The sequence below is a fragment of the Triturus cristatus genome, chromosome 6 (genome assembly GCF_964204655.1).
Source record: "Triturus cristatus chromosome 6, aTriCri1.1, whole genome shotgun sequence".
Taxonomy (NCBI): domain Eukaryota; kingdom Metazoa; phylum Chordata; class Amphibia; order Caudata; family Salamandridae; genus Triturus; species Triturus cristatus.
In genome coordinates, this window is record NC_140589.1 from 75,378,560 (window position 1) to 75,450,648 (window position 72,089).

Below are 72,089 nucleotides of genomic sequence, written 5' to 3' on the forward strand. Positions count from 1 at the left end.
GATAAGTAATACGACGTCGGGGTGAGAGTGGTGATAATGTCCCAGATATTGGTGGCGCGCTTGCAATCAATCAATCAATCAATCAAAGCATTTATATAGCGCACTACTCACCCAGAGGGTCTCAAGGCGCTGGGGGAGGGGGGTCCGCTACTGCTCGAACAGCCAGGTCTTGAGTTGCTTCCTGAAGGCGAGGTGGTCCTGGGTCAGGCGGAGGTGGGTCGGGAGGAAGTTCCATGTCTTGGCGGCGAGGTAGGAGAAGGACCGTCCCCCTGTGGTGGCTCTTCGGATGCGGGGGACGGCGGCGAGGGCGTGGCCAGTCAATTGAAGCTGGCGTTTGGGAGCGTAGAAGTTGAGGCGGCTGTTGAGGTATCCTGGGCCTTGGTTGTGTAGGGCTTTGTGTGCGTGGGTGAGGAGTCGGAAGGTAATTCTCTTGTTGACCGGGAGCCAGTGCAGGTCTCTCAGGTGTCCGGAGATGTGGCTGCGACGGGGGATGTCCAGGATGAGTCGTGCTGAGGCGTTCTGGATTCGCTGGAGTCTCTTCTGGAGTTTGGCGGTGGTTCCGGCGTAGAGGGAGTTGCCGTAGTCCAGACGGCTGGTGACGAGGGCCTGGGTGACCGTCTTCCTGGTCTCGGTGGGGATCCACCGGAAGATCTTACGTAGCATGCGCAGGATGTTGAAGCACGACGAGGAGACGGCGTTGACTTGTCTGGTCATGGAGAGGGAGGAGTCCAGGATGAAGCCCAGGTTGCGTGCGTGGTCTGTTGGTTTGGGTGCGCTGCCTAGGGCGGGGGGCCACCAGGAGTCTTCCCAGGCGGAGGGTAAGGATCCCAGGATGAGGACTTCCGTCTTGTCCGAGTTCAGTTTCAGGCGTCTGTTCTTCATCCATTCGGCTACCTCTTTCATCCCTTCGTGAAGGTTGGCTCTGGCGGTGGCGGGGTCGTTGGTGAGGGAGAGAATCAGCTGGGTGTCGTCGGCGTAGGAGATGATGTTGAGGTTGTGCTGGCGTGCGATGTCTGCGAGGGGGCGCATGTAGACGTTGAAGAGGGTTGGACTGAGCGAGGAGCCTTGAGGAACGCCGCAGATGACTTCGGTGGCTTCAGATCTGAACAGGGGGAGGCGGACTCTCTGTGTTCTTCCGGCGAGGAAGGAGATGATCCACTCCAGTGCCTTCTCCTGGATTCCGACGTTGCTGAGTCGCTGCACTAGTGTACGGTGGCAGACAGTGTCGAAGGCCGCGGAGAGGTCTAGGAGGATGAGGGCTGCTGTTTCTCCGTTGTCAAGCAGTGCTCGGATGTCATCGGTGGCTGCGATCAGGGCGGTCTCGGTGCAGTGGTTGGCCCGGAAGCCAGACTGCGACAGGTCGAGGGAACCGTTCGTCTCGAGGAAGGCGGCCAGCTGCTTGTTGACGGTCTTCTCGATGACTTTTGCAGGAAACGGGAGCAGCGAGATGGGGCGGTAGTTCTTGAGGTCGGTGGGGTCGGCTGATGGCTTCTTTAGTAGAGCGCTGAGTTCGGCGTGCTTCCAGCTCTCCGGGAAGGTAGCGGTGTCGAAGGAGGTGTTGATGACGTCCCGCAGGTGGGGTGCGATGACAGCGTCGGCCTTGTTGAAGACGTGGTGAGGGCAGGGGTCGGTAGGAGATCCGGAGTGGATGGAGTTCATCGTGCGGACGGTGTCTTCGATGCTGATCGGGGTCCAGGTGCGGAGGGTGGTGGTGGGGGGCGGTGGTTCGGTCGTGGCGTGCGTCGGTTGAGTGCTGAAGCTGTTGTGTATGTCCGCGATCTTGTTGTGGAAGTAGGAGGCGAGGGAGTTGCAGAGGTCTTGCGAAGGGGTGATGTCGTTGTTTCCGGCGTTGGGGTTGGAGAGCTCTTTAACGATGTTGAAGAGTTCCTTGCTGTTGTGTGCGTTGTTGTCCAGTCGTTCCTTGAATGCGGTTTTCTTGGTGGCGTGGATGAGTTGGTGGTGTTTTCGGGTGGCGAGCTTGAGGGCAGTCATGTTGTCCGGTGTTGGGTCTCTGCGCCATGTCCTCTCGAGGGCTCGGCAGTTCTTCTTGGAGCTCTTGAGTTCGTCGGTGAACCATGGGGCTTTCTTGCTACTGGGTCTGCTAGGCGGGGTCTTCAGAGGGGCGAGGTCGTCTGCGCAGTTGCTGATCCACTTCGCGAGGTTGGTGGCCGCCTGGCTTGGGTTCGTTGCGCTGGTGGGAGGGTTCATGCTCAGGGAGGTCGCAGAGTGGACGTGTGTTGAGGAGAAGGCAGTTGAGTTGCTCTGGCTAAGTCGGTGTTAGTGTGGTTGTGGTCATCATGCTCCGGTGTTGCAGGAGAATAGACAGTACAGGCAGGTGAAAGGTCCTACCCTTGATTGAGGAGTGGTGCGGCAGCAGTTGGTGTTTAGGAGTCTGGACTCCAGGGCTAAGAGCTCTGCTGCGGTGTATCTGCAGTGGGCGTGAGTGCCAGGGGTCTTGGCGCAGGGTGCGGTCCGGGCACAGATGGGCGCTGCACCCTCCATTAAATAGGTCCTGGGAGGAGAGAGGAGCCGTAGGTGGTGGTGGGCGGGGCTTGCCGGAGCTTGGAAGCAGGAGCACAGGGAGGCGGCAGAATGGGTGGGAGAAGCAGGCAAACAGTGGTGGAAGGTAGAAGGAAACGGGGCAAAAACAGTGAAAAAAGCAGTAGGATGAGGCAAAAGGCAGAGGCAAAAAGCAGATTTAAAGCAGTATTAAAGCAACAGAAATGTGGCAAAAGAGGGAGAACGAGGCAGAGGGCGGGAATCGGCAGGTGGCAAGCGAAGACATGCTGCTTGGGCAGCAAGAAGTAGCAGGGTCAACCACTGGGGGAGCTGGGTCAAGAAGATTGAGACATTGAAAACATTGAAAACATTCTAGGGAAACTTATCTAGTTGGATTAACACTTTCTCTTTGAAATTAAAATCCAATGAAACAGAACACTTACTTCTTCATTCACTCACAAACCCTTCACTGGTACATGACTGAATACACGCCCTAAAAGACGTGCATAAAAAGATCTTTCCCTACTTTGGTTTCAAATAGCAAAATCCTTGGTTTTCATAGTTGATCAAAATATTTCTATGTCTGCACCCAGTAGTAAACAGCCGAAACAAAAAAGCAAATTCAGTTCCATTGTCTAAGGAAACCATATTTTACACCCCAGCTGAAGATTTCAGATCTACAGTACCCGCATTGGTCACCCCTCACTTAGAAGAGAGTATTGCCTTACTCTTAAGCCTACCCACAATTCTTTAGCTCCTCTCAAAGTTACATTTTACACTGCTACATGTCTAGTCAGATGGGCAGAGAAATCACTCCCATGTTGAGAAACCTGCACTGTCAGAATTCTGAGAAGACTAAGGAGCAGATTTAAAAGCCTCTTGAGTCAATTTTGTGCCGCTGTTGCGTCACTTTTTGTGACACAGCAGCAGCATACAAATGCAGCCCATTTACATTGTGACGCATCTAGGGAGATGAGTCACGTTGTAAAGCCGTGCGTCACATTTTACCTGCGTCAGGTGTAATGTACGCAGGGTGGGCGTTCCAACGCAAAAAAGCCTCGTAGAAGTGACACAGTGAAACCTACAAGATTTCACTGCGCCACTTCTAGGATGCCACTGCGTCAAGTTCTTACGCCTGCTTGAAGCAGGCGTAAGGAGTGACGCAGCACAATGAGTATAGGCCTCCCCCTGCATTGCTGGAGTTGCGGCGTGCTTGCGACATGACTCCAGCAATGCGTGACTTTTGCGTCAACAGATGCGTCCGAATTTCTGACGCATCTGTCAATGCACGCGCCATGGTGCAACGTATTGTAAATACGGCGCATCCATAGTGACGCAAGGGTTTCTCAGGGTGGCACTGGGAAAGTGACGCATCTTTAGAGATGTGTCACTTTCTTGTAAATCTGCTCCTAAATGCTTAACATATAAAACCATTCACACAGAATGCACCAGTAACTTAAAGGGCAAATTGCTTATATCAGGAGGCAAAATCAATACCAGGAACTATAACCAGCAAGCAGGGAGTAAGTGGGGAAGGAGATGGAGGTGTATTGGTGTACGGTCAGCACAGGGTGGTGTAGTCAGGCGGAGGAGTCTGCGGACAGCATGGGTGTCTATCTATGTCGGATGTCAGGGCCGGTGATGAGGTTGCACCGGAAGGAGGGACTAGAGGTATCGAAAGGAAGGAGGGGGCATCTGTGAGTGGGGAAAGAGGAACTGTATACTGGCATCTGAGGTCTCATGGGCAGAATCAGTGGACGTGAGGCCAGGGAAGGGGTTCCCTAGAGAACAGCTGTCTTGGAAAAAACACATATCACCAAAGTCTTATGAGGTGGAATGAGGGAATATTGTTGGTCCTGTATCGTGGCTGCGGAGGGACCATAATGAGACCAGGTCATGTGCAGTATAAGAGCAGGGATGGGGGGTGGTCTCAGGGGGTGTAGCCTATGCAAGCTCCTGATGCTGTGGAGATGTGAAAGGGGTGGTGAGGCCTGGGGGGGGCAGGTGAGAGCATCTGGTCGGTCCCCAAGGTTGCTGGGTGGGTTTGCATTGTAGTAGAACATTATAAACACTCTAAACATTTTTAACAGTGTAAGCATTTGAAACAGGTTTAACATGGTAGACAGGTGAAGCAATAGAAATCACCTTGTTAGCCATAGCATTAGTAGTGTCACTGTTAGTAGAAGGTAGAAAGTAAAACGTTGATCTCCAGACCAGGACACAACCTGTTATACCCTGACGGGGTACTTCCTATGCTAGGTAGGTTAGGAAATGTGTGGGTGGAGTGGGTGTGAAGGGAGAAGAAGGAGGAGGAGAAGTGGGGTGGGGTAGTGGAAGGATAGTGTGGAGGGGCGTGGAATGGTGGTTGGGAGGGGAAGGGTTGGTGAACCAGAAGAGGTAGAAGGGGGAGTCAAGATCGGGACAAAATAAGACCATAAAAGAGCCCTTCCCGTATGGTAATACTCATCTCTACGGAAGTTCAGAGGGCGCATATGCAATGTCCAAGAGACACTTCATGGAGGTAAAGCTGAGTCCTTGTTTGGAGGGGTGTGGGTTGCAGGGGTGATCTAGATTTGTCTCTGTCATCAGTGTGGGTTACTGCCTCTATAGTCTTGATCACCTTCTCCCTCTCCTGCTGTTTCCAAAAAGATTGGTCCAGTTAGCGTCTACGTCAGGCTCAGGGTGTGGCAGTAGTGTCCGATTTCTTAGGATGAGGGGGTGTAATGTCAAAGCTGGCCTTGCCCAGGTAGTAAAAAAAAAAGGCTAGATCTTGTGCGTCGTGGAAATCTCTTGAGCATCCATTCATGGTGATCGACTGACGGCAGGTTCCAGTAGGCCATATTGAATGTCTCATTCTCATTCGGGTCGAGAGCAAGAAAGGCCCGCCTATCAGCGTTAGTATTCAGGTAGAAGTCTGCTACTATGTGGACTCCGTTGCCCTTGAGGTCATTTGGGCCGTGTTTGCGGGCCTCCAGAAGAATCTGTTGGGTGTGAACGAGTCGCAGAAGGCAGGCAGTGATAGGTCAAGGCCTATGTTCTCCAGTTGTGGGTGGATGAAGGGCCCAGATCCTGTGTGCTCTCTGGATCTCAATGGGAGGTGGATGAAGGATGAGTCCATCATTTTCAGGATAAGTTCAAGTAGGAATGCTTGTGTGTCATCGTGCTCCAATTTCTCCGGAATTCCATAAAAGGGAACGGTATCATGCTGGGATCGGTACTCCATGTCGATCAGTTTTTGTTCGATGTGCCAGGCATTCTGGCAAATGATGTCCAAGTCTGTCAGTTTTTCCTCAGTAGTTGTGAGGTTTGGACTAAGGAGTTAATTCGCCATGGGACAGGCCCATGACAATTTTCATGGTCTTCACATTCTGGGTGAGGTTTGTGATTTTTGTGTTCACTGTAGTGAGGGGAGTTTCAATGGAGGTAATTTCTGTGAGTATGATCTCAAAGGGTGCGACCAATGGGGTGTGTGTTGCAGGGCGGCGCATGGGCGAGGGTGTGCTTTCCGCCACCAACTACCTCGGTGAAAAGGAGCTGTCTTGAGGATTTGCAGGTCACCATATAGGCTCAGAGGTGGATGGGTCCTGGGGAGTTGACCTTAGAGTGAATGAAGTAGTTGTATGTGCTTATAGAGCAGCCATATAGAAGCAGTGGAGCCACCGTCAACAGCCCACCGGGAATGACACCGCCTAAGTAGGCAGGAGGGTGGTCACTCTGAGTATAACCTGGGAGCTCCCCAGAAACATTAATAGGCCTCATTGTGGGATCCAGAAGGGGTGGGTCAGTTGAAGTCTGCCTTTGAGGTGGGCTAGCGGGCGGGGGCCTCTACACAGGTATTTGATTGGCTGCAGATTCTTATTCGGTGAGGAAGGCAACCAGGTGGTCTGGTGTACTGACCAGCTCAGAAAGTATTGTGTTGTGAGGGCTGTCCGCCGCTGTAAAGATACAACTGGTGACACCACTTTTTGAATAGCAAACATTCATAAACTTATATAAAAGTGTAAGTTCACCTTTGTGAATCAGGCCCATAGTGTTTACATTTTGTTGGGAATCTAGGAACGGGGCACTGTGGGAATGTCCAAACTTGGAGAGTTTCTGGCACTAGTATTTTCCTAATTAGGAAACTCGTGTGATGAGTGTCGAGCTAGATTGATATGTGGCATTATAACGTCACACTGTAGGTTACCTTATGGAGAGTATATGTTCTTCTTGTGCACCTTTTGGCCATGACTAGGTTAGAAAGAGATAAAGCAATGAAAAGCTCATGGCGGCACAAAGCAATGTGTTGTCACCACCAAGGCTAGAGAGATACATTTAATGTTGGGCCTGTCTATGGATCCTGAACCAATGAAATACAGGCTCACATCCTGTATAGAACTCATACAATTGTAGATGTCAGCTAAAGTCCTGAAGCTAAACTCCACCAAGACTGAATTCCTCCTGTTTGCCAACAGCACCAAACAACTCCGGATTCAAGCCCGGCTCACCCACGTACACCTACCAGGCTTCACCCTCCAGCCGACACACAACGCAAACTCCCTGAGATCCACCCTGGGATCCACCCTCGGCCCAGTCTTCTCATTCATGCAAAACACTGCAAGGAAGAACAAGACAGCTCAGCTCCAACTCTCCCGCTATGAGAAAGTCAAGTAATTTCTCTCAAAAGACAACTTCAGGACAACTGTACAACTCTTAGGTTTCACCCATCTGGACGAAGGCATTGCCTTGCTCAGTGGTCTCTCTGATACTACGTTATCGCCCTGACAAGTTTCCTGAATGCAGCAGCACATCTTCTTCACAGTAAAACACATTGTGCACTGAATCCTTCTTCCAGCCAGGTTTTTCTTCATGACAAGCTGGCAAACAAGATAGCACGTGGTGGCAGCAACAGACTGAAGACAAAACATTGCAAGAAGGAAAAAACACAAGCCAATCCTTCTCTGTTCTTGCTTGCAGGATGTGGAATAGCTTCCCTGTTGACATGATCTCAGCACTGAGGGGCATATGTACAAGGGGATTGCGCCACTTTTACTGACGTTCCAGTGGCCCAATGCCCTGCACCATATTTAAAAAGCGGCGTCTAGCCACTTTGCACGGCTTAACAGTGCTTTGTAAATATGGTTCCCTTTCCCGCAGGTATCTGCGTGAAAGGGGGCGTGCAATGGGTGTTGCTGTGGGCGTTCCACCGCAGCACCTATTGCTTTGTGACACAAGGATATGTACATTTGAGGCAGCGTAAAAAACGAACACTATGCAAAAGCAGCGCGTTAGATTGGCGCAACGGGGAGAAATACTTTTATTTCTCCTCGTTTTTGGTTTTCTATGTGTGCTGCACAGCACACAAAGAAAGAGCAAAACACCATTATTGATTGTTTATGTGCAGGAAGAGACACCTTCCTGAACATTAACAATCATCTCTGCAACGCAGACACCTATGCACTATGGTGTGTATGCAGGCGCTAGGCAGCTATTTTTAGAGCCAGCGTTAGGGAAAACACAGGGGTGCACCGTATTCATGTAATTACGGTGCATCAATGCGATTTGGAAATGACGTGGTGCGGCGCTGCAAAAGTTGCCACAGCGCTGCGCCATTTCCTTTTACATATGACCCTGAGCCTCCTACAATTCAGAAACATTTGAAGACACACCTCTTTAAGGATCACTGACCCTGACCCAGTGGTCTGCCCTTGAACCTCCCCCTCTGATCAGTGTCCATGAACACATTCAGTGCTTCATTGCACTTGAGCCAGGTACACACGCTACATGTACTATGACATACATACATACATGCAATCTCCCTCTACATGTACTAAGACTCATATACATACATGCAATCTCACTGTACATGTACTAACACATACATACCTGCAATCTCACTCTACGTGTACTAAGGCATACTTACATGCATTCTTACTCTACATGTACTAAGACATACATACATACATGCAATCTCACTCTACACATACTAAGACGTATATACATACATGCAATCGCACCCTACATGTACTATGAAATACATACATACATGCAATCCCACTCTACGTGTACTAAGAAATACATACATACATGCAATCTCACTCTACATGTACTAAGACATACATACATGCAATCTCACTCTACGAGTACTAAGACATACAGACATACAATCTCAGTCTACATGTACTAAGACATACATACACGCAATCTCACTCTACATGTATTAAGACATAAATACATACATGCAATCTCACTCTACATGCACTAAGACATACATACATGCAATCTCACTCTACGAGTACTAAGACACATATACATACATGCAATCTCACTCTACGTGTACTAAGACGTATATACATACATGCAATCACACCCTACATGTACTATGAAATACATACATACATGCAATCCCACTCTACGTGTACTAAGAAATACATACATACATGTAATCTCACTCTACATGTACTAAGACATACATACATGCAATCTCACTCTACGAGTACCAAGACATACAGACATACAATCTCAGTCTACATGTACTAAGACATACATACACGCAATCTCACTCTACATATACTAAGACATACATACATGCATGCAATCTCACTCTACATGTACTAAGACATACATACATGGAATCTCACCCTACGTGTACTAAGACATACAGACCTGCAATCTCACTCTACATGTACTAAGACATACATACATGCAATCTCACTCTACGAGTACTAAGACATATATACATACATGCAATCTCACTCTACATGTACTAAGACATACATACATGCATGCAATCTCACTCTACTGTACTAAGACATAGAGACATGCAATCTCAGTCTACATGTACTAAGACGTACAGACATGCAATCTCGGTCTACATGTGCTAAGACGTAGAGACATGCAATCACAGTCTACATGTACTAAGACGTACAGACATGCAATCTCGGTCTACATGTGCTAAGACATAGAGACATGCAATCTCAGTCTACATGTGCTAAGACATAGAGACATGCAATCTCGGTCTACATGTGCTAAGACATAGAGACATGCAATCTCGGTCTACATGTGCTAAGACATAGAGACATGCAATCTCACTCTACATGTGCTAAGACATAGAGCAGAGCTTTCCAAAGTATGTGTCGCGACACGTTACTGTGTCGCCTGACCTTCGTGGGTGTGTCGCGCAACAGGAGCCTTGGCCCTCGCAGTGAGGGCTTGAAGGCAGGGGCGCAACGGAATTGAGCTCAAAGAGCTGTCTGTGTGTGCGCGCGCCCAGGCTGAGACAGCTTCCCACACACACAGACAGCTTTGAGATTATCGCAGCCGCACCCGGGTACTTCACAGGTCTTTACAAGACCATTAACGAGGCTTTGTTTTTTTTTTTCACCCCTCCATCTCCACATGGCGAAAGGGACCAATCCTTTGTTTGTCACCGGTAACCTTTGCCGACTGTCCTGCTGCGTGGATATTTCCTTTTCTATGCAGTGCAGGAGAAAAGAAGTTTGTTTATTCCTGTCACCTTTCCCGACCCCTGCAGCAGTTTATCACACCAGGCTGTGACACAGTTTGACTAATAAAGTAGGTAGGAGAATTTGTCACTATTTGTTTTTCGATTTAAAATGTGCACAGGACCAGCAGGACACATACTTTGTGCGTGCTTCATTTAAACAATTTTTTTATCATTATCATGACCGATGCAGGATAAAATAAGACAACACAACATGCCCAGATAACGCTGGTGATTAATGATCCTGCTGGAGGGCAATCGTTTGTCTGTCCGTAGTTTTTAAATGCAGATCAACTGTATTTTATGTGGAAGCTCAGTGGGTTACTGCCTTTGTCACAGAGATCCTTGTGCTACTTGCAGTTCAGAAGTTACAATCCTAACATAGGACAGTGACCAATGAACTGTCACCAAAGAGCTGCATACAAACATGAATGGTGTAGTTAGAACTTCGCTTATTTTTGTTTTGTGATATAGTTAGAACTTCCTCAGTCTTTCATTATTCTAATGTTGCTGAAATGAGTATGTTTGGGCAGATATACATTTTTATCAGTAAAGCTGACCCCCATGTAATACTCTTTAAATCCTAAAGTTGTTTCCCCACACCAAACCCTCTTAAAATATATTGCCCACCAGTATGTATGACGTGATTCATACACCTTGTAATCCTCATTGGCTTATGTGACATTCCCTGTAGACTGATTTACATACTTGTATGACTCATTGTCTCTGTATAATGTGTGCGTGGTGTAAAGTACTGACACACACTACACTGACATGAGTAGCGCTGTACAACAAATGAAATGCATATGAGAGAGGGGCTACGTAAAGATGAGGGGCACTGTTGGAGGGTGGCAGCGAGGGAATCTGAGGAGGAGGTGGTGGTGGGAGGGGCTATGGAGCAATGAGGGGCACTGTTGGAGGGCGGCAGTGAGGGAATCCGAGGAAGAGGTCATGGGGTGGAGGGGGGGAGCTAGGGAGAGACGAGGAGCACTGGTGGAGGGTGGTAGAGAGGGAGTCTGAGGAGGAGGTCATGAGGGGGAGGGGCTACAGAGAGATGAGGGGCACTGGTGGAGGGTGACAGTGAGGGAATCCGAGGAGGAGGTCACGAGGGGGAGGGGCTATGGGGAGATCAGTGGCACTTGTGGAGTGTGGCAGTGAGGGAATCCGAGGAAGAGGTCAATAGGGGGGCAACTATCAATTATTTAACAAATCCTCTCAATTATCTCACAGCTTTAATGACTGCCGCTGAAAACAAAAACTAAAAATCAATATTAGTCACTGCCAGTAGCACAAGAAACCAAACATGAAAGTTATATGTTTGTTTAGCAGGTCTATCGTAAGTACATTTGAGCTCATTACAATATTTAACAAATTAGATTTTGCTTCGGGGTTGTGCAAAAAAATTATGCAACCCCGATGCAAAATCAGGGCCTTAACATGTATTTATTTTTTTAAATCCTGCCACAAAGAAACTGGCAACAAGGAGAAATGCGGCAGTAAATCTGTTCTACTCAACTGGTTGCAAAGTCTGTATTTTAAAATATCATGGGGTTAAGGCACCTGTGGCAGAGATCTTTGTGTGCTCAGTAAAGCTCAGGGAATAATAATAATGGTAAAATAACTATTTGCTGGAGAGGTTTGTGTTTTGTCTAGTCCCAGTTTTGGATCAAAGTAGCATTGAGGGTTAATAGGTATCCTGGAAAGCACACTATGTAACGCGCAGATGACAGATTTTTATTGTATGTAAATGGGCAAGTGAGTTAGCGCTTTGAACACAGAGATCCTTTTGTTACTTGCAGTTCATACATTGTAATTCTTCTAATATAGCACAGTGAGCCAAGAAGGACATGTGGCTCCTACACCTTGTAACTCTCCCCATCTTATGTAACATTCCCTTGATTTACACACATCATTTATTGTCAATGTATAATGTGTATGTATAAAGCACTCTGACACTACAATGGGATTAGTAGCACTATAGCGCTGTAAAAGAAACAAAACAAAATAGTGGCATTTAAATTGTTTGTGTAAATACTGGGACAGACTAACAAATCTGACATTCCTACACACATGCATATCTCTTATATAAAAGGACTGAACAAAGTCAAAAGCATGCCTGCCTCTTGTGTGATGTGATGTGATAAGCTATGTGCCTTTGTTTCTCCTCCATTTCATTTAGATGTGAGGCTCCTGATAGCTCCCAGCCTGGATACTCCAAGAAAAGGAGACCTGATGGCCCCTTAACTTCGACCTTTGTTATAGGCCCAGCTGGAATCTGATAAGCCCCTTCCCCGTCTGTACATTGCTGCTTGGAACAAAAGCAAACAATGTGCAGGCACTGTTGAATGTGTCCCGGTGTCTAAAAATTGCACCAAGACAAGTTTACCATATTTCTGTGGGGCCCAATCTCATAGCAGGGTAGACTGCGATCACCCTGTGAAAAGAGTGGATAGACTCAGTCTACCCTCAACTTGTGCCCGGTCTACTACATAGTGCCAAGAGATGCATGTGCATCTCTTGACGCTATGTAGCAGCTATTGCTCATTTTAGTAATGATGAAGTTCACCTGTGTGCCCTAATACTGAAAAGCGAGGGCAAGAGATCTTTGCAGTGTAAGTTAGTAGATAGGTACATAGTACATTTCCTTTACAACGAACCATGAAGCGGTGTTTAGGAAATTATTAATATGCTAGTTAAAACAGGTGCATTTAGAAAACTGAGGCCCAAGCTCCTAACTAGCAGGAAGGCCATTTATTTTCTTGATCTGTGCGTAAGTGGATGAGCTCAAAGGGGTAAGTACACATAACTTATCATTTTGCTGGCTCGTGAGTGAGGTGAATAATAAAGCCGATCTACAAAGAAAACGAATCAACAGGGTTGGGGCGGGCGGGAGGAGATGGAGTGAGTGAAAACACCAGCACTCGTGTGGAGTGCTCAAAGACAAAGAAAATAGTAGCTCCTATAACGGGAGTAGTGGAAGGACGCAAGCACTTGGTCCATGTTCAGGGGGAGGGTCAAACACAGGAAGAAGCATGACGCTTTTATGCTATGGACTAACGGGAACGACGGATATGAGAGCACGATGGAGCAAACAAGTGGTAAGGCAATGGGCGGCCTGAAGCCCACAGATTGAAAACATGCTGTTCGAGACAGCATATGCGCAGCCTAGACGGGACCTAAAAAAAAAAGGACAGAATATGACAAACAAGGCCAACATGCTTAAAGTTGATTATTATATAATAGCTCACCAGCAACTTAATATTTGGCCCAATACAGGAAATAGGTTTTCTTTTGATAACGTGGCGAAACAAAAACTCCACAACCCAACCGACAGTTGATCTAATGTACTGCCTTGTTTTTTTTAACTGGGAATTATTCTAATTTGATTCACATGTTTCTTTTTAGTATTTAAGAAGGAAGAAACGTTTGCCAAAACCAACACTCCATATGCTGTGGGGTGCCCTTTTTGTGCTGTAAATCACTGGGGCATGTGTCGATGTGTGCATGATTATATTCTTGTTTCAGGCACAAACCTAACCTTACTCCCTGTTTTGCCAGTCACTGTCTTTGTTAAAAACAGATTCACAATTGCTTTATTAAACCTTCTTGCTTTCTCCAATTTGATTGAAAATGCACCATTTGCCCACTATTTTTAAACCCCCCCCGAACACCTCTGTGGTGATTCCGGCTCACTCGCTACGCTCGCTCGCATTACCGTGTCACTAAAGCAGGAATGTCAAAACAGTGTGTCACCAGCATGAAAAGTTTGGAAACCTGTGACATAGAGACATGCAATCTCAGTCTACATGTACTAAGACGTACAGACATGCAATCTCGGTCTACATGTACTAAGACGTACAGACATGCAATCTCAGTGATACAAGAATGCCTTAAAAGGGGGGGGGGGGGGGATAAATGCCTTGGTTTTTTGTGTAATAGGATAGATGATTTTTTGATTTTGTTCTTATACGAAATGCTGTTACCTTGACGATCTATGTGGGGATATTTTTCAGCCTTCTATAATAAAGAAAAAAGGACAGATTTTCTTGAAACCATTAATTACAATGATTAAAAAAATTATTGTATCTGCTGCTAGCAAAAGCTTCCTCCACTGGTTCTATAATAGATGGAGGCCCGTGGAGCTCTGTGGATTATTCACCCATTTCAGCTTTTTGTATATCTTAGAATCAATAATATCTAAAATGGGATCCATTTTCTCGTTCAATGGACCTATCCTGTCATCTAGAGATGTAACAGTGTCCAGTTGTTAAATGTCCAGTTTGAATCATTAGTAATCAGTAAAGGTTTCAGTTCTCGGTCTCTGCTCCATCATCGTGCAGAGAATGATGCTAAAGGGTTTATTATTTGTGTTCCTGTAGCACGGATGAGATTAATCGGAAAATTAAAATAAACCATTGCATGGTCAGATGAAGACGATAACCGCAGTGCCAGCCCGTGTTCTTCAAGCTTTCCGTGTTTTGATTCTAACAAGGATACATTATGTGGGAAATACTTTTCTTACACACAAACTATATTCAGATTTTTGCACACCGACCAACCAGTTCTACGGCAAAGCTACAGAGCGGAAGTGTGCATGGCGCTTGGCCTGGGACTTGACCTCTTATCACAACCTCATACATGTAAGAAAAGAAAATGACTATTAGACAACAGCATCAGGAGGGATTTTCTGCAAACACTCTAAATACAACTTGTACCATCATTTGCTTGGGTGCAAAGAACTTCGGGGCTTCAGGCAAAATGACATTTTGTCGTTAGTGGGCACCCTTTTCCTAGGAACGCGATTTCTTTAAATCCTGTCTTGTGATCTGGCTCCCTCTTGTGAGCATTGTTGAAGGCAGCTTCCAGCACTGGCCTTGACACAGTATGGGCTCTGCGGGTAACTCAACACTCATGAGATTTACTCTTGGAATGAGGTCGTGTTCTTGACACTCTGGAATTACCTTCACTTGGGAATCATTCAAGGAGTCTTGGGTAAACACTGGTTGGGTGAAGTGCATTTTGCCCTTGGTTGGGCTCGGTAGGTGCTCTTTGACTGACAGCACAGAAGCAGATTCCATTCTCTGTCACATTCCTTGAGGTAGCCCTTTCCGAGGGACGGCAAAAGCAACAGGTGGGCGGCTCTCACACTGATGGTAAATCCATCTAGGGCCCTAGGGAGACCACCTACATCTTTAAGATGCAGGCCAGTGTCACATAGATGGCCACCACTCACTCCTCATCATACTCAGCGATTCTAAAGCCAAACACAAATGAAATGTTTCATCTGATTGGCCCCTACAGTAAGCTGGTCCTGACCGGTGTTGCTAGTAGTCCATTGAATGTTGTATGCAAAGTTGGATTCATCTAGTTATTGATGGCTATACTCCCTTCCCTGTGCAAACATGAACAAGCCCACATTGAGTCAAATGCCTGGACTTTGAATAAAAGGTCCAAGCTGGCTCAGTGTGTCTCAAGTCTGGGCAATGCTTACCAACCCGTCTCCTTCTGAATGGCCATGTCCACCCTCCAGGATGGTTTAACCAGAATGCCTCTTCCTGTGGCCCTGGCTTTGAATGGTCATGAGAGGTCATACAGAGCTTTGAAGATATCTGTAAAGATGTGGCTAGTAATTTGACTAGGACCATGAAGGGTATTGCTGCAAAAACCCCAGGGCCCAACGGCGTCCCGTTAGACATGTTCAAAGGTAATCCCCGAATATGGGCGCCGCTGTTGGCGAATGTTTTTAAATCAGTGATAGAGGGCCGCATACCTGACTCATGGAAAGAAGCCGTGGTGGTCCCACTATACAAGAAGGGCAGTAGGAATGATCCAATTTGCTATAGGCCTATTTTCCTAATTGACACCTCATGCAAAGTCATGGGGAGGGTGATTCTTGCCCGCCTTGAGCTCTGAGCTAATGAGGCCGGCATGATATCCCACTCACAATATGGCTTTAGAACGAACAATGCCTCAACCTGTCCCTAGTTATGGGTAAGTACATGAAGGCCAAGAGAGGATCGATCCACTTGGCCTTCATAGACTTATCCAGTGCATTCGACACAGTTAACAGGGGGAAGCTGTGGTTACTTATGGAAAAGATGGGTTTTGAGGAGGCACCTATTACCCTTTTGCGTAGGATCTACCTCAGTTTCTATACGCTATGGATCGGGTAGAGAAAAATCCGGATCTATTGCATCCACAGAGGGTGTAAGACAGGGATGCGTTTTGGCCCCCTTTTTATTCCTTTTATACACGAACGGGGTGGAGAAATTTTTAATAGAGCAGCACTTGGATTATCCGACTGTAGGAGGTAACGTGGTTCCCTTGTTATCTTACGCGGATGGCACCGTACTGCTGACATTAACGGCTAATAGCCTCCAAAAAGCCCTGATCGTATTTACTGATTTTATGAAGGATTTGGATCTCAAGGTTAATTTTATTAAGTCTTTTATTATGGTCTGTGCTCCTAAAAACACAAAAACAAGAACATTTGTGGTAAATGGTAGAACAATTGAAAAGGTCCCTTCCTTTACATATTTAGGGAATGTTTTTAATAATAAATTAAATTGGGACAATACGATTGTGACTAGGGCCCAACAGACAAGTAGAACTATATAGCGCCTGTTTCGCTTTGCGTGCAAATTAGGTCATAAGCCAGTGTCAGAAATACTCAAAATGCCGGTCAATTACAACTTATGGGGCAGGAGTTTGGGGAAGTCAAAAAACCAGCCAATTACAAATTTTGGAAAACAGATTTACAAAAAGATTGCTGATGGTTCCCATTAGCTCTCCCTCCAAATTTTGTCATTCTGAGCTGGGATTGGACTCACTTTAAGATAGAATTAAATTGGCAACCTTGATTCTATGGGGGAAAGTGTGGTCATCGAAAGAACTATCATTTACCAGAGCAATCATGAGGGATTGTTTAACCCCTTCAGTGCCCGCCCCTTTCCCCGCCCTGTGCCGGCCGTTGCATTAGCGGGCGGGGTTTATGACGAGCTGGTCTCGTCATGGGCACAGCGCAACCGCGGCCCATGACGAGACCAGCTCGTCATGGGCATTGAAGAGGTTAAGTTTAGGAAGTGCATCGTCTATTCCCTGGCTTTGCTATGATAAAAATGCCCTAAGCAAGATTGGCTTAGGAAATTATTTTGAAAATCCTGATGGCATACCAACTAACTATAAAATAATGATTAAAAATGTCTATTATAACGAGTTAGTTTCATCTTGCTGGGTCGATGAGACCCCATCCCATGGTTCGCCAAATAACCAACAATTCTACTTCTCCTTTAGTACCCATATACATTCCCGCTTCCTTTTGACGAGGTTCCGTTTCTGCACATTGCACTTTCTTGTGGCTTTTCCCAATCAGGTGAGCTGGTGTGAGAGACTGACTCCCTGTCCTTGTGATAACTTAGCCGAACAAAGCACAATGCACCTTATGCTGTTTTGCACTATATATAAAGATATAAGGGCTCGTTTTATTAGGCCTATCTTGAGGGAAATTGCCCCTTATTCATATCAAGAAGGTTTTAACTATTTACGTTCTTTGTCCAATACCGTCACATGTTGCGCTGTGCTAAATTTTACTAGAACTGTTTTGCGAATCAGATATGAAATGTGATAAGCAAACTGGGAAATACGGCCTTATGCAATTTTTATTAACTATTTATTATTACACCCTTGGATTGATACAAAGAAAATAGTAGCTTATGGAAAACCCTGTGATGAAATTTTATATGTTGTTTTGGATATATTTAGTATGTGTAAAATGCAATATGGATTAACTTTAAGTACGGTTTTATTATTGTAACTATGTACTTTTATGATTCACAAGAATCGAATAAAGTTTTTTCAAACAAGAATGGTCATGAGGGTCAGTTTCTCGTTGTTCTTGTCACCGGTGTTGACCCACACATCTCAATTGTACCTTGTCATTATTCACAGTTTGTGACTGTGGCAGTTCCAAAGCCTGGAGCAGGGCTGGGAGGGGGTGAGTGGCCTGCGCATTTAGGTTTTTATTGGCACTGGAAGGTTACCTACGTGAGCCTTGGCACAGTTGGTGTTTCAGGTCGTCATTGAGATATTAAACTCAAGTTCTCCATTGAAATTGTGGTTGTCAGTTGTCTGAAACCTCATGTTCCAAAGATTCAACAAATGTTGACTGTTCAGCAACAAGTGGGTGTCTCAATGCTCTCTGCATAAGTATCGGGTGTAATTACCAGCAGCGCCGGCTCCACTCATAAAATAAAATGATCTTTTAACATTCATGTAAGCTTCACGATCGTTAATAAAATCTATAGTGTCCCATGCATTACCGGAAGCAAGCCAAGTAACTAGAGATGTGGACGTGAAGCCCATCCTCCTTTATCTGAATCCCAGATAATGCAGAAAGTGCTGCCAGGGGTGGCTTCCAAGGAATGAAGGAGCGGAGGGTATAGTAATGGCGACGAGGATGTCATCCTGCCCTCTAACGCTTGGGGTCACATCTATATGGGCTGCGTGACTCTTTTATCTAATGGCTATCACTGGCATCCTATGCCCTTCAAAGTAAATCTAATGAGCAGGGTCTGCTAATGAAAAGTACATTATTTATTCAGAGGCCGGTGAATACCCCAGGGACATCCTTCCAAAGAGCTGCTGCCCTCTAGGCCTTGGCTTTCTTTTCATTAAAGATGAGTTTGACTTCATTTTTTAAATGTCTTTGACCTCGAGCTCGTCATTAATTTTTCAGTGTTGTTTCTAAATGTCGTGGGCATCAATGCAGAGCTGGGATCTGGAATGGACACTCAGTGGGCGGAGTTCACCTTAACGAGGCTCTTCGGGTCACCTTTAGTTGAGTAACAGTGGGGAGGGACCCCCGAAGGATGCTGCTGGGGACGGGGCGCTGTCTTATTAGTGAATGTTTATGATGGCAGAATTGAATAACTGCTGATCCGCCTCTGTGTCCCATCAGAGGACCGCCTTATTAACAGGGACATATTAATGGTTTTGTGGCCCTTATTCGGAACAGCTGTGTATTTATGATCCAGTTTCAGCTCTTCCATACCCTTCTTGCCCAGGTCACTGACACTGCACAGACACACTCGTCCAAATTCTGAGGGGCAGATTTACAAGCCCCTTGCGCCGCCGGGGCATTACGTTGCGTGACGCACCAAAGGCGCAATCTGCTGCGTGATGTCCACAAGCACATGTAAAGCCACCCAGCATGACTTTACCTGTGCTAGTAAATATCGACCCTTTTCATGCAACACTTTGCGTGTTGGGGGCGTGACATGGGTGTTGCTGTGGTTGTTCCCACGCAACTCCCATGTCCACTAATGCATTTCCAGATTTATCAGCAATCGCAACCTGGAAATGCGTCAGAATGATACGCCACCCTAGGGGTGGCGTAGAGAGATGCAACGAGGAGAAATTATTTCTCCTTGTTTTTTTCCTCTTTCAATGAATGCTGCATTCTACAGCACACATTGGAAGAGGAAATCACCTCAATTGATTGTTTATGTGCAGGAAGGTGTCTTCCTGCACAAAAAACAATCACCCAACGACACAGGCATCCTTGCACCATGGTTCAAGGGTGCCAACGCCGGCGCATGGCAGCAGTTTGTGCGCCAGAGCAGGATGAAGCACAGAGTTAAGACATATTGTTGTGAATATGTTGCATCCCTGTGCTTTGAAACTAACTCAGCGTGGCGCAGCAAAATGACATGCAGCACCGCGCTGTGTTAGTTTCTTGTAAATCTGCCCCCTAACTGTGTTTACCTCTAATATCCAGTGATAGTGACGTGATGTGTGTTTTCAATATTGTAACACAGCAGCAGCTGACTACTACTGCTAGTAATCTCCATGACACCCTCCTACTTCTCATATGTCAGGTCATGTTTTGATCTAAAAGAACCTTTTTTATGGATGTTGCATCAAACATAAACAGAACATTTCTCTGCAAAATGTCTGTAATAGACTCTCACACATCACCCACAGTAACACTGTATTTAAAACAATCTGTTTAAGAATTTGTTATGGTCATTATGGCAAAATGTTCTGGAGGGGCCCTGGGCCAGGGCCCATTTGCCAATGCCTTATTATGTCTCTGCTTATTAACTCAGAGTAAAGAAGCCTGAAACAGCTTGAAGATCAGCTCCTCATTTTGTGCTGATACCGACCTCCTGCAATTCATTAAGCATTTGACACACCTGTGATATCGGTGTAAACAAGCTTTGGCAAAGCCAATAGGTCTGACCTCAACTGTGTCTTTCATGTAGCAATATTGAATTATAAATTTGTTTACAAAAATGATAAAGGATGCATGCTGTTAAGTTTTTCGTGTAATGGTGCTTGCACTAGCATTAGGTTTGTCTTGGAAGGGTGCTTGCACACATTTGGCAAATATATAGTATTAAATACACACTTCATACAAAAAGAAAGGGGCTTCAGGTTAGCCTTCTCCTACTATTGGCTTGAGACATTGCTAAATACATCCTGGCTCACCAAATAGTAGCATTTTATTCTCACATCTTTATACCACCTCAGACGTGTCCTTTAGCTTTTTGTGGAATGCGCGAGGAACTATTTTATAAGTGAAAACAGACTCTGTCACCACACATTTAGGGCCAGATGTAGCTAATCCATAAATACAGAATTCTTAATATCGAATTTTACCAATTCGGTATTAAGAAATTGCTATTTCTTATGTAGCTAATGAATCGGTAAAAAATACCGATTCCTTAATATTCCTTATTACCGAATCGGTAATACCGATTCGGTAATAAGGAATACCTACCCATTCATTCCTATGAGCTTGGAGGCCCATAGAAATGAATGTAAAGCCATTCTGTATTAGCGATTCGGTATTACCGAATCGGTAATACCGGGAGGTATTTCAAGGGTGCCAGGGTGTCTAAAGAACAAGCTGTTGCACCCCTGAAATGTGCCTGTGTGCACATGTGGCACACATACATACATGCCCTAAGGGCATGGATGTGTGCCACATGGCACTTAAAAAAAAATTCAAAAGTGAATTTTTAAAGGAATTCGTTAATTACCACCAACTTGAAGTTGGTGGTAATTAACGAATTCTTAAAGCACATAAGCACTCTTTTATGTGCTTTCTACATTGCATTTACCGATTCGGTAAATACCGAATCGGTAAATACCGATTCGGTATTTACCGAATCATCATCTACATTAGGAATGTCTAAATACCGGTCGGTAACCCTGGAATTTACCAATTTTCAGGGTTACCGACCGGTATTTAGCCACCTACATCGGGCCCTTAATTTTTTATGTCATACATGAAACGTGTATACAAATTTTTCTTTGTTTTTTATTGAAGGAGGAATTTTCTACTCATTTTTGTAATCGGCAGATTGGGAGACATGGACATCAATACAACCAAGAGATGTAAAAGGCTGGCCCTCCTTATACATGGAGCACCATAACGTTGCTACTGGTAACACAGCTAGAAAAAGGGCCTTTGCAGGTTCATTATACAGCCGACAGATGTCCTAAAAAATACAATTACTTGCAAGCTGAAGTTGTACTGTAAAGTCAAAAGATGTCTTCGTTAAAGAATACAATGGAGATTGGAAGGTGCACTATACTATTGACTAATGTCTCACAAAAGATGGAGGCCTGTAGTTGTACTAAAGGGAAGAAAGGCATGCTCACAAACAATTATAATGTAGTGGAGACGGAGAACGCAAGCTGCGCTGAACAGTTTCTTATAAGCGGTTCATGCCAAAGGAGGGAAGCAGGGGACCATAAAACCTAGAGGATGTCAGCACTTTCTGAGTGTCATAACTCTTCCTGGGTGAACACATAATGGTTCATCCACTTCAGCATTTTCCCTGCATTCCGTTATTTGAGATCTTATATAAATACCTATGCACAGGGATAGCAGCACAAAACCAAAAAGAAAATTAACCTGGCCCTCTTGCAGTATTCATTCATAGGCTTTGCAAGAGTGAGTTATGTAACTTCGGTATTTATTTTGATTAAATGCCAAACCATACTTGCACCATGCAAAACAAAGGCATATGTGTGCACTAACAAAGTCGACAGCTTGAAAAAATGCACACATCACTGCCCTGCATTTAGGTCCGCGTTTTCCACATCCTCACACAAGTGCTGGAAATCTGGTGTCACTATGTAGCCTACAGATGTCTTCACTAAAGAGTGCAGTGGCGATGGGAAGCTTGTTGCACTGTGCTGTGAAACGGTAGCCTCTGAGGAGAATTCAAGGCTGCTTGAAAGCTAAAGTTGCGCTATGCTACCAACAGAGGTCCTCACAGAAGGGTTCAATAGAGACGGAAAGCTGCAGTTACGCCAAATTATGATTACTGGTCGTCAAAGAAGAGCACAATATCTATGAAAAACTTGTTGCACTCCACTACCAGCAGAGGTGCTCACAGAGGAGTACACCACGAATGGAGATGGAAAGCTGCAGTTGTGCTATACTACCACCAGAGGTCCTCACAGTAGAGTACATCACAGATGGAGATGGAAAGCTGCAGTTGTGCTCTTCTACCACCAGAGGTCCTCACAGTAGAGTACAGCACAGATGGAGATGGAAAGCTGCAGTTGTGCTATACCACCACCGGAGGTTCTCACAGAAGAGTACAGCACAGATGGAGATGGAAAGCTGCAGTTGTGCTATTCTACCACCAAAGGTTCTCACAGTAGAGTACAGCACAGATGCCGATGGAAAGCTGTGGTTGTGATATACTACCAACATAGGTCCTCACAGTAGAGCACGATGTAAATGGACAACTTGTTGCACTCTACTACCAACAGCGGTCCTCACAGAAGAGTACAGCACAGATGGAGATGGAAAGCTGTGTTTGTGCTATGTTTATGTTTATAGGTTTGTAGAGCGCTCGAATGCCGAGGCGTCTTGGCACTAAAGTGTAACAGGAGGGGGACATCAAGAATGCTCATATTGTATCAAAAAGGCGAGTTTTTAGCCCTTTCCTAAAAACCTGAAGATCAGGTTGCAGTCTCATGACTAGAGGGAGACTATTCCACAACCTAGCCGCGCAATATGTTATTGACCGACCCCCCCATCATGCCTTTTTGATTTTAGGGACCCTAACACGCCCCTGTGTGGCAGATCTAAGACAGCGTTCAGGGACGTAAGGTATAAAGAAATTACCCAAAACTTCTATAGCACCACCATGTATTGCCTTGTGCACATACGTGAGCGCCTTAAATTCCACACGTTGTTTAATGGGCAGCCAGTGCAGGGATCTAAGTGCAGCCGAAGTCGGTTGTCCTCTGTTGAGTCCCATCAGTAGCCTAGCCGCTGCATTCTGCAGCGACTGCAGCTTCAACAGCTGATACTTATCAATCCCCAAAAACAAGGGATTGGCATAGTCCAGTTTAGAGAGAAAGAGAGCCGCCATCACAGTCTTTTGCAGTTCAGAGGGTATAAAAGGGAGCACCTTTCTTAAAATCTTCAGCAGATAGTAGCAGGAGGATACCAAACTATTTACCTGGGCTCCTAGATTGAGTTTATCATCAAACAGGAGACCCAAGTTTCTAACTTTTCCTACTGGAGTCGGACATATACCCGCCTCGGATGGCCACCATGAGGAGTTCCACTGGGGCAAACCCGGCCCAAACTCCATCACCTCCGTTTTATCCGTGTTTATCTTGAGATAATTCTGACCCATCCAGGACATGATCTCTGTAAGGCAGGCATGAAATCTGCCTGCTATATCTACACACTGATTATTGGAAATTATGACTAGTTGAGAATCATCAGCGTAAGACAAAGCCATGTTTCCTGACGAGGTCAGCCAAGGGTGTCATATACACATTAAACAGAGTGGGAGACAGAGCAGACCCCTGTGGGACACCACAGGGAAGGAAGAAGTCATCTGAAGTCATACCCTCCCAAAACAGCCTCTGTTCCCTGTCACTAAGAAAAGATGCCAGAAGGGTATGAGCAGTTCTTCCTATCCCGATTTCCCTCAACCGCTGTGCCAAAGCCAAATGATTAACCGTATCGAAGGCCACCGACAGGTCGATAAGCACCAAAATGGCCTTTCTTCCACTGTCGACAGCCCTACGGATTTCTTCAGCCGCCCTTATTAATGCTGACTCTGTCGAGTGACGTGGCCTAAAGCCATGTTGGGACGGGTCCAGCAGGCCATTAGAGTCTAAATAGGCTGTAAGCGCTTTGTTCAGATGTTTCTCCAGAACCTTCGCTGCGAATGGGAGGCCTCAATGGGGCGATAGTTATGAACATTGGCTGGATCCAGAGTGGATTTTTTTAATAAGGGAGTGATAGCAGCATGTTTCCAAGAGGCAGGATACTGTCCAGATATTATGACCTGATTCATAATTGAGGTAAGATGTTTACAAATCGGGTCTGCTGCACGATGCATAAAGGAGGGGGGGCATGGGTCAGTTGGTGCACCAGATTTTAGGGAAAGCAAGATACCCTTAACCTCATCTATGCCCATCAGCTGAAAGCTGTTCAGCCTGCATGAGGGTTGAGTGAGGGGCCCTAATGGGTTCTGAACTTGTGTAGCCTTGGAAAATTTGCCATAAATTCCCTTAACCTTCTCCTGAAAATGTTCTGCGAGAGCATTACAGAAAGTCAAGTCAGGTTTAAAAGTATTAATTTGCTGAGGTTTCATCAAGGAGTTGACAGTTTTAAATAATTCTCTGGAGGAATTGCCCGCCTCCTTAATTTTAATTGAGAAAAAAACTTTTTTTAGCCGCCACGATTGCCCTTATACTAGTAACAGAGGTCCTCACAGAAGGGTACAGCACAGATGGAGATGGAAAGCTGTGGTTGTGCTATGCTAGTAACAGAGGTCCTCACAGTAGAGTACAGCACAGATGGAGATGGAAAGCTGTGGTTGTGCTATACTAGAAACAGAGGTCCTCACAGTAGAGTACAGCACAGATGGAGATGGAAAGCTGTGGTTGTGCTATACTAGAAACAGAGGTCCTCACAGAAGGGTACAGCACAGATGGAGATGGAAAGCTGTGGTTGTGCTATACTAGAAACAGAGGTCCTCACAGTATAGTACAGCACAGATGGAGATGGAGATGGAAAGCTGTGGTTGTGTTATATGACTAACATGACTAACAGAGGTCCTCACAGTAGAGAACAACACAGATGGAGATGGAAAGCTGTGGGTGTGTTATATTACTAACAGAGGTCCTCACAGAAGAGTACAGCACAGATGGAGATGGCAAGCTGTGGTTGTGTTATATGACTAACAGAGGTCCTCACAGTAGAGTACAGCACAGATGGAGATGGAAAGCTGTGGTTGGTGCTATACTACTAACAGCGGTCCTCACAGTATAGTACAGCACAGATGGAGATGGAGATGGAAAGCTGTGGTTGTGTTATATTACTAACAGAGACCCTCACAGTAGAGTACAGAACAGATGGAGATGGAAAGCTGTGGTTGTGCTACACTACCACCAGAGGTCCTCACAGTAGAGTACAACACAGATGGAGATGGAAAGCTGTGGTTGTGCTATACTACCAACGGAGGTCCTCAAAGTAGAGTACAGCACAGATGGAGATGGAAAGCTGCAGTTGTGCTATACTACCAACAGAGGTCCTCACAGAAGAGTACAGCACAGATGGAGATGGAAAGCTGCAGTTGTGCTATACTACCAACGGAGGTCCTCACAGTAGAGTACAGCACAGATGGAGATGGGAAGCTGTGGTTATGATATATTACTAACAGAGGTCCTCACAGTAGAGTACGATGTAAATGGAAAACTTGTTGCACTCTACTACCAGCAGAGGTCCTCACAGAGGTGTTCAATAGAAATGCAGATGCAAAGCTGCAGTTGTGATATATTACCAATAGTGGTCCCTACAGGAGAGTAGAATTGCGCCCCAATGACTGACGTCCACCATTAAACATTTCCTTTCTTTTTACAATTAGGATGTGCGCCCCTCTCTAGAATAGCATCTTCCTAACTATTCCGGGATGACTTCAGCATTTTTGGATTTTTGCACACAATGAATACGTGTAACTGCAACACCAGTCACAAACCAGTGCAAGGGATGCAAAGCTACTGCAGTTCCTGAAGTCGTTACTGGAGGTCTCTCTCAAGTCAGATACAATTGCTTGAAATATCAGTCACACATCTAAGGTGTGGCTTGAAGCTAGACATTTGCATATATACTCTTCCTACTCTAGTGTCTTGTGCTACTTTTTCTAAAGGATAAATACATACAGCAAAGCTGGTAGTAGAGTCAACATTGCAACTTACAAAAGATGTCTTGATTATTATGGAAATAGTTAATGACATCCTACTATGCATAAGTACTAGCGATCACTGGGCAGTTCTTATGCATTAAAAGTTTTATTCTTGGGGAACTGTGGGCCTCATTTATGAAAAGTGACGCATCGCTGCGTGAAAACATTCATTTCATATGGGCAACTCCCATGTTATTATTTTTTTTTTTTGAAAAACTGTATTGTGCAAAACACCACCAATACAAATATGGGCCTACAACCACAAGGGCTGGCCGCTAGTATATGCCAAGCAATTGCTGGACGTCACGAAGCAGCGACTGATCCCCAGCGGCCCAGCAGAATTACAGGATATATTCTCGGCAACTCAGAAGATAGGCAGAATACCAATATTTTAAATTTTTGTAAAAAAGAAACAAACAAAAAACAATAAAACAAAACTCAAGGCGAGAAACACTCTAGACGGTGTCGAGCTCCGATGGGGGGGACCTGCCATACCCGGCAGAGAATCAGGAGGACAATAGAGATGACCAGGGGGGGAGGCAGTGGGGAAGTCAGGACAATCAGCAAAAGAAGTAAAGTATTCGAGGAACCTCAGGATCAGGGGGACAGAGAAATGTCCGGAGTGTCTTCAAAGGGGGGCGTACAGATGTTCCCTCGGTAGGTGTTCCAATGGCCCCAAATTTTACTCCACGCCCTAGGCTTGCCCCTAGCCAGATACACCGTCTTCTCTCTAAACATGCACCAGTCCATGTTCTCCTTCCATACTGACACGGTGGGAGGCCATTGGGAACCCCAAAGCTGGGCAATATCCCTCTTTGCAATCATGTTCCCAAGTGCCGCCCCCCGGGCCTGGGCAACGTTGTAATCATTCGGCTCCCACACATTCAACAAACATCTACGAGCCTCAGACAACAGAGCGACCCCAGTGACACACTCCATTACAGCATGCACACGGTGCCAATACGCCGCGACCTCACGGCACTCCCAAAGGATATGAAGGAAGGTGGCGCTCATTCCACATCTGCGCCTACACAACCCATCCGAGGAAAAACCCATAGCAACCAAACGAGGACCCGTCACATAAACACAGTGAAGAATTTTGAGCTGGACGAAACGGAGACGGGCAGGAATGGCGACCTCTTTCGGGGAGGACAGTGCGGAATGCCAGTCTTCGTCATCCAGCTCCAACCCGTCTCCGGTCCAGGCCTCCCTAAGACGCACAAGGAGATCTGCCCGATTGTTGATTAGTTTCTTATAAATCAAGGAAATCGTACTATCGGGCAGATGACCATCAAGTATACGGTCCTCGAGTGAGGAAGATTCAGGGACAGTGGTACCGGCCGTGAAGACCGACAGCAAAGCGTGGCGAACCTGTGCATATCTGAAGAACTCCCTCTCACTCAACTCATACTCACTCTGAAGCACCGCAAAGGATTTGACAGCACCTTTCACTCAGAGATCACCCACTCTGCTAATGCCAATCGTATCCCAGTTCTCAAAACCTTTCGTTGTCCAGAGGCATCCCAATCTTTCCGAAGCAAACAAAGGGGTCGCTCGTGTCAAACGATCATTCCATCCCATGGCCACATTGGCATCCCTCCACACACGTACTGCAATCTTAGTGGGTCCCGTTAGGTTCCTCCCCGCTGTCCGAGGGTAGAGCACTCTGTTGAAGTTGCCACAAGGCAACTGATATTTATCCATCTCGAAAGCCGGGTTTGGACCGGGTGCATACGTAGCATGGTTGATGGCGGACAACTGGGAGGCCCAATAATACCTCCTGATGTCCGGGAGCGCAATGCCCCCGTCATACCAGGGGAGAGTCAGTTTTGCGAGAGCGATGCGTGCATGACCGTCCCAAACAAGTCTCCTCTGTAAACCCTCCACCTCCCGGAAGTAGGCCGCCGGAATAAAATCAAAGGAGTTCTGGAGTGCGTAGAGAAATCGGGGCAGGGACATCATTTTAAAGAGTGCCGCTCGACCGAGCGGCGACAACGGCAATCTACGCCACCGAGCCACGTCCAACTTCAATCGTCGGAGAGGAGGAAGGAGATTATGCTCGTGGCGGACAGCCGGGTCCAACGATACGTAGACCCCCAAGTACTTGAAACCGGATGGCGAAATTTGAATGGGAAACCTATTCGGCAAGGGGGGAAGGCCATCGGAGATGACATACACACACGATTTAGACCAATTAATGATCAGAACGGAGTTTTTACCGAAAGAAGTGAGGACGTCAAATAGGACGTTAAGGGATTTACGAGGGGAGGTGAGATACAAGAGAATATCGTCGGCGTACAACGAAACCCGGTCTTCAAACTCGGGGGCCCACTGAATGCCCCTTATCGACGGTTCCCAGCGGAGCCAGGCTGCAAGCGGTTCTAGAGCAAGAGCAAAGAGCAGGGGGGACAACGGACACCCCTGCCTAGTACCCCTCCCGAGAGCGAAGGACTGGGACACCCTACCATTGACAACAACCTGAGCCAGCGGATCCGTATATAAAAGTCTCACCCAACTGATAAATCCCGCACCGAAACCGAACTTTGCCAGAGTGGCCCGCAGATATGGCCATTCTATCGTATCAAAGGCCATCGTGGCGTCCAATGAAGCCAAGATGGCCGGCTCGGACAGAAACTCCGCCCTAGCGAGAACGCCATGTAAGCGCCGCAAGTTGAGAGCAGTGTTCCGGTGCAGAATGAAAACAGATTGATCCGGATGGATCAGGTCGCAAATGACAGTGAGTAGGCGATTAGCGAGGACCTTGGCGAGAATCTTCGGTTCCGCATTCAGTAGGAATATAGGCCTGTATGAGGCACAACGATCACGAGGCTTGCCCTCCTTAGGAATCACAACTATAGTAGCCAGATGCTGGTCACAAGGGAGGGAGCCAAGATCACGCGACTCTATAAACATATCACGGAGAAATGGTGCGACTTTATCCGGGCGCAATTTGTACAATTCAATAGGCAAGCCATTTGGGCCCATAGCTTTGCCAGAACGGAGGGAACGGATCGCGGTCGCAATCTCGTCGACCGACAACGATGCCTCCATGCACTCTCGATCCTCTTCGGACAGGCAGGGCAGCGCAATGTCCCCCAGCCATAAACAAGAGTCATCCTCATCTCTATCGGACACCGGGAGTAGACCACACGGAAATAGTCAGCAAAACACTCCACAATCTCGCCAGGGTCAGTCACATTCACGCCGTCAGAATTCTGAATCACAGGGACCACACGATTCGCTCTCTCCCTCTTATCAAGCCAGGCAATCAATTTACCCGCCTTATCCCCAACATCATACAGTCTACCTTGCTGTTCCCTGTACATTGTCTTGCGGCATCCGTAGCAAGGGATTTATAGTCAAACTGTTTCAAGCTAAGGGCGTGGAGTTTATCCTGGGTGACCCCCTAAGTCTAGATCAGCCTCCAACTCCAGGATTTCGGCCTCCAGCCTCACGACCTCCCCACTACTAGCTTTCTTGGTCTCGACTATTAAAGATAGGGCCTGTCCACGAATAACAGTTTTGAAGGCTTCCCACAGGGACACTGAGGACGAAACAGACCCCTCGTTCTCCAGGAAGTAGTGGTCGAGCGACTTTATGAGGCTGTTGCGGGTCTCGGGGTTGCGCAGATGCCAAGGATTGATAGGGGCGATCCGCCCCGCGGCTTGCATCCCCGTATCGAAGAGAAGCCACACAGGAGAGTGATCTGAAATGCCCCGGGCCAAGTGTCTAACCTCCCCAACGTAGGAGGACTGGACAGCGGGCACGAGGAAGTAATCAAGCCTGGAGAGACTCCCATGAGCCCCGGAGTGGAAGATGTATTGACATTGCGTCGGATGCATTAACCTCCAGCAATCCACCAGACCAAAGGTGTCCAAGAACCCACCAAGCCATGATTGGGAAACGAGAAGGGCCCTGGGGGGGTGGCGGTCCAAATCGCCGGATATCACAGAGTTAAAGTCCCCACCCATGAGGAGAAGACTATCAGGGAGCTCCAGCAACATCCGACCAACATCAGAGAAAGTGGAGGTCTGGAGGTCTGGGGGAACATATATCGTGACTAACGAAAGAGTCTTACCCTCCCACCTACCGGTGAGGGCGGCATAACGCCCTGTGTCATCAAGGGTGACATTATCAATCTCTAGTGGGAAGGAAGACCGGACCAGAATACCAACCCCTCTGGAACCAGTGGTGAACCCGGAGTGTGCAACCAATCGGTATCCCAACCTATTCATAGCATGACACACATTGCCGACCAAATGCGTCTCCTGCAGGAGTACCACATCAGGAGTCAAACGACGCAGATATTGCAGTACAACACCCCGTTTAATACGATCCCCCAATCCATTGACGTTCCAAGATATCAACCTCAACCCACTACCCCCCATCCCCACAAGTGTTGCATGAGTCTCCCCACAAAGAGCAGGACACCTGAAGCAGAGAAAGAACCAATATGCCGCCTTGAGAAACACAAACACCCCCTCCCACCCCCCAACCAAAACCCGTTACAAATCCCCCAACTGAGCAATATCCGATTTTCGGAGGTTAGGGACCGATAAGTCACTTCTGTGTAGGCTCACCACCCTCGGCACCGCCAGGGTGCTCCGTCCGATCGCCCCGACCAGGCAGGGAATCCAACCAGTCACTCACATTGTCCGGTCGCTCGAAAAATAAGGTCCGTTCCTCATATTCCACTCGAAGCCTGGTAGGGAAAAGCATTGCGTACTTCAATCCCAGGTCCCGGAGACGTCGCTTGGCCCCCTGAAAGCCCATCCTTTGTCTCTGGACAAGTTGAGTGAAGTCCGGGAAAAATTGACAGAGGAGTTTTCAAATTTCACCGGGCCGTGGACTCTCGAAGCCTGCAAGATCGCATCACGGTCTCTGAAATGGAAAAGTTTTGTGATGATAGGCCTCGGAGGAGCGCCCGGCTTGGGCTTACTGCCCGGAACACGATGTGCACGCTCCACAGCGAAAAACTTGCTCAGTCCAGAAGGGGCAAGATGGGTGAGGATTAGATCTTCGACCAGGAGGTCAACCGAACGAGGCTCGGGATTCTCTGGAACACCTATGACGCGAATGTTGTTGCGTCTGGCCCTGTTCTCGAAATTCTCCAGCCGATGGGACATCAGGTCATTGGCCGATTTCAAATTGTCAAGTTCGGTTTGGAGTTCCGACACGTCGGCCGTGAGGCTGGAAGTCTTCAAATCCAATTACTTCACTTTCTCGTCAGTCTTAGACAGGTCGGCCCTGATTAGAGTGACATCAATGGCGACCGTGTCAATTTTACGAGCCAGAGCCTCATACTGCTGGCCGATGGTCTCCTTCATGCCGGTGATGGCCCCCATAATGTCCTGCAGGGACAAGTCAACAGGAGCAGAAGGGTCTTCTCTGGCGACCCCCGGGGTAGGGCTGAAGAGCCCGGGGGATCCTTTGGCTTGAGTGTACCGGTCCATAACGTTTGTCTGGACCGGTCCCCCATGAAGAGGCGTCTTGGTCTTCCGCTTCTCGGCTTCACCCCTGCCCGCCAAGCTAGAAGATGCGCCCCGGAGGGGCCCTCGAGACTTGGTGAAAATGGCCGCCGGCAGGCCGGGCACCAACATACCACGAAGCTGGCTCGTACGGCCCGGAGAAAGCCACGACTTGACCCAAGAGGCTATAATGAGGAAACTGCGCTGACACTAAATGGAGGCCGGTTTGGTCCCCAGCCGAGCGAAACGGTCTCTCAATCAGACCATGTCAGGCTCCGGAAACGAAACCGAAAGTGGGGGTACGGCCACCGATGAGGTCCCACTGCCGTTGTTGTTCAACTACGTCCCGGATCCACAAATCGCCAAGTCCCCGGCACGGCCTCCAGGTGGGCCTCAAAAGTTCAAAGGGCTGTAAATTCGGTTGCCCAAGTCCGATTTAAATTCTGGAAAGAGTTATGGACTCAGTCGAGGTTCACCTTCGAGAGACCGTCCGAGAAATCAGGATATCATCAGGATAAATTGCGAGGAGTGGCGAGGGTCCGGAGAGCCCTGTGCTCACGCGACCATCTTGGATGCGCGCTAAGCTCCTCCTCTGCAACTCCCATGTTAAATGTTCCTGCATCAGTCCTATGCCTGCCATGAGGCAGGAGTAAGATATTGATGCATTTGCATCCTAGAAGTGGCGCAGTAAAACCTTAGAGATTTCACTGCGTCCCTTCTACGACCCTTTGTTGCGTCAGAGCACCCCCGCATACATTATACCTGGCACAGGTATAATGTGGCGCAAGGGTTTACAAAGTGACGCATCTACCTAGATGCGTCACTTTGCAAATATGGTGCAACATTGCACATTATTTACACCGCTGCTGCGTCACAGAAAGTGGCGCACTGGCGGCGCAAAAGTGACGCACGGGCCCATGAATAAGCCCCTGTGTTTTTAGGTTCTGAGGGACACAGGGTTTCCCCATTGTTTTTGTGAAATATCCTGTGTTTTTAGGTGCATGTGTATGTGTGCAAGGGGAAAAATGCAGTCACTCAGTGAAGGCATCCAATAGTTGATGTGGGTGGATGCATTGATTTAGACCCTGTGCTATGGTGGGAAGAAAGATTACAGACCAGTGGTGAAAGAGTGTTGATTGAGAGCCTCTATATATGTATGTATTTTTGTACGATATTTTTGGGAGAATATGAGACTGGCAAGACAGCTAAATCTTTCTTTAGGCCAGGCTAAAATTCACAGAAATAGACCATCCAGAATCTACAACGAGCCTGATGTCTTTTCACAGGTTTACGAAGGGCTTGCTATAACAGGGTTCGGAAATATACTGCATCCATTTGAGCATGCAGGTCATCAATCATGACCTTGATGGAGTCCAGTCCATCAGTTATAGTTTACTGATCTAACTATAGCTGGTGCCCCACCATGACCTGCTTACCACCTCACATATAACATCATTCATGACACGTTATACAACCTAATTGATGACATCACTAATGGCATCTCAAATAACATCATTCATGACATCACTTAACTTGCACCACTTCCATGCACTGCTTATATACATACCCTTCTCATTTATAATAAATGGTTTTACAGTACTGTAGTACCTCACTAGGGGCGCTAATACTGCAGTTCTAGGGTTGCCCACAGTGTTTGGCCTCTGGCCAGGCCCTTAACTCGCTCCCCGTGAGCACCCAACACCCTGAGGTGCCCAGCTCTGCATGGGTGTCCCATCACCTGTGTCTGGCCAATCCCCTCCTGCTCAGACTCTTCTGCCATGGGCCACAGGGAATTGGTTGGAGGGTCTGGTTGCCCAATCCACCTGACTACAGACACCTTCAGCCATGGGCTGCGCTGGTTTGGCCCAGTGCCCAACCCACCACAGGAAGCCAACCCTCACTGTGCATGGCCTGCAGCCTGCACAATGGCTGTTAGCTGAAGCGTCTCGTTTGGTCTGGTCGCTTTATGGTACTGCTGCTCAGGGGCATGCAGTACCAGGCAGTAGTACTGCGGAACCCTCAACACAAAATATATATTTTTTTTTAAAGTTTTTATTCTTTACATGTTCCTTGAGGTCAGGGTTGCCCACCCAGTCCCCTTATGTGGCCTTTGAATTTTGTTTCAGGACTCGGGGTCTATAATAGCAGCTACAATATATTCTTCCTGTTATGTTATGTTATGTTAATTTAATCTATAGCGCGCACAGATACTCGAGAGTGTCCCGGCGTGGAGCAAAGTGGTGCAAACATCTGAGATTTATGCAAAGAGATATGTTTTCAAGTTCTTCTTGAAAATCAGCGGGTCCTGAATGTTCCGGAGGGCGAAAGGCTTCCAAGCAGCAGCAGCTTTGCGAGCTAGAGAGCTGCCTCCAAGCCTCTGAGTTATGGCCAGCCACTCAGCAGCCACCCATCCATTTTGAATGGATCAATCAGAGCATATCTGGACCAATAGCCCAGATATCTCTAACTTTTTACCAGTGTTAACCCTTTCATGCCCACCCTAAGCGTATTTTTAAATTATAATTTATTCAAAACATTTTAACAGATTTACACAAATTACAGTTATACTTAGGGTGACCAGAGATAGGGATTTGGGGGATTTTCTGTCCCTTAATATCTTTGCACCTGTTTGATGAAACTTTGCAGACCCAGTGCTGCCATTTCATTCTTGGAGTCCTTAAAGATTGGAGCCGTTTCCTCAAGGGGGTGCAAAGAAAAAAGAAGAGTTCCAAAACAGACATAAAATCCAATGCATTTTACATAGAAATATGTATTTTGTGCATTATATATTATGGTACGCAGGTGATTCTGTCGGGTACTGAATGTAAGTAGGGCAAGTATTTCATAAGTTGTACGTGTTTTTAATTTAGGTATATCTGTGGCTGCAGTAGTACCAAGGTACTCCCGAGGTATATAGCAATGACAAGTCAATAGCTGATTGGCTAATGATTGCCTTTCCAAATGTTAAAGGCAGCCATCTTGTTTTCAGCCTGAGTTTCACTGTGTTGTGCATTACACCATTCAGTTTTGGTAAGTATCATGTTTGTTGTTTTTTCCATACCTATCACAACTTTAGTAAAGTGGTAATAGGCAGGAAAAAATATTCATGAGTTTACATCTATGTTTAAAGATCTGGAGTACCTAAACAGTACTGAGGTACCGAACAAATTTGAAATACACTTTAAGACTCTGCATTTTAATAATATAATGTGCTAAAGTGGTTTTTAGCTTTTTAGCATATTGAAATATGTACATAAAAGTGCACAGATTAGTGCGGTAAGGACTAAAAATTACCGCGCTAATGTAAAAAAAAAAACATACTCCACCCTATAGTGGTATAACAATGTCGAAAAATGTACAAACAAAAATTTTAAACGTTGAAAATGTTTTGGGGGTACCGCAGTACTCCCGCGCACCTCGTGGTTAAAAAAAGATATATTTAAAGTTATAACTATTTTGCGCTACCGATTATCACTTTGGTAAAATGGTAATAGGGCAAAAATAGCAAACCTAAAACTAATACTTATCTACATCGGAAGACATAACCCTTAACATGGTGAAAGTGTACCTAAAAACTACATGTTTGCCTTTATCTTTTGTAAAGCCATTATTACTTCATCAGCTAATGACTTGTGATTGCTATGTTCCGTGGTAAAACTGTAAAATAACCCCACATTTCGCAAAACATTCACAAAAATACCACATTAACAAATATTACTGTCTTTAAATACATTAAAATGAATAAAATAATTACATAACTTACCTGCACTACACAAAATAAACATGTCTACATCATAATATGTAATCCTGCCAAATTTAAACAAACTACAACTCCTGGTTTGCGCGCAATGTAAAATTTTAAAGTGTTTGTTAAATATATTCCATTTAAGAACATTTTGGGACCCCCTTTTTTCTTTACATTTCCCTTCAGTCACTCCTACTAAACTTTTACTCCTTCCATAATTAAACTATTGGAAGAAGTCTGCTGAAATGTGCGGATCATTCCTTAATCGGATGCAAAGTTATTAAGGTATAACTTTTTTTTTAGATCCATAGGTCGATAATATATACAATTTTCAAAACAAAAACGTTAACCAATTAAGACTTCATGAAAGTGATAATAGGTTGTTAACAATATTAAAACGTAATTATTACTATATGTAACACCCTAACCCAGAATTCAGCAAAACACTGACCGCACATAAATGCAAAATTTTCATAAAAACCAGGTGCCTGATTCCTACCTTTGGTAAACACAACCATCAACCAATCACATCAGCCGTTCTAAGCCCCATGTACTGTATACCATGAGCTTTGCACAGTATACCATAGCACAATATAAAAATATGTTTTATAAAACGTATACGTTTACAATTGCACTATTTATATATGCAGGCAGAAAATGTACATTTAGATATTAAAATTCCTAATTTTCAGATATACTATTCATATGTTTTCACATAATTGAACAGTGAATTTCATGTTCATTGCACACTCCACTTTACGTCACTCCAGTGTATAAGGCTTGACTTTAGGCCCCCATGGTCATCCAACTCCCACTGTGCATGGCCTTCGGGCGTGCATTGGCATGGGATTGGCTGCCGGACCTGCATCCAACTCCCAGCAAGCAGCCAGTTCCCTGTCGGGGGAGAGGAGTCGCACAGCTCTGCTTTCCGAGACACTGTTGGCCCCAGTGGCCCCATCTATGGGCCTTTTTTTTAATAAAGAGGAGAAGGTGCATTGTGCTCCCCAGGATACAGTTCTAAAGCCGGCACCGGGGAATGGGGTCTCCAGGACCTTGTAAGGCTTGGGGAGGGGGCATGCAGCCCCCCACCCCAAGCCTTATAAGGCCATGCATGCCCCCTCCTCTGAAGTTATTGTTTGCTCCCGAGCGATGGGGTCCCTGGGGCCCAATTGGGCTCATGGAAGGGGCCCATGCACCACCTCCTCTAAATCTAGACTCTTTGGCCCTGGGCATGGGGTCCCCAGGGCTCCTAAGGCTCGGGAAGGGAGCCGTGTGGAACCCAATCCTTTTTAATGACATGGCCCAGGGCAAAGGGGTCCCCTGGGCCACTGTGTGGTTTGGGAGGGGGGAGGCATGCCCCCTCCTTAAACATTAATATTACTGTTACCCTGCACCCTTATATATTTTTCATAATAATACCCAGGACAGGGGACTAAGCCCCCGAGTCTGTAATGACTGCCTGGAACATTTTCTCATGTTGCAGGCAGCCAATCTGAGTCTAGAAAGATGGCCCAAGGGTAAAAAAGCCCCCTGGGCCAATCAGAAGGCCCTGTTCTTTTACTTTGGGTTCAAGGGACTCTTGAGAGAGTCCCTCCAACTCAGCCGTCCAGATGTATAGATGTATTTGTATCTTAATTTTTCAAAAACTGAATGGATTTACACCTGATCACAAACAGCACTCTTTCTGGACCAAGATCTAGCTTCCCACTAAACTTGGTGTCCTTTTGTTCAGCAGTTTTTGTGGCAGTGCTTCTTAAAGAAGTCTATATATAAAATGCGTAGGGATTTGGTGTCTTGGGACCCCCCATTCTATATCGGGCCCTCCTAGATGGATCACCCCCAAAACTTTCCAGGAAAGAAAGATGTGGATGAACTTTTTATGGGAACGTTTTGTAAAGATTGGTCAAAAGACGCCAAAGTTATTAGCAAACCAAATAGTGCACTGTCTATGGCAAGGCAGCCGTAATCATAACTACCCACTGGGCAATGTGTGTGTGCATGTTTTCCTGTGTGTGCGTGTGCGGAAACTCCGTAAATCCCTTTGTGACTAGCAAACAATCGTAAACTGACAGAGAGGTGTAAGTTTACCTTTGTGAATCAGGCCCAATGACACATGACATTTCTACGATTTAAGCTCACCACACACTAATCTCTTATTGCCTTGAATATCTTTGACCTCCTTCCTGTTTCTCGCGGTGTTTTCTTTGCGGCATCAGTCCAGGAACTGAGCACAGGTGTCTCCGCAACCCTGGAACACCTGCAGCATCTTAAGAAGAAGGAAGGAAATCCCTCCTGGGTCGGGAGCGACACATGGCCCCAGTGCGCGGAGCTTGTTCCTACAATATCCCCAGGCATCCCACGTAATGAAAGCGACAGGAGTATTCGTTAAATGTCAGCCTCTCTGGCTCACCATCTGGGGAAGTACACAGCAAAAGGTCTCCTTCAAAGAGATCCCTTCTCGCCGCGCAGTGCCTGTCTCAAAACCCCTTTGAAGAAAGCCCTCGATGCAGCTGCGATGGATCAAAACGTCTTTCCCAATTCATCCAGAAAATCTCAATGTTTTAAGAAGGTTTTGTTTTATTGAAATCCATTTACTTGCTGAAGCATTTCAAGAATGTCTTTAAAAAACCCTAAATCCATGGTTTTAAAAGTGAAATGGTGCTATATGCTAAGCTCTAAAATGAATTAAATGTCCCCTGATGCTGAATATTGCTTGCACAGGGGGCCTGGTACTCTGCACCGATGCATTAAGGTGACCACACAAAGAAATTACACAGGCACCCATTGTTTTCCCAACTCACACACATAAACATATAGTAAAATAAACCAGATTAAGGCAGTAATCCTTGGCATATTGTGAGCATCCGTGGCATGATAATTCGGCCTTCCAGTTCATACTCGACCTGACAGTAGGGTAGGAATTCTAGCATAGTTTGGATGGTGATAGAATGGTGTCAAACAAAAGGAGATTATGGACGGAGCACTGAAACTTTTCAGACACTCACCCCCAGTCACAGAATTTGGTTGAATCCATCATAGTTCTTTAGCCCACTCTGCCACCCCAGTTCAGACACAGCGATATGCAAATCAGTCTTGACCCTGTGCCTCATGCGAACAGTCCAGTCCGAACTGCCCAGCCAGGTCTTCCCTGAACCAGAAACAAGCATCCTGGGACCGGTTTCGGGGTAACACCCCTCCTCAGCCAGGCTTGCTTGAATCCAGTGGCAAAGTGAGCAAGAGACCCACGTCTGGGCACACCCTGCCAAATTAGGGCGAACAAAGCAAGCTCAAGGAGATGATGGATGGAGCACTGAAACTTTTCAGACACTCACCCTCAGTCACAGATCTGTGTTGAATCCATCATCATTCTTTAGCTCACTTTGCCACCCTACTTCAGACACAGCTATATGCAAATCAGTCTTAACCCTGTGCCACATGGGAATGGTCCAGTCCGATCTGCCAAGCAAGGTCTTCCCTGAACCGGAAACAAGCATCCTGGACCAGTTTCGGGGTAACACCCCGTTTCAGCCAGGCTAGCTTGAATCCAGTGGCAAAGTGAGCAAGGGATCCAGATCTGGGCATACCCTGCCAACTTAGAGGGAGCAAAGCAAACACAAGAAGATGATGGACGGAGCACAAGAAGATGATGGACGGAGCGCTGGAACGTTTCAGACACTCACCCCCAATCACAGATCTGGGTTGAATCCATCATCGTTCTTTAACTCACTTCGCCACCTCAGTTCAGATCCAGCTATATGCAAATCAGTTTTGACCCTGTGCCTCATGGGAACAGTCCAGTCCAAACTGCCAAGCCAGGTCTTCCCTGAACTGGAAACAAGCATCCTGGGACCGGTTTCGGGCTAACAACCCTCATCATCCAGGCTAGCTTGAATCCAGTGGCATAGTGAGCAAGGGACCCACGTCTGGGCATAACCTGCCAACTTAGGGCGAACAAAGCAAACACAAGGAGTGCTGAAACTTTTCAAACACTCACTCCCCGTCACAGATCTGCGTTGAATCCATCATCATTCTTTAGCTCATTTTGCCACCCCAGTTCAGACACAGCTATATGCAATTCAATCTTGACCCTATGCCTCATGGGAACAGCCCAGTCCGAGCTGCCAAGCTAGGTCTACCCTGAACCAGAAACAAGCATCCTGGCTGATGAGGGGTGTTACCCCAAAAGTGCTCAACTGAAGGGTGGCACCTGCGGGCATAGAAATTGAGCTCCCCCTAGAGCTATTCATAACACTCTGCCCCCAGCCCGAGGAGAGTAGTAGTTTGGGCCTTGCCCGCACCTGGGCGGCCTATCGACACGGAGGAGCGGACCAGTGGAGCTGCTGTAGAGAGGTAGTCTGGGTGCAGACTGTGCAGTGTGATAGCCGGTGCTCCGACTGCGGTAGGCCTGCCTGCTGCTGGTGCCTGCAGGCCTGAGCGGGACCTTGTCATCCACCGCTTCCAGCGGCTGCCTCGTTGCAGGAGGGCCCAAGAATGCAGAGGCCACAGCAACTTTCCACTACTGGAGAGGACTGTGCAGCGTGACAGCCGGCGCTCTGGCTGCGGTGAGGTCCAGAGCGTGACCCTGCCACCTAACCACCTCCACTGGCTGACCCGTTGCAAGAAGATCCAAAGACACAGAGGATGCAATAACTTTCCCCCTCATGGTGCCGAGGGAGGTGGAGCCGACAGGCATGGATACCGGGCCCTGGAGGCATTGATTACTCTCATGCACGCCGAGGAAGTAATAGGCAGTTGCAGGTGAAACTTGATCGGTGCAGTGGTCCTTTGGGGGAGTGCGGAGGCCGGCCTGTGCCCCATTGAGGATGGGGGATGGGGACAGTGCCGGGAGGTGAATCCATCACTGGCTTTGCTGGACTGGGTGGAGCCTCATGACGAATGCGGTAGGTATGCATAGGGTCCATAGGAGCTCTGGATCCCCCTAGCAGTATAGAGGTGTAGGCCTGGCTTACAGCATTCATACACTTATATTTGCCTGAGAGAGACTGCCAGCAGTTGTTTGACCCCACTCCCCAGATTGTGACTTTTGAGAATTGTTCTGGGGAGGTGAGGTTATAAGGGCCTCAGGCTTTAGCAGCACGCCGGTGTGCTGGTTTGAACATGGGCCCACGGTCATGTCGGCTTGTCTCATAGGCTGGTGAGCATGCTATATGGCTCGGAGCCTTCCCTTGGTCTTGGTATTTCTTCCTGTCCCGCCCCACGAGGTAGTAGGAACTTTGCTTATTAGATGGCCCCGGACTATGGGCGTTGCCTTCACAGTCACAAGACTACCTGACACAATCTGTGCACACTGGTGGTGTCTATGTACCCTCTGTGGCGCTGCCCCTGCGGTGCCTTCCTTGACCACCTGTAGAGGGTCTGACCGGCTAAGCTGGTGGCAATCTTTTAGGGAATACGGCTGGACTTGTTGAAAGGAGAGGTCGCAGTTGCAATGCTTTCACCAGAAATCCTAAAGACATTCTAAAAAAATTAATCAAGACGGCAATTACCGCCGAAACCTGGATCCTCACCCAGAACTATAATAGCAAAGTTTCTCAACTACAGGCACCGGGATGAAATCCTACAGGGGGTGCGGAACCACGGAGACCCGAGCTTGGAAAATAGTAGTATATGCATCTTCCCTGACTACACAAAGGCAGTCCAAATGCAACGGCAATCCTTTAGGGGTGTCAAACAGAAGCTGTGATTGATGGGTGTGAAGTACATGTTTCTCCACCCTGCCAAACTGAAGGTGCTGAGTGATGGCCGTTCTAATTTCTTTATGAAACCTGAGGAAAACCTGAGGAAACTTGGCACTGTCTGGAAGTCCATATTGATGATCATTCAGCCATCAGTGTCTGTCCGACTCGAGATGTGCTATAGCATGGGAGTGGTCCCCCACCTTCTCCAAGGAGAAGAAGCCAACGTAGATGTCGTTCAAGATCTGCTGTGAGAGTGGTAGTGCAATCTGATGGTACTCTGGACCTATAGACACAACAATGGGAGCAAGAAGCAGCCTGGGCATTGGTAGAGGCTGTTACTGCCGCCACCTCCTCATGTACAGGTTCAGATCTGGTGGGCACCCATGAACACTCAAGGGAGCAGATGGCCGACAACTCAGCGAATACATATTTGTGGACCTACCTGATGGTGCTGTAGAATTATGTTGCACTTGACCCTGGTGGGACAGATATTCCATTGCAGCGTTGTGATTGGCTTAGTTAGGGGAGGGAGGCTGCCTAGGTGAAATGCAGACCTAGCCAGGAGGCGGAGCAGCAGGAGCTGAGGCGGCGGCACGTGTGACCCGGAGGAAGGTACGTTTTTTATTATATTTTAATGACTGTCGCGCTCTAACCCCCGTGCGACCCAACAACCCACCCCCGTCCCGGTCACGACTGGTGTAAACAATACCGCATTTATAACTGGCCACAATGATGAAACCAGACTAAGATCTGCCCCATGCACATTATTCCTTTTCTGAGATAGTACTGATAATCCACTATAAAAGTGAACAATTTCTTCGTTTTCTAGTTGGCGTGACCTCAGGGTGCATTATAAGGATGGGGCATTGCGGGCAGGGAAAGGGGGGCATCGACCAGACAACTGGTGACAGCGGCGAGTTCAAGCGGGACCTGTTGTCACTTGGGGAAGAAAGGCACCCTGCTGGGAAAATCTGTACAGGTGCATCAGGTGTGTGAGAGCACGTGTGGGGGTGGTGCGGGGGCATGGGCCGATGGGACGGGTGTCTGTCCGGGCTTTATTTTGAAGGGAAGGGTGGCGCTGGGAAGCAAATTCTTTAATCATCTTGTGGTGCTCGGGGGAGGTACCAGATATGTCTGAGCAGCTGGGTACCTGAGGGGGTGATGTCTGTCCCTGATCCTGCTCAGTTGTATTGAGGTAAAAGCCATGTGTGCACTCTGTGATCCACACACAATGGTGGCTCCGTGTGCTGCAGTGGACAGAGCCAGTGGTATACCCTACATGGTGTGGGCATGTGTAGGATGAGATGGGGCTCTTGTGCTGCTGTGAAGCGTGTATGTATGGTGCACTCTGCAAGGAAGACCCATGTGTGAGCCGGTGATGATGGGGAGACGAGCGTGGATCGCACGCTAGCCAGCGGTTTGTGCTTGCTCGAAAAAACACCTCTTGTCGGAGTGTCTGCTGCTAGAAAAGTGTAAATGTGTGCCTGGCATATAGGCCAACAACAGGGACTCCGTGCGTAGTGTTACCAGGGGCCATGTCATTGCCAAGAGCAGGCTGGTGTGAGGGGCGGGGAGCTCGCGCCCAGGCTGGGAAACAGAGCTGTGAGGAGCACCAGGTTGTGTGGGGGAAGCAATCGTGGCAGGAAGTGCACGTGCGTTCAACAGGGCAGTAGGTTTGTCCACACACGAAGTCTCCTGTGTGAACAGCAATAGAAATAACGAACTTCGTATAGATACAAATTGTCATTTTGCTGCTACCATAGTCCCTGGTTTGGGGTCTGACCAGCTTAGCAACGAGATTGTATCTCCTCACCTGGGTCGGTCGCCCCCAACCCGTCCTTGGGAGGGAGGGGGTCAAGCCAAACGAGACCAAATTTGTGTGTGTAAAAGGCTGCTTTATTGAAACAGGTGCGTATCACAATAAAAACACTGGCAACTGCCTTACAAAACTAAAACCTCACTATACATCGAATAACTGATCCACGCCCCTACGATCCCCACATCAAATCCCCCACCCTGCCGATAACATAATAACATTACATAACAACCACATTACACATTATTGCAGAAAAAAATCCTGCCTTCCAATGAAACCCAAACCCCTACCTGCCTTTCTGCAACTGTAACTACCAAACATCTAGTCTAAACTTAGCCCACCTGCCTTCCCTTTCCCTGTCCCTGCTCACAAACTTCCAACACTTAACCAAAAACTTCTGCAAATCCTGGCCAACTTTTAACAACCCCACCACCCAGTAAAAAGCGGGAGCATAGGCGGAAACGCTGCCTACCCTCTTTGCTGCTCCCTGTCAACCTAGGAATTAGACTTTAGCACCCTTGAACATTCAACGCCCTGGCTAGCACCTCTCTGATTTCCAGCAAATATAGGTCTATGCCAATACGTGACAAGTGAACACCATCACCCCTGAAGAATTCTACTGCGTCAGATCTGATTTCCTTATGAGCAGTCCTCAGAAACCCCACTTCCCTGCAGAAATGACCCATTTCAGTATTGAGTTTCCTCCTGGCCCGGTCAACTTCCCCAGGGTTAACAGCGCCTCTCCACAATCTGCGGGGAACAAACTCTGTCCAAATGACTGAGCACCCAGACCACTGCTGTTTTATCAGGGCCAGATCTCTTTTCATGATCCTCATCAAGACTATACCCTTCTCCCTTACCATGTCATCTTCCCCTAATTGAAGCAACAACATGTCGGGCACCTGCCTGCCACCAACAAACCATTCAGAGTCTGTGCAAGCTCCTTCCAGAGCATGCCCCCTCTTCCCCTCCAAGACACTTTAAACAGATCTTTATTAAAACCCAAATTCTCACCAAAGTAACTGGTGCATGCCTGGACCTGGGCCCGCTTCACAAATGAATGCCGCACTACCCAAATGGACATCTCTCTGGCGAGGGGGCCAGCCACATACCCGGAAACTGCGTGAACATAAGGAAGAAAAACCACCATGCTACACCCCCCCAGCTGCGCTGCGAACGTACCGCCTGTAACAATCCGAGGACCATCTCCCCAGCCTCATAATGTCCCCCTGCCACCACCCTCTTTTACTTGCGCCGGATGCCACCCCAATCCTAAACGATTGGGTCCCAAAATCCCTGCCATCGATGCCCAGCTCTGTGAGTGCCTTCCGCAGGACTGCCAACAGTTTAAACGCTATTACCCTACTTCCATTCGCGTGCAAAAAGACCAACCCATCCTGCGATCTAGATAGTGCCCTCCAATTCTTCTCCCACTTGCCAGGGCAAGTCAACTGTGGGTCCAAAGCCTGAAGCGACACCCATTTTCCCATGCCCCTCTGATCTGTCTTTGACTTACGTAGCCATATGCACACCCTGTCGTGGCGCGGTACCACATCCTCCCAGTCAATTCCCCCCCCCCGACCTCCGGCCCACCAACTCTGATACCTGAAAGGCCCCACAAAACATCCACATTATTACAGTGGAAAAAAGACTTGCTTCATGTTCGTCCAAGCATACCATCGGCAGTATCTGTACCACCCTGCCCAGCAAGTTCCAAGACAGCGGTTCTTAGCATGCTTCACCTACCCCTGCTCTCTAGCCCACCCCTCTAGCATCCGTGTGCCGATCTCCCCGGCAGATGGTGCGTAACCCCATAACAGTTCCCTACAAATGCGATTCCTGACAGCTTACCCGTGATTCTCACCTTAGGTAGCCCCTTGTCAATCAAATCTAGAATAAATTGAATCACATCTTCCCTTCTAAGCTCCATCGTGTAACGCCACTGGGCTCCTGAGCGTAGCCTCTCCTCCCAGGTGAAGTTATATGCTACCCTCGTGGATTATGCCAAGGACCGTACCACCAGTTGTAGCATCCTGTGTTGCCTACGTACCACAACTGCTGCGGCATGAGGGTCAGAGTCCTGTCTGCGTCCTTGGCTAGCCCACAGAATCTCCCCCACTGTGAACGAGACAAAGCATCCTCTATGTCATTGTCCACCCCTGGCACATGCACCGCTCTGAAAGCTATATCATGGCATAAACAGGCCAAAATTAACACTCTCAGCAAATTCAACACCTGTTCGTCCCTGGCGGACTGGCTGTTCATAATCTCTACAACTGCCATGCTGTCAATCCTGAAGGTCACCTTCTTATGTGCCAGCTGTTCCCCCCACAATGTCACCGCCACTACGAGAGGAAAGAACTCCTGAAATGCAATACTCCTACCCCCCCACCCCATTCTTCTGGCCACTGTTCTGCACACCACTTTCCCTGCCTATAAAGGCCAAAGCCTTTGCTGCCTGCCGCATCCAAAACAATTTGTACATTCCTTCCATGTCACCCTCCATTCCCAAAGGGATGCCATTAAATTCCTGTAAGAAAAACATCCACTTCCTCTAGTCGTCCATCACACACGCCGAGAGGCGTACATGGTGGTGTGGTGGTCTCTGTCCAGTGAGTGCCCTACCTAGTCGTCTACAAAATGACCTCCCTACTCTCACTACTCGGCAAGCAAAATTGAGATGTCCCAGCAACACCTGACTCTCCCTCACTGTGACCTTGTCCCTCGCTAGCATTGCCGTCAGCAGCTGCAGCATGCGTTGCTTTTGTCATCCGGCAGGCGCGCCTGCATCAATTGTGAATCCAGTTCAATGCCCAAAAAGGAAAGAGCCATGATGGGCCCCATCGTCTTTTCCGGCAGCAAAGGCACCCCTAGTTCCCTCATGATCTCTTTAAAGCTGTCCACTACTTCCTGGCACTCCGTGGAGTCTGAGGTGTCCACAAAAAAGAAGTCATCCAGGTAATGTGTCACCAAATGGTGACCCGTGCGCCTAGAAAACAGCCACTGGAGAAATGTGCTAAAAAACTCAAATAATGCGCATGACATGGAGAAGCCCATTGGTAATGCTTTGTTCACGTACCATTTTCCATTGAAATGGATACCTAGGAGATCCCAATTATCCGGGTGGACTGGAAGCAAACGCAAAGCTGATTTTATGTCGCATTTTGCAATTTGTGCTGTTGCGCCAGCGGGCACTACCAGTGACATGGCCATGCCAACTGACGAATATGACACAGTAGACTCCTTTTCATCGATAAAATCGTTCACCGAGCTCCCTTCTGACCATGGCAAATGTTGAATTAGGCGGAACTGACCTTGTTCCTTCTTTGGAACAACCGCGATGGGAAAAACAATCAAATTTTCCAAAGGCCAGTCCTCAAATGGGCCCCCCATACGACCCTCGGTCACTTCTTTATCTAACTTGTCTTGCACTATTCTGGGGTGTTCTTTCGCCAATTGCAAATTGTCCGCCCACCTCCTGACCCAAGGGCCCTCATACCCCAGTCGAAAACCCTGCTGAAACCCTTCTCGCAAGATTATTTCAGCCTTCTGGTTGCTATAACCCTGTAAGGCTGCCTCTAGCCTGTCTGCCCTAACCGGTGTATGAGCCCTTTGGCCCAGCCTCCTTAGCCCCCCTTCCTCCTGGCGAAAGGCAGCTGCTGCTGCCCGCCTGCATTAAACCCCCCTTGCTGGCACTGCTGGCCCCCTTGCTGCTGACCTGGCCCTCTCCCAAAGCAATTGACTAGTGCATGCCTGCCCCCACATTTAGAGCAGTCATGCCTGAACTTACAAAATTCCTGAGTGCACATCCCCTCATTAAAGTCCCAGAATGCCCCTCCCAAACCAGTCTGCCCTCTGCCTGCTCCTCCCACCCCTCCCCGGGTGGACTTCCCCTGAAAGGGCCAATTAACTATAGGTAACCCGCTGGCCATGAAAAGTGTTTCCCGGCCCTTGACGCCCCCATCGTGTGCTGCCAAAGATCTGTGTCTAACTCACCCCACTTTGCTTCAGTGTCCCAGGCCATGCGTGCCCAAAATTCCTCATCGTATTGTGCCTATGCATATCCCCCCCATGATCTGTGCTTTTCTTATCACGTCCATGTATTTAAGCAGGGCAACGCAATGTTCCAGATACTTTGTATAATACACATATATTAAGAAAGCCGCCCGCCAATTCTCAATGGTGAGTGGCACCCGTGGCCTCTTGGCTAATTTGTACTCTTCTTCCTTCGAACCCTCCCTCGCGCACACTTCCCTGTGTAGCAATTTGAGCATCTCAACATACTCACCTTTACATACCCTCTCTTTAGTTGCCAACATTAAGCGTGAGCCCAGCGCCTTGGTCACCCCCATATAAGGCATTTTTTTAATTTTCAATTTCTTGCTTTCTAATTTATCTTTTGTCTCTACTGCATTATTTTCCTCTGTGTCGCCCGACCCTTTGGCTTTAGTGTCCTCTAATGCATTCGCAAGTGACTTACCAGCATCGTCCGTGCCCACCCCAACGTCCAATACATACTTGCCTTTCCGCAACCTCCCCTCCTCACCACCCTACACCACCCCCCAACCAATTCCCACCGACACCATCCTTGGCTTCTCCCCTCTTTCCCGTGTTTTACCTGACTCCAAGGAGGGTGCCCGTCGTGCCGCAGTCAGCGTTGCCAGGGGAGCCGTAGTGTGCGCAACTCTGGCCGTCTGCCCCGCAGGCTCTGCCAGCCGTCGTGCCACCTGTAACACACTAGCAGACACATTACTCAGACCTCCTCACCCCCTTCTTCAACCTCTCTTAACTCACCCTCTTCCAGGCTGTCCTTGTCATAATCTAATTCTTCTTGTCACTCCCGACAAACACTCTGTTGCCCAAAATGCCCCCATTTCCGCACCACCACAAGTCCCGACTACACCCTCCTGTATCCACTAGCTTCCGTGAAAGATGAATTCCCGAGTCTTTGTTGCCCTGCAGACGGCTGAGGTCTGTCGGGTGTTGGGGCCAGCGAGACCGCACAGGGCCTACTTCTACCAGCCGTGACAAAATCCCACACCGGTACTGGGCACACCGCGCGATGCTCCTTCCTCCATTCTCCTCGGTGCCTCTGAGCCGCTCCCAGCTCTGCCAAGTCTGTCCCCTGTTGCGGCTCCTCCACCTGCAATAAAAAGGCCTGGTCTGGTGAGCTGGACCTACCTTCCCCCTCTCTTACAACCCAATCCTCCTCCTGCCTACCCCCAAACTACACTCTGCCCACCCTCGCCGTACCCAACTTAAATCTAATGCATCCCCCCCACTTATCCCCTCTTCCTCATCTTCACTCCATTCGAGCCCCATTGACAACCCTGTTTGTGCCCAGCTGGGTCCAGCACCCGAACCCCAGGAAACCCTGCCCTGACCCAACCCCTCCCTCCTGTCGCCTACCTGCTCTTTCTGCCACATCCCTCTAGTCTCCAAGCCCAAGACCCTCCCTGCGCCATGTAGGCGTCTACCTGCCCTACCCTGTCTAAACCCCTCACCTCTTCCTCCCAATACAAGAGAATATCCAGGCCCTCCCAATCCTGGCTACTCTTCGCTGGATCCAGCACGCCAGGCAGGCCGTCCCCCTCCGCCCCACCTAACAAGGAATTGAATCCCTCCTCCCCACCCTCCCCAAATTCACCCTTAGGCCCAAGGTAACCTTCCCTGCCCTTATGGGGGGCACTCTCTCCCATAAGCTCTCCCCCACCTCCCCCTCTTCACCCTCAACCCCTTGCTCCCAGTCCCGGCCCCTGCTCATTATAACCCTCCACCTCCCTCCTGTTTTCCCTCTGGCCTGTAGGGGCACCCACTTGCCGAGCCAACACGTGCCCCAGGCCCAGTCCTCAGCTCGCTCCTGTTGGGGAGCTCTGTTATGCCGCCACCCGCCCCTTTCTGCTCCTCCCTACTCTTGTTAATACCCCTCGTGCTGGTGGCCTCAGGTGCATTCAGCCCCCCCCAGATGCTGGCTGCAATTCGAGACATCGGCTGGAGAGACGTGCGACATGCTCCTCCGGTGGGCCCCACCCCTGCACTTTTGCCGGAGCCTCCACTCTGCCGCGAAGCTCCGGTTTAGCGCCATTCCTCAGGCCACTCTCCTAGCATATGGGCGGCCCGCTCACTCACCTCCTGCCTCCTGGCCCTTTTAGGGGACATGCAGGCCACGACGGTGGCTGTAAACCCCACGGTGCCTCAGGAGCACGCACTCCCGGCGGCCTCCGGCAGCAACAGGTCTAGCCGCCCAGCCTCGCTCAGGAGCCTGACCGCCTCCAAGATGCGGTAATCTTCACCTGCCATAATGATCTATCGCCTAACTACCCTCGCTATATATCCCACCACGCAAAAACCTGCCTCAACAATGCTGCCTACCAAAACTTAAAGCTACCCACACCGCTCCCAGCCACCAGGTCACCAAACCTAAAATGGTGGCTGGGACCGCGCAAAGCCCCAATTTAATACCTATTGGGCCACAATTGGGCTATTTCCCAATGTAGCCAAACATGCAAAATGGCCGCTAATCGGCCTGCCCCCCCCTCCCAATCTGCCCGGGGGGCAGACCTCACCGGGTTCGGCCACCCCCCAAATCTCCCTTCACGCACCGACAGTAAATATACCAGCTCTACACTGTCTGCGATGCGCTGCCTCGTGAATATTCACTGCACGAACACCTTCACTGTGCCCAACAATTCCAAGGAGCTGTGCACGTTACCATGGTGGTGCCCAAGTGTGCAAATCACGTCCCCATGCCCACTCTGAAATACCAGGCGGGCGATCTGGGTTCTGCTCCTGATATGACATCACTGCTTACATCAGAGTGCACGTTGTCACAGAAGTCACTGCAGGCGAAAGAGTACAGGTCATCATAATAAGCATGCAGCACCATCTTCAGAATAACCTGCTGCTGATAAGAATATATGTCACACACACAGCCTGTGCACAGAGCTGCAGTGTGTGCAGGGTGTGTGCACGGTGTATATAGAGAGTGGGCGCAGAGACCGTGCACAGTTAGAAGGAGGCGCTGGCAGGGCGCACGGTGTGTGCCGGGAGGATGAGGAAGTCTCGTATGAAAAGGTAGCAAGATAGTGGGTGTGGAAAGGATGCACAGTGTGAGCGTGGCGTGAGTTCAGAGGGCGTGCACAAGGATTGAGCGGGCCCAGTGAGCACGCACTGCTTGGCCCGTAGTTAGAGCACATACAGCTAGTACAGAAAGAACGTCTCGTGATTTATGTCCAGTAATCCCCCTTCGTGGACACATCCTCCCCACAAGTTTCCTTACAGCCCTTTTCTGATGCACTGTGCTACGTTTACTGGTCGAGTCCAGGGGCCGGGAGTCCAGGCTGTTCTCAGACCTCGGAGTGCATCACTGTTGTAATCCGGCCATATGCCAACAGCACTGAGCATTCTGGGAATCCAACCTAAGATGCCACGAGTGACAATAAAGGTCCTAGCATGCTCACTGAAGCTGGCTGAAAGCATGGCTGGTAGAAGAGCTCTCAATGGCATTTGTTGTGCACCAGGTGCCAGCCTCGGACAGAGACAAGCAGCTGGGCATCCAGAGAGGGTTCTTCCCCGGGGCTTGTATTTGGAACCTCTCTTGCGCGAGCTGAGATGTCCAGTTGCATACACAGAGCAGGCACCCTGCGGGGATTAAGAAACGATACGCGTCCTCTCTTAAAATGTAACGAGGCGCTACATATGGAACTTTAAGGATACCTTGACTAGAATTTCAAAATGCTATCCACCTGCATTTGTGTGCTTAGATGTTCTGCACGCCCACACAAACTCACTTGAAATATATGGAGATGGTAAACATGTACCTGAAAAGGTATACGGTCAGGCGATAGTTTTAAAATGTAGTGTTCATTATGCATAGCCTGTTTTCCTGTATGTGCACGCACACCTAAAATGTAACACGCTTCTTGAGGTGCACACGCGCGTGGATTCTGTAAGAATGTTAAAATGCTGTCTGCAGTCGAGGCATGACTATGACACAGTTCACATTGATCTTGTGTGGTTTTCTGTCTTGGGTGCGTTTATTGCTTAAATGCTTTAGTTAATCAGATAGTAAACTCTGTTAATAAAAAAGACTAAAAAATAAGCTATATATATTTATACGAGTTCAGAGCTACCACTGGTAACAAATTTGAAGCAAAGAGCCCAAAGGCAAGGTCATCAGAAAGCCCCAGCTGTGGGTTGCCTTTCGAGTGTGCAGATCCTGGCTTAACATTTAAGGGGTACATGTTTCACTTTTATAGTTTTTTTTTTTTACTGTTATGTTTTTACATTTAGGATTTTGCTAAATTAGAGTCATTTCACTGTTCTGATTTGAAGTAATAAAAGAAAGGCTTTCTTTTGAGACAATGTGCTTATTCTTTCGGATAGAAACTACGTGATTGTTTTTTTTCGCAGTAGATAGTGTTCATGTGCACACGCCTGCCTCCAAACGAGAGAATCTGCATGTGTAATTCTAAATGCCTCCTTAGACAATTATTCCGCTGCATCATGCTAATGACCTGCACCAGTGGCAAGTCTTTACTTTAGTAGCTGGTTGGGCCACTCCAAGCACCACTGGCATTATAAGTTTACATCTGTATAAGTTACAGTCTTCCGGAAAACTCAGGAATCAATATAACATCCAGCAGTTGGTTTCTAAATGACCCCAAATATTTCTTATCTCTTTTTAACAAAGAAATACCCATGCAACGCTCACATTCTGTTTTGAAACATCAATGCATTGATCAGGTCTTCAGTCCTCCACAAGATTTCGTCCACAACCATCCTCAGCACTGCCGCTGGTCGATACGGCCTCATTGCAATAGACAGCTTTGTTTTTATTCAGTGAAAAAAATGATAACTCAGCAATTGCACTAATTAGCTGCATACTTTACACAGCCATCTCCCAAGCAAGAAAGTTTAAAACGAGCATTACAGAGACAAAAGAGTATGTGAAAGAAACAATTTTAGTAAGACGGGAGAACAGATTCACAAGTGCTTTATTAGCCTTCTTGCTTTCTCAAAATTGCATGAAAAGGCACCATTTGGCCACTCTTTAAAAAAAAATTCACAGAGGGAGAACCCCCCACGAACCCCATGTGGGTGGTTTGGGCTCGCTCGCTACGCTCGCTTGCCGCAGTGCAGTAGAACAATTGTTTTACGCCTCACCACTTTCAAATGTCACCAGCCGCCATTTGGCGGGAGCTTCACACCTCGGTCACGGAGTTCTGCTGTTAAACCTCCACCCACGGGCGCATAGTCGTCTGGACTGTTTTCTAATAACCAACAAAGGTGATCTGAAGGTGACTTAGCAAGTGCAGTTCCTGTCCGATCATGCACAGTTAATACGCCATTTTATGCCAGCCAGGGGAACACATATTTAAGACGTCTTTCCTACTACATGCGGTGTCGATAGCACTTGACTTAGAAAACGCCCTCGACACCTTATCCCAGGAGTATTTGTGGAAGGTGCTCAGTCGTATGGGACTAGTGAGGGGTTTCTGAAATGGGTGAGACTTGTATACTCAACCAACTGCAAGAGTGCGTACAGGTAGTATTGTCTCCAAGGCATTCCGCATTGAGAGAGGTATCCATCAGGACTGTCCGCTGTCGCCCCTCCTGTTTGCGCACGCTATGGAGCCACTCACAATCTATCTGAGGGCTGAAATGCGTGATTGAGGCGTGTGTGATAGCGCTATGGCACATTGTGACCCTATATGCCGACAATGCATTAATTTACGTTGTGGACCCGAAACAGTCAGTGCCTTGACTTCTTCGGCTAATAGAAAAGTTAGGAGATGTTTTGGGGTACAGTGTCAATCAGCAGAAGACTGTGATGTTTCATCTGGCGGCATTGGGTGACATCACTGCTCACAAACTCCCCTCTGTAGGATTGCAGTGGGAGATGGTGAGCTTTTGTTATTTGGGAATGTAAATAACTCATGATGAAGAACAGTAATATGATTTGAAAATCGGCAGAGTAATGGCCAGACTCCCTGCCTAAGTATGATTTTGGACTACCCTGCCGCTGTTAGTTATGGGCAGGGTGGCATTGAGCAAAATGGTCTCATTGCCCCGTCGACTATATACCCTGCATAACTCATTCTGTGCATTGCCGCCCTCGCTGTTTCAAAGTATCAATAGCCTACCAGTGGCCCTTGTATGGGCTGGTAAGAGGAATAGTGTCCGCCTCGAGATCCTTAAATTAGACCAGGGAGGACTTGGCCTTCTGGACCTTAAACTGTATTATCTGGCTGCCCTGTTGCAATGCGTTGCTATGTGGTGTGAGGAAGACCTAAACTGTGAAAAGAAACTCCTATCAGGATCTGTTGAGTTGGGCGATCTCCCGGGTTACTTATGTGTGGTTGAGCGCTTCCGGCTGGTACCCCATTTTTGGTCACACAGGTGGCCTGGGAGAGGGCTGTCAAACAGGTGATAGGGTGCCAAGCTCCTTCCAATCTGTGGTTGCACCCTTTTGTACATATATGGGACTCCGTTGATGTTTCTCGTGTTGGCTGGCCGGGGGGCGGTCAGAGGGCAGGAGACTTTTTTTTAAACGGTCTTCATGTTTTGGGAGGAAATGGGTACACACTTTGAGATAGGTGTGGGGCAGTTTTTACAGTACACCAGTATCTCGCACACAGCCCGAGACATCTGGATGATGTTCCAGGGGGAGCCAGAGAAACCCCAGATGTTACAAGTGACACTGGACCCTGGGTCCACGAAAGGCATTATATCCCAACTGAATGCAGCCCTGAAGTCGGATAGACAGATTAACATAGCTCTGAAGTGCGCCGCTTGGGACGGGGATCTAAAATCCCCGCTCACACACACTGAATGGAAAAGGACACCGACACAAGACGTGAGGTGGCTAGTAACACCAGCTGAACCAATTTTATTATACATATAAAGCTTACCTGACACCGAAGTGCCAACACAGGGTCTACCCGGATTGATCTGTGGGATGTATTTGTTGTAATGTAATCCCACGGGCACGTCACTTGGAAATGTCCATTGCTCTGCCCTTTTTGGCATGCGGTGCTATGTGAGGTGCGCAGAGTAACACATGTGAATGCTGACTTGGCAATCTGGTCATTGTCTGTTGGGGTTGTTACCTCTTTCCAAGACAGGGAAAAAAATGCAGTACAAATTTGCCCAGCTGAGGCTGGTATTAGCCAATAGGCGCATAGCTATACATTGGGCGAGCCCTACTCACTGGATGTGGACCAAATAGGTATCTGATCTTCTGAAGTGAACAGTGGCTGAAGGATGCAGACTCCGGAGAGTTCGTGCAGATAACAATGCAGAGCAAGACCTTGAAATCTGGGGTAGTATGATTACTAAATCATACCGGTCCCAGGATGCTTGTTTCTGGTCCAGGGAAGACCTGGTTTGACAGTTTGGGTTGCACTGTTCCCATGAGGCACAGGGCCAAGATTGATTTGCATATACCTCTGTCTGAACTGGGGTGGCACAGTGAGCTAAAGAACGATGATGGATTCAACCCAGATCTTTGACTAAGGGTGAGTGTTTGAAAAGTTTCAGTGCTCCGCCCATCATCTCCTTGTGTTTGCTTTACTAAATTACACAATCATGAACTCAAAGGGAGACTGACTCTGATGATAGATTATCGGTGGTAGAACCTGCTGACCTGCCCACGCTGGCTGCTGCCCAGCTGACCTCTGACCAGTCCACAGAGACAACTGGTTCACCCTCGCCCCGTGATCGTATATGACCGTAAGGACTAAGTGGGAAGTGCTGGAGTCCATAGCTCATGAACTCTGACGCCTCTGCAAAGATGTAGGTCTAACATGTGACTGGTTTGATGTGCCCCCTCCTCCTCTCAGTGGTTATGCCCTTTCCCCCTTTCTTCTCCCCTCCTCTGCCTCCACCACACACATAGGGAATGTAATGAGTATTATTGTTGCTGTGCTTGCACCCGGACCTGCTGATGACACTAAAGTTGTGTTGTTTCTTCTTCTATTTTCAATGTTTCATTGATTTTATGCTCATGAGCTAGTTGTGGCAGGTGGACCCCTCCTGCACCTACGTATCGCATTCCTGTATGTCTGAAGAATATATGGCCTATGTTATTCTAAAAAAAAAAAAAATACTCATTACAAAAAATACATGTTTGAGCAAAGCATGTTTTTGGGGATACATCTGCTGCTCATGCTAGCCTGATACTGATCTCCTACATGAGTTTTGCACAAGAGGTATCCCCACATGGTCAGTTTCCACCAAATGAACCAGGTGCCACCTGGTGGCTACTTCAGAGGGAGGGGACCCTGCGCATCAGTCTGGGTTGAGTGAGTGCAGACACACAGTCTCCTGCACCACCTCCGTCCTAAAGCTGGTACACCTAAAGTGCACCAAGCTGAAGTCTATCGGGCAAAGCCCTCTGCAGGCTCCCTCCTGACAGCTCAGAGTGACAGTCCTGGACAGATGTGTCTAGCACCCAGACTAACGCATAGGGTCCTGTCCCTCAGGAGCAGGCATCACCTGGTCACCTGGTTGGGCGGCTGCAGGTGCACCTGCCTTCTGCACTATCATGCTGAGGACCACACCCACCAGCTAAATTAATGTCTGACAACCCAGGACTTGAAGCAGCCTCAGGGCCACACCCCAAGGCTGGTATAAATAAAGTGCACCAGACATGGGTTTGCCTCTGCAGTCTGTCCTTCCGACAGCTTGAGTGGCAATCCTTAACCAATGTGGTTTCCTCCCCCATGACTCATGCTCGGGGTTCTCTTTCCCCTAAGCAGGCACCACCTGGTTAGGCCACAGTGGGGTCACCACATCCTACACAATCTCCATCTACAAGGACTCCACCCATTGTCCAGAGCCAACAGGACTTACCAGATTGGACCTGGGGCTGGGCATTGTCAACAGCCGTCGCCTTAGATTCTGGGTAAACCCGTCTCTAGGATGACATCCTTCACTTTACTTGGGTAGTCACCTACCCAACCATGACATCTCAGGATCCATCACTAGTCCATCCTGAGTTCTTGGGAGTGCACCGCCCCCTCTCAGATCTCCTCAGGGTCAGTAACTAACCCACATGGGGAAGCTAGGGCACTCACTAACCATCTTTATCTCTAAGGGGGCTACAGTACACCTTCTACCTTGGGGACTATCCCCTTCATTCGGCCTTCCACCACCCTGGGCCATCCTTGGACAGCTCCCTTCCTAAACAGACACCCATGGGGACCGTGGGAACCACAACTTTTCCCCGCACCCCCTCCCCCCACCCCCTACGGTGGGAACATTTCTCAGGGAGCACCCACCCTTCTGGTGAGGTCTGCCACTAACTTCCAAGAACTCTCCTGCCCCACCCTTCCAGTGATTTTTGGCATGCACCCATAGTGAGAAAATCTCTCCAAAACAGAATGAATCGTTGAGGGCTCCCTCGCAGCAAATCTTCTTTGCCTACGACAAGGGTGAGAATTTCCTGGAGCTCCCCAAATCATCTCCTACTACAAACAAAGCAGGGCCCACCCTTTCTCCCACATCTATGGTGTGAGTAGTACCTATAGCAGTTCCTAAACCTATATAAAAGCTCCGTCCTCATATAGACCTAGTATGTGTAAGTGTGTGAAGTGTTGGGGTTCAAAGGAGACTGTAAGAGAAATGGGACTAAAGCATGCAGGGTCTGACCTATTACCCTTTTTAAAAACAGGGACTATTATTGAGTGAGACCAGGTTAATGGAAGAAGACCAGAGGCTGCAGAATTTAGGTGCAGTGTTAATAACGGAGACCATAAGTCTATACATGTTTTCAAGAGGTCCCCTGGTACCCCATCAGGTCCTGGAACTTTGATTAGTGGCAGCTGGGAAATAGAGGCCCTAACCTCTCCTAAATTAAAAATTATGTGATGGGCAATCCGGGGGACTTCCAACAACTCCGGCTTCTCATCTAGGTGATAAATAGCCTTAAAATGATCAGACCAGGCCTGAGAAGGTATGGTACAGGACTGGTTAGCGAGGTGAACTTTGCTTGAAAAACGGCGAAATAACGACACTCCAAAAAGCAGAACTGTCGCGCAGTCGGCTGGCATGTAATAATTTATCCCGGGATTCCTCTTTAAGTTGGGCTTTACGTTCCTCACAGGCCATTTTATATGCTGCCCTGGCCTTTTTGACCTTCTCTTGACACAGGGGCTTCACATGCAGAAGATTCCATAGGTCCTTAAGGGTCCTAGAGGACTATCTATCAAACCATCTTTCTGCATGTGCTGCCGACGGTGGGGAGGTTTGGCAGAGCGCACATTTCATAAACCTGCTAATGTTGGAATATGATGCCAATATATTCTGTGGTAACTCTTCTTCAGACAAACAAGAAAAAAAATCAAATTGACACGAGATGATCAAGTTTAGGACAAAGGCTGAAGGAACAATACTAGCCCACCTTACTCTATGACCCTGATCAGTCAAGGTAATGGGCTTCTTATAAAACGGTACCACTCCCAATGATTTGTTATCCCAATAAAATACAACTGCTAATGGGTTATGGTCACTCAAATCGTGTCTTTGGACCTTCAAATCTGAGAAGGCAGAAAAGAAGCAGCCAGAGACATGGATGTAATCAATTTCAGTACTATGCCCCCCTCTACCCCCTTGAAAGTAGGTTTTCGCTTGCTTAATGGGTCCTGATTGTTAACCATTAAATTCACTAAATTAAACTCAGAGATAAGATCATTCACAGCATCCCCTTGGAGAGTGTGTATAAAAGGCACCTGTGTTCCAAAAGTGCCCCCAGAATCAGATTCTCTCAAATGTAAAGGAGAGGTTCTTAAGTCTAATTTTAAGACTTTTCTGGGTATTCTCTTAACGTTTCCCGATAAGTATAGACTGCTTCTATTCAATTGCAAATTCATTACTTGCGCAGGTCTCACATACTTCACAACTAATGACCCAATTCCTTGCATCAGTGTCAGTGGTGGGATCAATAGTATCCAGTTCAGTACACACTGATAACATTTGATCAGTTCAGTTTTCCCTCACATGACCTGTGCATTAATGCACAAATACCAGAGCCCAAGAATCCGAGAAGGGTCCAGAGGTTTCATTGTGTTAACTCAAGTTTTGGGAAAGCAATGCCCCCTCACACATATTTCATGCGAAAAATGTGATGGTTAATATAATAACCGTGCTTAATGTGACGGGTTTAGATTTATGAAATGATGTAGTAGTAGAATGGGCCTTCACAGAACTATTTTCAAGAGTGTCCCCACAGTATGGGTTCCGCCCTGGCCGGGGCACTATATAGAGCAAATTCTGAATCTCTGTTTATTGGCCTGTAAATATACTAAGGCCAAGAAGGGGGCAGTCCATCTGGCCTTCATGGACCTTAGCTCTGCCTGCGATAGAATCAATCGCTCTTAGCTTTGGTCCTTGATGGAACAGATGGGTGTCGACTCAGTTTTAGTAAATTTTCGCCGGGATTTGCACAATAATCTTTCAGCTAGTGTCAGGTTTGGCCCTAATGGGGAATGCACTGAGCACTTTAAATTGCAGCGTGGTGTCTGGAAAGGCTTTATCGTAGCCCCCTTTTTAGGTCGAGCATTCGAGACCTCTTGTATATACTTTAGTATATATACTCTGTATATACTTTGATTTGTATGTACTTTGTGGGCTGTGGAGATCAGCCCTAGGACTTGTCTGCTTCCGCTTAGGGACTTTCTTTTCTGTTCAACTGCCTATATTTAACTGTCTTGATAGAAAATGACAAGCAGATGTCTGTAAAATACCAGAATTGCTTTCTGCTGAGGGACTTTTTTAATTTATTTTTCTGGCAACTGCCTCTATTTAACTTTCTTGATAGGAAACGACCAGCAGAGGTTAGTAAAATACCAGAATCACTTACGCATTCTCTAGATTCCAGTCCATAGAATTGGTCTTCCACGAGCACCCGTAGACAATAATATTTTTTTTCAAATCTTGTATTTTCAGTGCTATGACCACCAAAGGCCCTGTTTTTATATTAAAAACAGAGCTTTGGACTATACCATTTCCCACTGAAAGGCAATATTTCTCTCCATGTGTTCCCATACCTAGCGTGTCATGCAGTTTGGTGCTTACTTTCCCTCCATGTTAAGGAACAGGAGATGTTTCAGCACCCAGGCTAATGTGCTGCATAGCTAAATACATATAAGGTACCAAAGGCGAGACCGAATGCATTGCAAATGCTAGTTATTTATTTTTTATATTAACCACATAGAGCATGCTTTGGCAAACCCGGGTGTTGACGTTCCAATAGTAGGAGGTCTTTCTGTACCTGCCTTGCTCTATGCGGATGATGCTGTTTTAATTGCTTGTACGGTTAATGGCTTGCAAAAACTTCTTAACTTTTTTATTAGCTTTATGAGTATTCTTGACCTGACGACGAATTTTTCAAAATCACATGTTATGAAGATCTGCCCACCAAATACGATAACTATGAAACATGTAGTAGATGGCTAACACTTCAGTCAGGTAGATAAGTTGAGGTATTTGGGGGGTCCAACTGGACTCTGAGCTTATTTGGAACTCACTTATAAGTCAGAATGTCTTACCTTTTAATAGAGCGACATTTAGTATTGGAGATTTTTCATGTAGGCTTGGGCGTACTCATATTCAATCCATTTTGGACATTGACAGTGCCAAGTGTGTCCCATTAGCGAGCTATGGCAGTGGAATTTGGGTGTATGGCGGTGTTGCCCCACTTCAAGTGGACGAAAATAAATTTTTAAGGGGCCTCCTGGGATTCCACAAAGTGTACCTTGTGAAATTGTACATGAAGAACTACGTTTAGATTTCATCACAGATACTCTGCGCCTCTGCTCGCTAAAGCTTTGGAACTCAATTTGGGTAAAGGAGGAACTTAGTCTTAATAGACTGATTTTGCAGGATTGTTTAAAAGTAGAAAAATTCTCCTGGATACCTTTGCCGGCATATGTGGCGTGTAACCTCCGAGCCTTGGAGAGGCCTGATCTGTATGAAAACCATTCTGTCACAACTCGCTCTGACGGCAAATGGATTGAAACTGCCTTTAGGGATAAGTTGGCATCAGAACATGAGGATTCTGCATTAATGAAACATTCCATGCGACATGCAATATTAGAGAAAACTGTCAGTAACATTGAACCTTACTTGACCTGAAATATGACTCGACATCTTGAATTTATTCCCTCGCCTAATCCCTTTTAATCCTGGATGTTTTACTAACTCAGACTTGCCCCGTGTAGCTGCGACAATATATCGAGTGATGATACATTACATGTTGTTATGTTTTGTCCAAAATAGACATAAATATTTACGCCCAATTCTAAAACCATTGAATTTTTCTTGTTAGGCCAGCATAACTGCTTTTACAGCTGCTAAATAGTTATTTTATTTGCTTTTCTCTAGTACCCTTCTTGATGGGGGTTTTAAAGTAAGAATGAGTTTGGTAATGATAAATTGTATGTATTTTTTTATAACTCGACTTTTATAATTTTATTTATAAAATCAAATAAATATTATGAATTGAATTGAATGTATGCTTGTAATAAATCCACATGTGTAGATTTCCCTTTGTGAATGGGCCATAGAGTCTTTCGTAAAATGAAGTCCATGCACACTTTAATGCCAGAATCAGCTGGAAAGCAGGAGAAACTGGGGGCATATTAACAAGCGGCAGCAATAATTATCGCTGGCCGCGCCTAGCGTGAGTTTCCCTATCGCCGGCATTCATCGCCAAGCTAGTGCTGTATTTACAACGCTTAGCGCATTGGCGATGAAAATTCCAGCGATAGCAGGGAAATGTCCCAACATCGCTGAAAAACCAGCGATGTTCCCTGCAAAACGGTGATGACCTTTCTGATACGACCCTGTGGTCGTAACCCCACATTCCACCTCCCATGCAAAGTATGCCTAACCCTGTATTTTAGCAGACGTTAAAATCCAGCGTTAATGGCCGGTTAGCGCCATTTTGTTTATTGCTACGCCGGCCAGGGCATTGTTGTAAATATCGCGAAGCTGCCTTCATGATATTTTCCCATGTAGTCTATTGAGGCACGCCTACTTTGCATCTCATTAACGATGCGATGCAAAGCGGGTGCTAAATCACGGAAACACGTGCTAGCGTGTCCTTGCTAATATTGCGATCAAATTATCGCCGCTTTTCGGCCGAAAACGGATGCTAAAGCGGCGATCATTTTATCTCCCCCTCTTGTTAATATGCCCCCACATGCCTTGTTGCTTTCCAACTCAGAGTAGACGGGTATGTGGGTGATTGCTTGTGTGTATGTATGCACGTTTGTGTGTGTGAGTGATATGAAGCCTAAACTAATAATGATCCTTTACATCACACAAACTACAAACAACCCATCTCATTGGTATTCATTTTCCCAGTATGCACCCCTGAATGCCAAACATGTGTATAGCCCAGAATGGGTACTTGACACCTCTAGTATTACCCAATGAACTCTGCATCAACTGCATGAAACAACTGAGCCATCTGACTGGGATTCGAGCATTTGATCTAAATACTACAATCCATGTTGCACAGAAGGCACATAAACATTGCTAGTAAACTGCAAGACCGTCGAAACAAGAAGCATATGAAAAACAGTTCAAATCTGGGAAAAGTGCGTGTGTGTGTGACATAATGAGTAATTATGCAAAAATGGCCCATTTAGAGGTTCAAGTGGCATCATAGCCCACACAGCCAAATGGTTCGTAAATGTCACCTGCGCTCCAACGTGGCATAATAGTACATATCTCACATGGGACTCGTTATGTATTTTTATATTACATGATTATTTCGTGGTATTTAGCATGAAAGAGCTGTTTTCTTCTAACCAGACCTAACAATGGACACTGTTTGGATTTATAATGTTTAGGTTTTTGTAGTAATTACATAAATCCAAAAGTGTAATTCAGATTTGTTTATTCTGAATAGGTATCCTCAGCACAGCAGTCCAGCTCACAGCGCTGCCTAACAGTAATGAGTCATACATAGAACTCTATGAATAAAGGATCTAAATCCTGTCTGGACATTCCACCTCACATGCTAGCTAATATGAAAGGCCCTATTTAACTTCACTTAACTCTACATATCTCCCCCCTTATAAAACATGAAAACAAATTGTACAATGAAATAAGATAAACGAGAAAAAGATTTGAAGAATATAACATAGGAAATCTCCTGGTAATACATGACATAAAATGATGATTACTTCATTACATTAGGTACTTTGCAAACATTTCCAACACTCCATACAGTCCCATTTTCTAGTACTACCACATTGTGTCTTACTTCAACTACTCTTAAGGGAACAGAGAATTTACTATCCCCTTTAATGACCACTCCACCTTTCCTAGTTACAACCCAATCTCCAACCACAATACTTGGCATTTTCACCCCTTTTCTCATATTGTAGTATTCTTCAGCAAGTCTTTGTCTTTGTGTGACATTAGCTTTGACAGCATGGTGGTCTATCCTTGACAACCAACCAAGAGGGATTATCTTTCCTACCTGGTTCTCTCCCTTTAAGAGATACAAAGGGAGAAATATCAGTAACAGCATGAGGAGTAGTCCTATGTGCCCAGACTAGTTTCTTTAACTCTTCCTTCCAAGATAAATTATTTGCTAATGATAATTGGATATTGTCCATTATTAGACGATTAATCCTCTCTACCATTCCATTGGCTTGCGGTCTATATAAAGCTACTCTCTCATGAGTAACTCTCCATTTTTCCATAAACTCCTTCATTTCACTTGATATAAATTGTACACCATTATCAGATACAATGGTTTTTGGTACACCTTCTTCCATGAAAACCTCCTCTAAAAATCCCATCACAGTTTTAGTGTTGATGACATTCATTGTTTTGTACACAAACCATTTTGTGTGATAATCAGCGAGTACAAAAATAAACCTGTTTGCCCTACCCAATTTGTTTATAGGACCCAAGAAATCCATTGCTAATTTTTCCCAAGGCCTAGCAGGTAACTCAACACACTTAAGTGGCAGTTCTCTCAATGTCTTTACTTTGTCGCTTTTAGCACATGCATAACAATGCTTAATCACTTCCTCAACCATGCTATCTAACTTTGGCCACCAATACGTTTGTCTAATTCTTCTCTTCGTCATGCTCCTTCCGGGGTGTCCTTCATGAGCTAGTTCAATAATTTGACTCCAAAGACTTATAGGAGGTACCATACGATCCCTTCTCATTATCTTGTCATCAATTATACTCAACTCATCCTTAATATTCCAATATTCTCTTATGTGTTCATCACAACTTACAATAGTTTCCCAACCATTCCTGATGTACTCTTTTATTCTTACTAACACTGGATCATTGTCCATAGCAACATCCCACACTTCTTTCCTCAATGCCACACATTCATGAATCTTACTTTCCTCATTTACTTCAGTTCCAAGATCATTAACTTCTGTAACCTCATTCTTCGTAGGTAGTCGTGATAAGCAATCTGCTACTACATTCTTAAGACCTTTCAAATATTCCATTTCAAAATTATACTCCAAAACAGACAGCATCCATCTAGAAATCCTAGGATTAACTCCACCTTCTAAACCTCTTCCCCCTTTAAATAAATGTATCAGTGATTTGTGGTCTTAACACTTCCTCTTAAAGTCAATCCAGGCACAGTATTAGGACTAGCAGAATTTTACTTAGTGCGCACAGTCCATAGAATAAAAAAAACGATCTTACCAGCATGTAGATCAATTATTTAAACACTTTCCTTTTTGTGAGTCCAAGGGTGAGGATATCCTCAGTCTGTCCCTCGCAGAGACACAGCCCGTCGGCATAAAATTTAGTAATTACATGAATCCAAAAGTGTAATTCAGATTTGTTTATTCTGAATAGGTATCCTCAGCACAGCAGTCCAGCTCACAGTGCTGCCTAACAGTAATGAGTCATACATAGAACTCTATGAATAAAGAATCTAAATCCTGTCTGGACATTCCAGCTCACATGCTAGCTAATATGAAAGGCCCTATTTAACTTCACTTAACTCTACAGTTTTGTTTACCTCTCTTGACTAATTTGTAGGATAAAACAATAAGCAATGGTGAGGACCAGTGGATATAGGCAATACTGTGGCAGCAGCATTTACTGTATGATTTCGGATTTACCACATTCGTCACATATTTTGCTAAATATTCAGCTCTTACCAAAAAGTTTCCAGATTGAATGGATAAAATAATACTGCTAGAGAATATTTTGCAGAATTTGCATTTGTTCCTGCAGTATTCATGTAACCTTGCCACATAATTTGGTCCTTTTTACTACTTAATACTAGTAGTAACAGAGTCTCTTTTTATGATGATGCAATCCGTATTTTACAGACCGCCATGAGATCTTTTTGATATTTCAAGGTTCCCAGTGATGGATGGGTTTATATGCCACTGTACATGGTACCTTCGGAGCAGCGATCAGTGAAGGGCCTGCCTGTGCAGTGGGTCCCGCTGTCGATGAATTCTGTGTGCGAGACAGCTGAAGCTGAAGGTAGATTGGCAGGCAGGAAAATAATAAGAATAAATTGTTTTGTCTTCAATTTAACCCGAAAGGATGAAAGGCTCAGTCAGTCTTGCTGGGATTCACACTTGTGACCTGCGGGCTATGACATGTTTTAGAGCACAGTGCTCAACTCATTGATCTATTCTGCTTGCTTACATAGGCTGTGAGGGCAAGGAAAGGTGCTCTGGGACTCTGGGAGGGTCTAAAGGACTCTGAGGGACACAGGGGAAGAGTCGTAGGCCTCAAAGTGAGGATCTAAAGGTTAACAAATGTCTAAGGGCACTTTTCAGACCTGATGAAAATCTCGAACAGCCAAATGAGGAGGTCTTAGATGTTCTTGCAGCAGACTGGGTGAGTTTAAAGGTCTGTAAGAGCCAACTGGGGTTTGATGGACAGCTATGAGCTATTCACGGTGTGTCAGGCTAAAGGCCTCCAGGCCCTCTGAGGGCGGTCAGGGGGTAACTTATCATGGCCTGAAAGTCAGTGGCTCAGTAATGAGGGGATGATAGGCTCCTTACCCAGGAAGAGTGAGTCTTAACACTGGCAGAGGGAGCCTGAAGGGCTGCCTGAAGGCCAGCAGAGGGTGTCTCAGGCCTGTGGGAGAGTTTCTGATTGTGGCTGGATGTGGTCTAACTTGGAATGCCTAAGGTTTGGCTGAGGACATTTAGGGACTGGATGAATGCATTAGAGATGTGAACTGTGATAGCAGCCTAAGGGACTAGCAGGCTGGAGTCTCTCTATGGCCAGTAGGTGTCTAAGGGACTTGATGGTCTGCAGAGGTAAACTGGGGGATGGCAGAGAGTATGCTGGGAGCTAAGAGAGAGCAATACAGCAGGACCCTGTCCATATGTTGCGAATAAGCCCAGGTGCCATCCCTCTCCTACATGCACCAATAGGGGAAGAGTACCTCGGCGAAGGCTCTTCCTCCCACACCAAAATTAATAAAGTTAAATGCGTTTCCCTATTTTCTCCTAAAGGGAGATCTCCATCATGTGGTAGAGATCTCCACAAAGGTGGCATTGATCTCCCCCTAGGACTGAAAAGCTACAAAAAGTAACTGTACTGTGAGAATTGTGGTGTATTATATGGTATGTTTGTGCAACCCTATCACATAATACACTCGCAAAAGCGTCTTGGTTCCAGTCAGGCTCATTTGTAAAACCTTTAGCTCAACCCTGTGTAGCTGTGGCTATGAGCAGCAAGGCTTAAACAAAGGACTTAGTGTAAGGCATTCAGAGTAGGGGTGGAGTTGTACTTCACTGAGTTACGCGGAGTCACATAAAAACTCAGTTTGATCCCTCAAAGTTCCATTCCGCCCGCCATGATGATGTTTTGCTCACTTCTGAGCAGCACGCACACACTCATTCTCTCTACTACCACATCCTAGACTAAACGCACAATTTTCATTGGCTGAGAAAGAAATCCTTCCAGGGTACAAGCCCAAAACAAATGCCAGACGCATCTAATGAAGCTTCTGGCAAGGGGCTCTTGCCTGGTTGTGTAGCTGTCTATACCCGGCTTTGACAGGAGCTGCACACCGGCTCTAAGTGAAAGAGGGGCTCTCACTTCACAGACACCACCCGGAGAGTGCTACCAAGAGAGCAGTTTTGGTGCATGCAGGAGCATAGAGCAGAGTCAGAAGGAGGCGGGCGGAGGAGAGGAAAGGTACATGCTTGACACAGAATACAGAGGCTAACTTCCTGCCTGTTCCTCAGGAAAAGCGGATGTGCCCCAGGGGTACAAACAACACTAACTTTGCAAATTGCACGCCTGTGGTAAAGCTGGTGAGTGCACGTGATATCACATAGTGGTGATGCATCTGTGAGGAGAGTTGTCCGATGGTGCCTATGAGACTTGTGAATGCTTGCACTTGGAGGCATTGTGTGGTGTGGGCATGACTTTAACTTGGGGCCAGTCTTGATGTCATTTGCGCTGCTTTGGAGGTGTGGGAATAGCGAGCAACACGGATGTTAGGACGACACGGCCTTTTAGGTTCATGAATGTGTCATCGACAGGGAACACCAGCATGAACACATCAACAATTACGTGTAACGTGGGGGGGGGGAGCCATTTTGCTTTGGACCTTCGTGTTAGGAAAGATGTGCAACATTCCCCACCATTTTAAATTGGGCAACGCGTCATGAGTGATGTACAACATTCACTGCCATTTTATACTGTAATTTGAGATATGTGTTTTTGCTCACCATTGATTGTTGCGTGGTGTTGGACTTGTTTCGGTGTCTTTTTAGAGGACATATATCTTGCTTTTTCATGCAATCCTGGTACTTCTAGTATCTGCATCGTGGTAGTTGGGTAGGGGTGGATGGCGGCGGGGGAAAACTCCACCTGAATCTGAGTTTTTTGCAAAACTCTGCATTCCCATCGGAGTGGCAAAACTCTGTGCACTCCACTCACGGAGCAAATTAACTGCCCACCCCTAATTTAGAAGCAACAAACAATGAAATAAAGTCACACAACTCAAAAGAAATCTGAGACCAATTTATAAAAATAGATTGTATGTTAATGATATTTAGACAGCAAGATGTGGAAAATCAACCAGAGGTTTCCTGAGATATAGATTATTAAGTAAAACGTAAATTTGAGCTTTTCAGTCAAAGGTACAACAAGCACTGTTAACCGTAAATTTTAGAAACTTTTGAAAAGTTCAAAGAGTTGTGTTTGGCTACTCTGGCCTGAGTTGGGTGAGCAATTCCGACAGAGAGAAGGTTAGGGGGGCCAATAAGGCGCCTTTGGACAGTTACCTGGTCATAAAAACAGTCTTAGGTCAGCTCTACACTTTGCATCAAGACCACCATAGACTTCAAAAGAGTAGTCCTGTAGCCAGATATACAGGATGTTGAGGATGGTGAAAGATGTTCTGGGTGCTGTGTGGTCAATGGGTGTGTCCTGGTTGGTATTCCTCAGTCCATGGGTCAAGTGGGGCAAATTTGGCCACAGGGCTCAGTGTCCCTCGAAGTCCTCTTTGAGCAAGTAGAAGGCCAGTTGAAGCTGGGCTTCTGATCTCCGTACACAGTGGGTCCAGAATTATTGTTTGGTGAAGGCAGTGGCGGCTGGTGACATTTGAAAGTGGTGACGCGTAAACATTGGGCATGATTTTTATATAGCAAGTGATGTGAACACGTTCTATGGACAAACCTGGGGTCCACGGGGAGTCCCTCTCCTGAAAAAGAAATGAAAAAAAGATTGGCAAATAGTGCATTTTAAAGCAAATGAATGTAGCGATAAAGCAAGGCTTATTAAGCAGCGGGAACGTATAGTATCAAACACATTAAAAACTGCCCCATATCTTCTTGCATTATTTGTTCAACAGTTACTGTCTTGTGTAAATTGTTCTGTATGACAACTTTAACCCTTTAATATGTATGCTTGCCGAGTGTCTAGCACTGCATATAGCTTTAACTTTGGAAAAATATGCTCTAACCAGACTTCAAGAAGCACCCACAGCTGCTGGCTGTAACCAGTCATATAGAAATATGTACAGACAGGTCTTTAAGTGAGATGGAAAAAGTGGGTGCTCTCTATAAAGGAACATGCCAAAAACATTTCTGTGATTCCCATAGTGTGCCATCAGACCAGTATTTTGGTTTCTTTCCGAGATGTAATTTTATCCAGATAAATTGCACAGCAACTGACATACGCCTAAAGCTTGTCAGTATGATTGGCTTTGTCACTGGGTGTTAGCTGTTTAAGATAAATGAGTAACAACAATGATTTCTTATAAATAATTAACATTGGAAATGCTTTAATTCTGAAATAGTGAGTCTGTGAATTAAATAGAATTGAGGCCCGTGGAAAGAGTTTTGGCTTTCCATTATGTGTGCTTTATGTTGGATATGTATCCTCTTTTTCTCTGCATATCTTGTCCATCTGCACATCTTCAACACCCTCTCTTTCCTCTTCAGTATCCTCTTTTCACTCTTCTCCGAATTCCCTTCCTCGCATCTCTTTCACTTCACTGCCCCCAACATGCACTGCACTCCCTCAAATTTAAGCACTTCAATTTTTCTTACTTTTGCCTTGCAAATATTTTGACATCAGTGTACCCCCTTCACACACATTCCCAGAGAATTTCAGTTGCAAATGGAATACGCAAACATTGCTCTGCAGCGAGCCCAACATACTGACAGGCACTTTGTTTGGTTTAAGCCTTAGCGCTCAATCAAAGCCCCTCATAAACACCTGGCATGGCTCAAGCCTCAAAGTATGCACAGAAAAAAATACAGATAAACAACATTATAAAATAGCCAACTCGTGGGGAATGCAAGATTAAGTAAAGCATGTAAAATAAGAGAGGAACTAAATCGCTGAAATGCAATCCCTGGACTTTTTTAACATTCATTGTTCGCAAAGCATCAGTATTAACTGAGGGGCATGTACACAAGGCCAGTTTTAATGCCATACATCAGAGAAATGGCCACTGTAAACACATGTACCACAGTAAGCACATATCTCTGGCTATGGGCCTGACTCGGATATTTGGATCCATTTCACAAGGGAACAAGAGGGAAACCTGGACCTTATTTGGATCCATTTCACAAGGGAGCAAATGCCGCAGCTCCACTTCTAAAGGATCAATGTGCAGCGAGAGCCTGGGGTGTCACAGTGGGGGAGGTTAGCGTGATGAGGGGTCTCGGCACAATGCACATTACACAGCATTAGCTTGAAATCACTTACCATTACAGAGAACAAGGCACCGGATCAGAAGTGCTTGCATCCACTTTCACTTATAACGAAAGGGTGGGATCTATGTCTTTGAATGACTGAAATCACGCAGAGATGAAGTCTCCTACACCCGAATCCATGATGCTTATTGTGTCACTGGCCTGCAGTGTACATACAACCAACGACCTCAACGGCAATGAGCTTTAAAACAGAAAGCCCTGCGTCGTGTGTCACTTTAAGAACATCGATTTACTGCCTATCTTCCGTCTTCTGCTTCAGTGCGAGGAGGGGCAGGCAGCCTGAAACAGACAACCCAGACTTAAATACACCAATTTATTTAGAGATACGATTGTATATCTAAAACCATCAATCTATTTTATATTTTTTAATGCAAATGTGTAGGAATTTTCAGAGGGGCGCAGCCCCACAGCCCTAATGGAGAAACCACCCCAGGGTGAAGGTTCATCTTTGGCGACCAATCTGGACTCAGACGACACTCCCAGATCCACAAGACTCTGGAACAGCTTTTGCATATAGAAGTTCGGTCTCTTGGGGTGGATGTCGGCAGTCAGCAGTGATTCAAAGAGTGTGGCTACTGACTTGCTGGATTGGGCTACTTCATCTTTGATGGATCTGGTGCTGGTTCCAGAGGATCAGCAGTCTGACCCTTGGAGTTCCTTCTTTGGTCAGGGGATCAGGAGCAACTTTCCACAAGCTAGGATCCACAAGTACAGTCATCCCTTTACTAGCCCAAAGAGAGGCAGGTTCATTCCAGCAGTCGGTGTAGCCCCTTTTTCCCACATCCTGGGGTCAGCAGGGTGTCCTTCGTAGGTCCTTTCTCCAGTTCCATTGTGATGGGAGGTTCTTAGTGACAGGGGTGCCATATGTATGCCCAGAAAGTGCCCTGTAGGGGATGATTTGGTCAGTAGCTAATGGGCTACCAGGATTCCTCCCACCTAGTGACACCTTCCGGCTATGTGTGAAATCTAGCAATCCCAGAGTGGACTATTCTGCCCACTCTGAAGATGTCTGAACCCTTCCTTCGATGTTAGGCGCCTGGTAGCCCACCCTAGAGGTGTGGCTGTCTCTGGGCTACACACCCACAGGAAAACTAGTTTGGTCACTGGTTTCCCCCCTCTGTTCCCATCATCACCCTGAACAAAAGGACAGCCCTAAATTAATGAGATTGCCATTTGTCCACAAAAGGCAGCTTCGCCTTTGAAGTTCACCTTTTGGGTCAACACCCTGTGTGTCTTTTTTCAAGGGGAGGTAACACCTCCCTCTGTAGCCGGCTTCAGTGTTCTTGGGCCTGGGAGTCATTCACATGACTCTCCAGGAGGGCAGAGGAAGTGGCCCCCAACTGTGCCAGGCCTCTGGACAAACTGGGCAACAGAGTTGCACCTTTCTAAAAGTTGCCTTTGCTTAGAAGTGCCATTAAATTCGACTTAGGCATCAAGTCGGGTTTATTGCCATGATTAATTTGATACCTTGAAGTAATCATTTTAGTAGCCCAATTCAGAAGTTTGCTGGCTCAGAGGTCAGCCAGTAACTCTAGGTTAGCCAATGGGGCTACTATCTTTTCCGCTGCAAAACAACAGTTTGGAGGTTTTGCTGCTAGAACATACTAAAAATATATGTCATACTTAACAATATAGAGCTCCCTGTCTTAGGGCTCTATAGACTTCCTTAGGGGAGACTTACATATATTGTTAAGGGAAGCAAGGACTTTGCCATTGGTTTAAATGGCAAAGTCGTACTAGCAGTTTTAAAACTGCTCTTCGAGACTGCAGTGGCAGGCTGGGAGCCATTTTTGTATTTTCTCACACACATGATGGCACAATCAGTGCTACAGTCCTGAGTGCACACTGTAACTTACAGGCCCTGGATACCCTGAGTACCATATACTAGGGACTTATAAGTAAGTCAGCCTATGCCAATTGGGGTGGCCAAAATTCGACATACACTTTATAATGGGTTAGAACGCTGGCTCTGAGGTCTGGTTATAAGGTCTCAGTGCACTCAGAGTTGAAAAACCAGCAGTATAGGTCCTAAACTTTGGGGGTGATCATACAAAAAGAGAAATTTACTTGCATGTACATTCGTAAATTTGGCTGCACCCCTAATGTCTGGGAGTGGAGACATGTGATCATACTCTTTGGAGTAAATTTACCCTTGGAAATGGTGAATACCAAAAAGTTGACAATGTACTATAAAGATTTCTGATTAAATTTGTGCGTTTAGATTTGCTTAAGTGTATAGTTGATTTGATTTGGGTATTATAAAGTGCAAACAATTACCCTGAGGCATCTTGTGAATAGGCCCCACAGAGCGGCTGTTCACCCTACACTTCATGTTTGTGTGAGAGCAGCCCGATGCTTGTTGGGACCCTGAAATTCCATATAAGGTGGATATAGTACCAGGCAAAAACAGGCATTCGGTATTACAGAACTGGCTGTAATACTAATATCTCCATCCTGCGAAACACAATTTAGGAGGGGTGAAAATGTCCTAATCTAGCCCTTTTTCTTCCTTCTGTACACAAAATGCGAGAACTGCAAGTTCCTATTTTATTGCTGGACTCAAAACAAACATACTTACATTCAATTTGTGCAAAACTAAGGAAATGTTTCAAAAGATCTAGGGACATGTTATCAAAGGGCCGCGATAAAATTATCGCTGCTTTAGCATCCGTTTTCGGGCGAAAAGCGGCGATAATTTTATCGCATTATCATCAAGGATGCGCTAGCACGTGATTCCATGCCTCAGCGCCTGTTTTCTAAACGCCCAGCATTGCAACGCTAATGATATGCAAAGGACACGTGCCTGACAAAATTACAGGGGAGAATATCGCTAACTGGGCTTCACGATATTTACAACAATGCCCCGGCTGCCGTAGCAATACACAAAATTGCTCTAACTGCCCAGTAACGCTGGATTTTAACGCGTGCTAA